The sequence below is a fragment of the Nicotiana sylvestris genome, chromosome 3, assembly GCF_000393655.2.
Source record: "Nicotiana sylvestris chromosome 3, ASM39365v2, whole genome shotgun sequence".
NCBI lineage: Eukaryota > Viridiplantae > Streptophyta > Magnoliopsida > Solanales > Solanaceae > Nicotiana > Nicotiana sylvestris.
Window position 1 is genome coordinate 219,281,782 of NC_091059.1, and position 72,089 is coordinate 219,353,870.

The following is a 72,089-nucleotide window of genomic DNA, read 5'->3' on the forward strand; positions in this document are numbered from 1 at the left end:
TGGTTACTCTCGATTCGAGCATCCCTGAGGTTTATAAATAAAAAAAGGGGATTTCTCAAAGAAACTTTTGCACTCTTTCTAGTTTCTTCAGCCCTGCATTTGCTTTATTTTCTCTTTATTGTGTTCTTGCTTCCTGTAACTACTGCCATTGCCACCCTTTCTTCTTTTTCTGTCTCTTTATATATGAATCATAGGAAAATGGCTACCGCAACCCCAACACTGAGATAGTTTCCGACCCTACTCTGTTATCGGTAGCCATGCCTTCCAGTGGCGGAGAATTAACGGTGGTAGAGGATGAAAGCTTTCCTACTATGGAGGAGATTATTCCTCGTAACCCTGCTTCCCGGTCTGACTTGTCTAATGAACCCGCTCTTGAACCGGAGTTTGCGAAATTGGAGATGGAAATGAAGTACTTTGCCGCCCTTAGGGCCAAGTACGACATTCCAACCCACGTTGACCTTGTTTCGGCTGGTAACGACGTGATTCAAGTTCACGTGCCTGGGTATTGTGCGTTTTACGCCTACACGTTCCATATAGGCTATTATCTTCCTCTTCCTCTGTTGGTGGAGGAGTTCTTCCATTACTATCGTGTTTGCCCGACACAGATCTCTCTCCATCTTTACAACATTTTCTTATGTTGGCGAAGTTTGCGGAGCTCGCCGACTGCGAAGTCTCTATTCGTCATGTTCTGCATCTTTTCGGGTTGAGCTTCCATAAAGGCATGATGATTCACCTCCGCTACCGTGGAACCAAGGGTTGGTGGTGGGGATGGACGACAGGACGAACTGCCAGTTCTAGGCCTATTACTTTTTTATTAAGACCGAACACGTGGTGGCGAACCCCAGCGACTTTCCTGAGCAATCTCGTAAGTATTGTTATTTGGAGTACGTTCTTTTCTTCTCTTCGTGATACGTGACTAGTAACATTATTTTTTCTTTTGCAGCTGAGAGACGTCCCTCATCTTTTGTTGTCAATATCAGTGATTAGGTGGCCCGCGTTCTGCCTCACATCGTAGGTATCCGTGACTAGGCATCATTTAATAAGAGATTTGGGCTCAAGCCCTCGACCAGTAAGTCGGGTTTTGCCCTTATAACTATTTCACTTTCGCTGTGGTGCATGTCTTTTTGTTGTTTACGATTTTCCTTTGATGCTAGGTCGAAAAACTTCTAAGAATGTGAAGTCTCTCGTCCCTGCATTTCGTCAGGCGGTCGCTTTGATGAGGAGGCAGTTCGTGTTGGCCGAGTCTGTGCAAAATACTTCTTCCCAGACTCTGGTATTAAGGAAGCCCGGTCGTCAGATGGTCACCCCGTCAATGGAGATCCCAGCCTGCCCGGTGGTTCATTTAGTGGATGAATCTTCCACTGGGGAGGAGGAAGCGACACCATTGAAGAGGTAACGAGTGGAGGCCGTGGTTACACCCGAACGGGCCATGACCGTAGATATGGAGGCGACGTGCACTTCCTCTACGGAGACTGCACCCCCACCTGAGATTGTTGAGGAAGCTAGGTCGTTGGAGACAACGAGGGCATCTGCGGAAATAGTAACACCAAGGGCGGCCGAGGTTGGCTCATCATCTATTGGTATTAGAGGAAAAACGATCGTCATGAAGGATGACAGGTCTGGTTCTAATATCGACCCTGAGGAGGTGCGGACTTTTGAGGAGAGATTCACTTAAGTGGAGGTGAGGACCGAGGGGTCCACTCAAAATATTATTATCCTTGTATATTTTAACTTGTTAGTCAACTCGGAGAGCGTGGTTCCAGCTTTGGCCCCTTTGTATGCAGATCTCGAGAACAGGACCTTGCAGACGGTGAAGGATGAGGACTTGTCATTAGGCATTTCTGGGATGGCCCTGCGAGTAAGTTATTTTTTATTTTCTTGATTTCTTTCTTTTACGTTATTTGTCTTTGTTTACCTTTCTTCGCCTATTTATCAGACCCTCATATTGGAGATTGAGAGTGCTTGTCGGCAGGAGAAGAAGACGAGAGTCTATAAGAAGATGGAGTCGAAGTACAGAGAGTACCGTACCAAACACAAAGCCTTGATCTGTATGCTTGGTGAGGACGCTCTGTTTCTAACCCTTTATGACGATCTGAGGCAGAAGAATAAGGAGTAGAAAAAGAATGACGATGAGTTGAAGGATAAGGACGACGAGATCATGAGGATTATTGGCAGATTTAGTGAGTTTGAGGAAATGTTGAGGGCCAAGAACGATGAGCTCGAGGTGAGTAAGGGGGTCATGGCCGAGTGCGTTGATCTCCAAGCTTAGGTGACGTCTTTACGGGCCGAGCTTGAGCAGTGTGAAACTGTAGTTAACGGCTAAGGGACGAGTTGGCTGACAAAGGTACGAAATTGGAGCGAGTTGAGAGAGCTGGATCGGCTGTTGTGGAAGAGGCGGACACCTTTTGCATCTTTAGGTTAGAGCGTCTTAGTGAGGCAAAGACCTTTTGCTCTCAAAGAGGTGAGGCTCGAAGAGCGAATTGGCAGACTAGAAGGAGACGTTCAAGATTTGAACGAGCAGGTAACTATCCTTTAGGCCGAGAAAGCGCAGCAGGAGGCCCAACCGTCTACCTCTCATGCTTCCACTTACCCCGATGTCCCAAAAGACTTGTACGAGAAGTGGGTCCATGTTGGGGCTCATCTTGACATATTTAGAGGTTTGACAACGGTTGGGAAAGCCTCTAAGGTGGAGTTTAAGAATGCTCGTGTTAAGGCACGTGCAACTCGTGCCTCTTACGGCTATGACCTTGGCACGCCCGGAATGGATGATAACAAGGAAGATGTGGACGAGATTGAGCCAGATGCTTGGTATGAAGACGAGTACTTGGATGACGAGGGTGGAGATGGTGCTGTTGGACCGAGCGGCGAAGGTGGCGATGCAGATGATGCAGTGTGATGATGCAATGCAGTTTTCTTGTACTTAATTTTTATGCTCTTTTTCTTCTTCTTTTTTTTTGGGGGGGGGGTGTCTTTTTGGCCCTTTATAAGATACTATATTTTGGAATGGAATGACATGTCTTTTTGTTGTATGTTTTGCCTCTTTTTGTTTTTCTCCTTTGTAAGAGTTCTTAACTTAGTTGACGTGACCGAGGCCATATGTTGATTAATTCGAGCGAGGTCGAACGCTGGTTGATTCGAACAAGGTCGAATGTTAATAAATTTCGAACTAAGTTAGATGTTAATGAATTCGAACAGAGTCGAATGTGAGTTGATTCGAGTGGAGTCGAATGTGAGTCGATTCGAATGAGGTCGAATGTTTGACCCTTTAAGTTATTCGAATGAGGTCGAATGTAGATAAATTCGAGCTAGGTCAAATGTGAGTCAATTCGAACGAGGTCGAATGTCTGAATCTTTAAATGATTCGAACGAGGTCGAATGTAAATAAATTCGAGCGAGGTCAAATGTAAATAAATTCGAGCGAGGTCAAATGTGAGTCAATTCGAATGAGGTCGAATGCCTGACTCTTTAAATGATTCGAACGAGGTCTAATGTAAATAAATTCGAGCGAGGTCGAATGTTTGACTTGGCGTAATATATGAACTTGGTGGATATAAATTCATGCATGCATATTTCTCTTTGTTTATACATATCCATTGGAGAAGTTTACATACATTGGAGAAGTTTACATACGTTGAAGTTTGCATGTTTTTTCGAAGTCCCAGTCCATCGAGTCCCTTCACTGGTCGACTTGGAAAAGTAGTTGATAGGTCGAGCAATGAACTCATACTAAAAAACTCTGAGACGCTCTCTTCATCGCATCGGTAAAAACATCCACGAGAAAACCCAATCGGGATAAAACTCGGGTTAGGGAAAAAAGTACGATTCATGAGACGTCTATTCTTAGAAGTTGAAGTATTTGAGGTGGGCGATGTTCCAATTATTTGGTAGTGGTTTTCCTTTCATTGTTTATAGTTGGAATGACCAATTGCTTGCTGCCGCCGTGATTTTATATGGGTCATCCCAATTGTTTCCCAATTTGCCTTCTCGTGATTTTTGCTTGTTTGTGTTTTGGATTTGAGTACATAATCCCCGACTTTGAGTGGGCTCATTTTGGCTTTTTTTGTAGTACCGCTCTGCTTGTTGTTTTTGAGTTATCATTCTTATGTAGGCCATGTCTTTTAGCTCTTCGGCTTCATCGAGGTCTTGACTTCTGTTCTTGTCGTTGCTTTGCCCGCTTTTATTTGAATATCTCAAGTTGGGCTCCTCGACTGGTATCATTGCATCAGTTCCATATACTAGTGAGTATGGTGTTTCCCCTGTGTTTGTCTTTGGCGAGGTGCATTATGCCCATAATACTTCTGGTAGTACTTCCGGCCACAGTCCATTGTTGTTTTTGAGTTTCTTTTTCATGATATTCAATTATTTCTTGGAGGATTCTGCCTGACCATTTTGCCTGCGGGTGATATGGAATATAGAGTATTTTCTTGATGTGCCATTTTTCAAAGAACTCGACAGTCTTTTTTCCAGTGAACTAGGGCCCGTTGTCACAACTAATTTCTTTGGGGATGCCGAAGCGGCATATGATGTTTCTCCATATGAATGTGATTACTTCTTGTTCGCATATTTGGGAGAATGCACCTTCTTCCACCCATTTGGAGAAATAGTCCGTTAAAACTAAAAGGAATCGTACATTACCTCGTCCCGCCGGGAAGGGTCCGACATGTCTATTCCTCACTTGATGAAAGGCCATGGAGAAGTGACTGAATGAAGGTGTTCGCCCGCTTGGTGAATCATGGGGGCGTATCTTTCGCATTGCTCGCACCTTTTGACGAAATCGACGACTTCCTTCTTCATCGTAGGCCAGTAATATCCCGCCCGTGTGAGGCATCTGATAATAGCTAGGTTGCTTATGTGGGATCCGCAGTGACCCTAGAGGACGCGTCGTGTTTGATTTAGCCCTAACCACTTTGCTAGGGGCCATCAAATGTTCTTTTGTACAAGTCGGTATTGACAATGCTATACATGGTCGCCTGCATTTTAAGCTTCTTAGCTTCTTTTTTATTGGGTGAGAGCACTCTTTTCTGCAAGTATGATATAATACGATTGCGCCAGTCCTAAGTCAGGTTTATAGAGCGTATCTCGATTTGGTATAGCGATGAATGGAGGAAAGTAACCATGTCCCCCTCTCTGGTTATGCTTTTGGTGGTCACTGCCAATTTGGCAAGGCCATCTTCTTCTATGTTCTGCGCTAAAGGCATTTGATCGAGCTGGCATTCATCAAACTCGGGTAACAGTTTGCAAATCTCGGTCTGATATTTCCGTAACTGTTTCTCCTTAATTTGGAAAGTCCTTGTGACTTGATTGACCACGAGTTGCGAGTCACATCGAAGGATGACTCGCTGTGCTCCGTATTTGAGTGCTAGTTTCAATCATGTAAGCACAGCCTCATACTCGGCCTTGTTGTTAGTCATATCAGGGCATCGTATGGATTGGTGAACCACTTCGCCTAATAGGACCTCGAGCACGAGTCCCAATCTAGATGTGTTAGAAGCACCATCGGTGTACAGGACCCACAGGTCGCGTACTTCGGTAGAAGTAATGGCGGCTTCCTTCTCGACTTCGGACATTATCTTCGCACTGAAGTCGGCAACGAAGTCAGCAAGAAATTGTGATTTTATCATTGTTCGCGACTGATAGGTTATATCGTGCTCGCTCAGCTCTATGGCCCACTTGGCCAATCTACCCGATAATTCAGGTTTGTGCAAGATACTCTTTAAAGGAAAAATCGTGACCACCGAGATAGGGTGGCATTGGAAATAAGGTCTAAGCTTCCGCGAAGCTATGACCAGGTTCAGAGCTAACTTCTTGAGGTGGGGGCACCTCGTTTCAGCATCGACCAAAGTTTTGCTAATGTAATAGATCAGAAATTGCATACCTTTATTTTCTCGTATGAGGACTGCAGTTACTGCGACATCGGACATGACCAAGTAGACAAGAAGGCGTTTTCCAGGTTTTGCTTTAGCGAGCAATGATGGTGAAGACTGGTAGAACTTTAGTTCTTTCAAGGCGCTGATGCATTCGGCATTCCATTGGAGTGTTGTCCTTTTTGAGTACGCCAAAAAATTTGTGGCACCTATCGGAGGACCGCGAGATGAATCTTGACAAGGCGGTTATTCGGCCAGTCAGTTTTTGCACTTGTTTTTTGCTGGTTAGATTTTCTGGGATTCCTTCTATGGCCTTGATTTGGTCGGATTGACCTTGATGCCTCGTTGTGATACCAATAAGCCGGGGAACTTCCCATACGTCACGCTAAAAGCACATTTCTCGGGGTTCAATTTCATGTTGTACTTTTTGAATATGTCGAAGGCCTCTCTCAAGTGGTCGATATGGTCTTCCTTTCTTTTTGACTTGACCAACATATCGTTAATATATACTTCCATGGTTTTGCCGAGATGTTCTTTGAACATTTTGGTCACCAGCCTCTAGTACGTTGCCCTCGTGTTTTTAACCCAAACGACATCACTTTATAGCAGTACATCCCATGGTGGGTGATGAAGGTGGTTTTTTCCTGGTCCTCCTCCTCCTCCATGAGGATTTAGTTGTAGCCTGAGTAGGTATCTAAGAAACTCAGTAGTTCATGCCCGGTTGTGGCATCGATGAGTTGCTCGATGTGAGGTAGCGGGAACGAGTCTTTTGGACAAGCTTTATTCAGGTCTGTGAAGTCCACACACACTCTCCACTTACCATTCTTCTTTTTCACCATGACTACATTGGCAACCCACTAAAGGTACTTCGATTCTCTAATAGAACCGTTCACTAGTAATTTCTCGACCTCTTCACGAACTGTATCGTTTATTGCCGAGTTGAACTTTCGTCTGATCTGTCTTACTTGGGGGAAAAATGGGTCTACATTTAACTTGCGAATTGCTATTTTCTTTGGGATACCTGGCATGTCTACATGGGAAAAGGTGAACATGTCCACGCTATTCTTTATGAATTGGTGAAATTTACCTAGATTGTGGAGTTTATGGCCGATGAAAGCTTTCCTTCTGGGATTGTCATTGTATAGTTGGACGAGGTCGAGATCTTCTACAGTTGATCCTGTGGATCCTATAATTTCAGGATCATGGATAACGTCTTTCGTTTCCTCGCCATCCGACCCCATCTCCGTTAATTGCCATGCTTTATCGGCTTTTCCTTTCAACGTTGGGTGTATGTGCAATCTTGGGCGATGTAGTAGCATTCTCGTGTTGTATGTTGCTCTCCTCGGATGGTGAGTACTCCATAGGGGGTGGGAAATTTGATGAATTGGTACAAATTAGAGGGGGCGACTTTCATGGCCATCCATGGTCAGCCTATGATGGCGTTGTATGCTGTATCCTAGTCCGTGATATGGAACATGCTCTAAAAAGTGTCGCCGCCGGCTAGGACGAGCAGTGTGATTTCTCTAGATATTCGCTCAACTGCATTGTTAAAACCTGTTAGTGTGATGCAACGTGGCACTATCTTGTCCTCGAGCTTCATTTGGATGAGAACTCGAGGATGGATGATGCACACGCCGCTTCCATCATTGAGCATGATATGTCTTAGATCAGTATAAAAAACACTTAAAGTAATGACAAGGGCATCACAGTGAGGGAAAACCACACTGTGGGTATCTGACTTATCGAAGGTGATACCTTATTCGAGTTCGTCATATCATTCGTGGCCGATTGACAGCTTGAGCTTGTGAGTGGTGGTGAATTTCATGTTGTTGATAGATGTGTCGTCGCCTCCCCCGATGATCATTTGAATGGTTCAAACTGGGGAAGGTGGTTTGGGCTGCCTTTGATGTTGTTCCCGTCCTCGTGCAAAGTTGGCCCTTCCTCGATCGCTCATCAACTCTTTTAGGTGCCCTTAGTGAATCATGTTCACGACCTCTTGTCTAAGGGAGATATAGTCCTCGGTCTTGTAACCTATCTCCTAGTGCAATTCGCAGAGGGCGTTTGATTTTCTAGTGCTCGGGTCAGACTATATTTTCTGCAAAAATTTTACCTTTGGGTCGAGCTTCTCTAATGCATAGACTATTTCTTATAGGGAAACACAAAAATTGTGAGCTGATAAGAAGGGGGCATACCTCTTTCATTTCGGTGGGTTCCCGTTCGCGATCTGGATGGACCTTTGTCGTGACGTAGAGGTGGCATGAGGGTGCCTCTGATATAAGGCTGATGTCTTTCTCGCTTAGGTCGTGACCCTGCTAGATCTCTTCTGTTGTGTTTATTTGGTCTTTCCTAAACTCCATTTGGACCGAGGTTAGGCGTTGAATAGGCCCATTAAGATCATCCTCTTCGGCTCTTACCTCAGAACAGTAGGCATTGTGCATCTCATCCCAAGTGGTTGGAGGGTATTTCATGAGTCGGCTCAATTTTTTTTTGGTCGCCCTCGATCCACTTTTGCTCAGCCCATTCTGAAAAGCGGCCACTACCATCCCTTAAGATACATTCGGAAGGGTCATTCTTACACGGTTGAATCGGTCAAGGAAGCCCCTAAGTCCCTCGCTAAGAGATTGCTTGATGGCGAATATGTCGTTCACCCTTGCCTCTACTTTCTTTGCCCCGGCATGGGTGGTGACGAACTTGTCAGCCATTTCTTCGAATGTTTCTATGAAGCGCGCATGTAATTGCGAGTACCAAGTTAGGGCCCCGCCGGTTAGGGTCTCTCGAAACTTTTTCAACAATATGGATGATACTTGTTCTTTTGCAAGGTCGTTGCCTTTCACTGCAGTGACATAGTGGGTCACATGATCCTCCAGATCGGTCATGCCATCATATATTTTAAAATATTTCGGCGTTTTGAAAGTTTTTGCTATAGCATGTGGCGCGGCCTCGTCGCTATATGGTTGTTCCACGAACCGGTTGGCGTACTATTTTGGTAAGAGTTTTGGGGCGCCCGGTATCTTATCTACCCTTTCTAGATGCTCCCTCATTTGGTCGCGGAGTGCCTTGTTCTCGTTCTCCATCTCTTCTATTTTTCTAAAAATAGCAGTGATGGCGTTGTTACCTACAAAATTAACATAGTGAATAATACCTGTCACACCTCCTTTTTCCGCACCCGCGGGGGTGCAAAGGAGTTTTTTCCAATTAAAGGACAATCGAAACAGGATTCGTTTATTTATTTCAGAGTCGCCACTTGGGAGATTTAGGGTGTCCCAAGTCACCAAATTTAATCCCGAATCGAGGAAAAGGATGAATCTATATTACAGTCTGTGTACTGTAAGCACATGATTTTTGCCTCACGGACAATCACTCCAAAAGAAAACAAAAATAGTGACCAGTGACCTCGCTGTACAAATTTTCAATTTTTCACGCCATGTGCTGCTAGTCATCTGTGGTTCGGCCCGTGTTGCAATTAATCTTACAAAATACAAAAATAAGTACGCCGTGCGTAATCAGGCCGTAGTCCGGTTTTAAGAGAAAACTCACAAAAAAATATGCAGCTTTTACTCTAGGCTGTGGTTTAACCATTTTTAAAATTCTATATATGTGTGTCATTGGTTGTAGGTGTTACCCAATATGTGTATAAGTTTATGTTAATTTTTTACATTGTTTTGGGAATTTTTGTTAATTTGTTGAATTAAAAGGGAAGGGAAAATCGGTTTGGGCCCAAGAAATAAAACAAAAATAGGCCCAAACCAGCACTCAAGTCCAGTCCAAATCCGGCCTGCCCAAGCACCAATTCAAACGACGCCGTTTCAGGCAAGTCGATCTGAGCCGTCTAAACCCCTTGATCCAACGGTCCACATCCGCACCCGTAACCCGACCTATTTAGACGGTCTAACCCAACCCACCACTTAAACCCAAACGACCCCGTTCTAATGCCAAACGACCTCGTCTCACCCCTCACCATCAGATCCCAACCGTTGTGATCAGATGATCTAACGGCCTGGATCCAATCCTCTACGCCGTATATAAATCTTCCCTCACACCCCACGTCCCCTATCCGAACCCCCCAACCCTTTCACTCATCTCCTTCCCCAAGCCTTGAACCCCCAAACCCTAGCGGCCGCCCTGATATCTTTTTCACTAGAACAAGGCGGCATGAACGCCGGTGACCACCCCCTTCACACCCCTGAAACATCTAACCACCCTGAGCACTAATCCACTAATCACGTACCTCGAATCACCTCTCATCGTCTCGAATCTGGATTTGAAGATTCGAGACAAAACTCGATTTATACCAAACCTCACCATCTTCGTACCAGACAATCCCCTGACCTCCCTTGTGACCAAACCAAGCTTGGTTTGGTCCGAATCTACCCACAACTCCTAAAAACCAGATCTGAAGATCCAAAACCTAGAACACGAGTAGCCTTGGAATCCGGCCGGTCTTGATAGGGGTTTGAGGTCTAATAGACCTTAACCAAGGTGTTCTCATGTGAGAACACCCTGGTAAAATTTGTTCGGTCTCAAAGGGTCAAAGTTGAGTCAGATTTGGTTCAGTTTTGTTTGGACATTTTTCGGTAAGTTTTCTTTTCCTTTTTGTTTTATTCAACTGCTAGTTAAGTTGTCAGCATGTTTCGTTGTGTATGTTTGTTATTTTTTTTGTTATTTTCCATTCGGATTTCTTCCATCTATGTCAAAGACCTTTTATTTGGTCAGTTAATTTTCTGTGTGTTCTGAATGTATTCTGTGGTATACATGATCGTCAATTAAATTAGTCGTCAAATGAGTTAATTTATATAGGTTCCCAGTGATTGAACAAAGTTGTCTGAAGTCATTCGGGACTCTGTACGTGTTGTTTATATGAACGATTGATTGTTATGTGTTACAATTAATATAGTCGAGTCGATGTATGTCGTCAATTAGTTTCAGTCATTAATGGTAACAACTTGATCCGTGTTGTTTATTTCTACTGTGATCATATTTGAATCCCATTAGAAACTGAATTGTATTGCCTACTGGTTTTGTTCAAATTTGAATTAAAAGAACATCTAGGGGTAGGTTATAATGACAGTTCAGACTTTGAGCTTAAATGGATGCCATGTTCACTTAGTTCAGATGGTGGGCAGCATACGTATGGTCAGTTGTTTTGGATTAAAATAGTCTGACATCACATGCTGTCAGATTATATTCCTGCTGCCCATACTTTGGTTAAATAAATAAGAGATTAGGACACTTTAACAACAAAAAAGATAGAGGGGCTATCAGGGATTTCATGGGAGTCTTGTTATTTAAAATAAGTGAGTGGAAAAACAACAGGGAAGGGGGAATTCTGAGTTGTTCAGCAGGCTGTAAAGTGCTGGGATTAGGCTATAAGAAGGGGGACCTTCCGTTAGAGGAGGGGGATTCTTTTTGGAGCCTAAAAAGAGGAGGTTCTTCTGGGAAAAAAAACTTAGTCTTGAGAGAGGTCTTGTGAGTTAAAGGAAACTGAAAAATATAAGGAAATTTCCAGAAACACTGTAACCAAACACTGTTTGAAAACTACAGAAGAATTCATATTGGTCAAGCTGTTTTGTCCAAGTTCTGTTGTTTGCCCTGATTGAGCTGTTTGTGATTGTTGAACTGCTGGTGTTGCTGCATCGAATACTCTGTTATTTATGTTGTTTCACTACTCTTTTCTGGGATTACTTGTTTGGTGCTCGACCATCTGTTGGTTTTTCTTTGTTCTGGAAACTGTTGCTGGTTGTCTGTGGACTGTGGAAAACACTTGTGGTTGTTGGTTTGTTGCTGTGTTGTTGCTGTGTATCTGTTGTTGCTGTGTTTGTTGCATACTGCCCAACTGATCATTCCTTTCTTCTTTTGTTCTCTATACCAATTGTTACATTAGATATCATGTACTGTATAATAATTTTCATTCCTGTGTTGACAATAGAAGTAGCCTGTATGCCCAGTGTATATCAATATAGATTAGCTGAATGATAGTTTATATATGTATGCTGATAGGTGAAAATATTCCCAATGAAATAGGTTGTATCTTAGACTTAGTTTAACTTTGTAATATGTCCTTTAATGTAGGCCAAGCCTGAAAATCATACTCTACTAGTTAAGTTCTTCCCTTTCTGATAAACTGCTTCATATAACTGGTAAACCATGTTTTAAGACAAAGAACACGGAGACTGCAATCTCAACCTCACGAAGGTCGAGCCTAGGTCGAAACAGATCAAGTAGGCCTGCATCGAACAAACAATGGCCCAGGTCTGGTCCATCACGCATGGGCTGGATTTGGGCCCTTAATTTTTGCCCGGCCGACTGTGTATATGGCCGTGCTTCTGATTTTGTGCAAGCATTCGGAATTCTGTATAGATAACTTGCAAGCATGTAATTAACTAGGGCTATCTACTGTTTTCAATTAGTAGAGACAAACGCAACAAGAAACGTAGTTGCTATAGGATATCCTTTTAAAATAAGGACGAGATGAGCCTCGACAAAAATAAAGAAAAACGCACAAATTGCGGGGCCCTTGTTAAATATATATATGTTGAAGCATTCAGTCCCTAAGGTGGGTCGTTTAGCAAATCTCACGACCCTCCCGGAATAATAACGCGATAGCCTCTTTAAGCGCGTATTTAATAATTTTACCTTCCTTAATTCGGGTGCACATTTATGTGACCCAAATCCAAATCTCAACCGAGTCGAGATATATCGATAACCACGGGTACATTGATGTAACGTGGTTCGAGATATGTTTTCACGACGTTGCAATTCTCGTAAAAATAATAATAATGACAAAAGCGGTTAAAAGATAAAATTTGCACATGGTTCATAATTGTATTTAAAATCAGATAGTCAAGCCAAATATAACAGTTGAGCGACCGTGCTAGAACCACGGAACTCGGGAATGCCTAACACCTTCTCCCGGGTTAACAGAATTCCTTATCCAGATTTCTGGTACGCAGACTGTAATATGGAGTCATTCTTTTCCTCGATTCGGGATTAAAATTGGTGACTTGGGACACCCTAAATCTCCCAAGTGGCGACTCTGAAATAAATAAACCAATCCCGTCTCGATTGTCCTTTAATTGGAAAAACTCCCTTGCACCCTCGCGGGTGCGGAAAAAGGAGGTGTGACAGCTCTGGCGACTCTGCTGGGGACTTGGCCCAGCCAGAACCACTGGTTCAGGGTTCAAGAATTCGAGCTTAAAATAACTGTTATAGTTGGCTTTATTTTTATCTGATTTTTACATGTTTAGTATGCTAAATGATGCTTTTACCGCTTTAATATTATCTGAATTGTGTATATAAAACTGTTGCGAAACCCTTCTTCTTCCTGAGTCTTCTAAATTTATGGTGTACACGTGCGCGTGACCCACCTTTCTGTTAGAAGTCATACCAAATAAGACGAAGTTGGGACAAGTAACTAGGCCGGGTAGACTTTCGTGCTCCCGGTACGTTACCCCCACTTCGGCTCAAACTGTCCGCTTGAGTAAGCCAGGTTTAGAACAATACGCCTCAGGTTTTTACCTAGAATAACTCAGCCATGTACCGGATCCCTAGTAGGAACGTCTATTTGCATCATGTACATCCGACCTTGGAGACTCAACACAGGGGTTGGGTCTGTCTAGGACAGGTGAACCCGAAATAAAAAGACCATCCTGATGCATCCTACTTGCTACCTGTGCATTCATTTGCCTCGAACATGCTTGTTGACCGGCTTAAATGAAATCATGGTGAGAACTGAGGAATAAAATGGGTTGTGTTTTTTAAAAAATAAAAATAAAAATAAAAATAAAAAATAAAAAAATAAAAAAATAAAATATAGTTTCAAATCTTGAAATAAAGGTATTTATTCTTGAAAGGTATTTAATCTTGAAAATAGTTTGAAAATTCCCAAAATAGTTCTAAATCTTGAAAATAGTTTTAACTGAAAATGATTAGAGTATATTTTCAAAATAAGTCTTGACTTTATTAAATTAAATTTCAGATACAAAATGAGCACCACACAAAACCCCTCATCCACAAATACAGAAGAGTTTCTATTCCAGCTTCAAATGTGGTGGTGTGAATTAGGCGAAGATGGTCAAAAGTGGGTCATCAAGCATTTGGGAAATCTCCCGGATATTATGAAAGTTAAACCCCGTGATGATCTGATTGCGGCATTAGTAACTTTTTGGGACCCTGTTCACAAAGTCTTTCGTTTCTCTGACTTCGAGCTCACTCCTACATTAGAGGAGATAGCTGGATATGTTGGTTTTGACGGAAGTTTAAGGAATCAAAGCTTGATATTCACAAAGGCTCCCTCGGTACATCGATTCTTCGGTCTTCTGAACATCAGCAGTCAAATCAGGAAAAGCAATGTCATCAATGGATGTTGTTCTTTCAACTTTTTGTATTCAAGGTTCGGAAAGTTAGATGGGTTCGAAATTCATGAGAAAGGCCTTACTAACAAGCAAGACAAAGACGCATGGCAGGTTCACCGTCGCTTCGCCTTCATGGTGGCTTTTCTAGGAATCATGGTCTTCCCAAACAAAGAGCGAACAATCGATATTCGCACCGCAAAGGTTGTGCAAATCCTCACCACCAAAGAAAACCACACCCTTGTCCCCATCATTCTCTCAGACATTTATCGGGCTTTAACTTTATGTAAAGCAGGAGCGAAAGTCTTCGAAGGATGCAAAATTCTGTTGCAAATGTGGGTGATGGAACATCTCCAACAACAACCCAAAATCATACAGTATGGTCCAAGCAACGATAATTGCATCGAGGGTTATGAGGAAAGAGTAAAAAATTATCAGGTTCCAGAAGGGACAGAAGCATGGGTATCTTATCTAAGGACTTTAACGGCAAATCAAATTGAATGGACTTTGGGATGGCTCCCGATGAGGGAAGTGATACACATGTCAACCTCAAATAGTTATCTGCTACTATTGGGATTGAGAAGCATCCAGCCGTATGCGCCATTGAGAGTCCTAAGACAACTAGGGAGATATCAAGTAGTTCCTGATGATGAAGATTTGAGTACGCAAGAAATCGAATTGCACCCAGAAGCCACTATTCCCGAGGCTCTGCTCCAGCAGATGTGGAATGGATGTCGATACTTGAAAAGTGATACTCAAGTCCCAGACACATCAAAGGGTGAGATAAATCCTGGATATGCAAGGTGGTTCGAGAAACGATCTCGCGTGGATGATGTACCAGAACCTGAGCTAAGAAGGCCAACCAAAAGACCCCATATTCAAAGCTTTAATGATAAAATCCAAGAGCGGTTGATCTGGGGAGAAAAAGAAAAGGGGTACAAAGCAACTATCCATGCCCTAAAGGAAAATCTAAGGAACCTCAGTCTGGAGAAAGATTTGCAAGCACAAGAAGCTGAAGGCGAGAAGAAAAGTCTAGCCTGTGAGAATGAAAGTCTTCATGCTCGATTTCTGAGAATGAAAAAGGCTTCTGAAACGCCAATGAGGAATTGGAAGGATCAAAAAACCATCGCCAATCTTTTTGAAAGAATGCAAGATTATGATTCCGTTCTTGCTGCAAATGAAAGGGCGTTGAGCAAAGCAAAAGAAAGGATCCAACAATTAAACGAAGAAGCCAGATCTGATAAGGAACGCCAAAATAGGCAATCCGAGAAAGACAGGGCACAATTCAAGAAGGAAAAAGACCATTGGATACGATCAGAAGACCAACTTCGTGCACAGCTAGAAGAGGCAAGAAGGTACAGAGAGCATCAACAAGCAGACATTGACAAAGAAAGAGCGCAGGCGAGACTAGAGCAGGCCAGACTCCGAGCTCTACTAGAGTCAGCCCTAGATCGTGAAGACCGTATTAGAGATATAGCCACCACTCGCCAGCAGCAATGGCAGAATCAAGGCCAACATCTCCAAGATTTCAGAGCACAGATCCACGACCTGGCGGTCTACACCACTCAAAGTTATGTAAACTGCCAAGGAATGGATTATGAAAGGTTTACAGAGCATGCACCCACTTTTGCTCGTCATCTAGCAGTGGAGTTGGAAAGGATGTATCGTACGTTGGGAGGTCATCCAGGTCAAGCCCCGCCTTGAGCAAAAGATCTAATAATTTACAACACAAGTGGAAAGTGGGGCACGTTGTGAGATGTTAAGAATTGTATCTTTTTATTTCGATTTAAATGTGTGTATTTCAAGACATTTTCTTACAAAGTTTTCAAATGTAATGTTTGTTCATCTTTTTAATAAATGAAAATGTTAGCCTCATGGCAGAACTACGCCTGGTCTGATTCGCGCGGGGACGTGATACGTAGGCAATCCCCATAAGATTCGACCGCTTTAATAAATAAAGAAAAGAAAAAAACAAAAATAACAATAAAAGGACAAATGAGCAAGCCGGGATGACGCATGTTGTTCGAAGCAAAGCATGTAGAAACGGTTAACTGCCTAGGAGCATGGCATCCTTTATGTGTTATGATCAAATCTGTTAAACTCTAACGCTAACAAAGTTTGTTGTTGTCTGATCCAGACAAGTTAGTTGTTAAAGAACTCTGGCAACACACTCCTATCAAACCAGATCCAAAGGACCGATAGCAACAAGCATGACTACTTCAGAGAATAGTAATGAGGAAGAGAGGCCGATGAGCCAGTTGTTAAAAGAAGCGATGGAAAAGATTGAAAGGATGGGACTAGAGATGAATGCAATGCAGCTAGCCATAGCCAAAACACAAAAGAGCCCTGAAACACTGGGACACATGCCAGAATACCCTCACTCCGGCCCTTCCACAAGCCGCCCAAATCCCCTTTATCATCAAGAAAGAAGCCCTCATGATTCCCAAGCTCCACCACCCCATCAACCTCTCCCAACACCCAATATTCCCATTTTTGTGGGACCAACATCAGCCCCTTTGCAAAGAACGACCAGTGAGCCATTGTTTCAGGCTCACGATACACAATACTATCCCCCCGAGCCTACGTTTCATGCTCCCGAGCCACAGACTTACAATCCACACTTGGAAGTGCCGGCAGAGATTGAGAAGCCGGTCAAGGCCCCTGAACAGGATGAGGTATTGAGAAAGTTCAAAAGCCTGGAGCAGTCTTTCAGGAACTTGCACGGGCTGGGCAACCAAGTCAGCGTAGCATACAAAGATCTGTGCCCTTTCCCAGACGTCCAACTCCCGGCTGGGTTCAAGATGCCTAAGTTTGATTTATATGAAGGGCACGGTGATCCCATGGCACATTTGCGGGGATTCTGTAGCAAAATGAGAGGGGCAGGCGGCAAGGATGAGCTGCTGATAGCTTATTTCGGCCAAAGTCTGAGCGGATCTGCACTAGAATGGTATACCAGGCAGGATTCCAGCAGGTGGTACACGTGGGATGATCTGGCGCAGGCTTTTGCAGGTCATTTCCAGTACAATCTCGAGATAGTCCCTGACCGTCTCACATTATTGAGAACTGGGAAGAAACCCGGGGAAAGCTTTCGCGAGTTCGGATTCCGTTGGAGAGAACAAGCAGCTAGAGTCGATCCTCCCATGAGAGAGGGAGAGATGGTGGACTATTTCTTACAAACATTGGATCCAACCTACTTTGGCCACTTGGTGACAACAGTTGGAAAATCTTTCAACGAGGTGGTCAAGATAGGGGTCATGATAGAAGAAGGTCTGAGGTCTGACAAAATCTTGAACTATTCGGCACTCAAGGCCACAACCCAGGCTATTCAAAGCGGCACGGGAGGTGCGCTGAGAAGAAAGAAAGAAGAGGTTGCCACGATCGAGGCAGACAGCTGGTCCAGGGCTGGCCGGCCACACTACAACCAACCCAGTCCTCACAGGTCAAACTACCCATACAACCCACCACAAAATTTCTATCCACCTCGAGAACCACATTGTTCCGTACACCAGGCCCAAGCATACACTCAGCCTCCGGTTCGCCCGCAATGGCGCGCGCCGGCTCCCTAGAACATATATGCACCACCACAAAACACCTACCCTCCACCGAGGGCGTATAGAAACCCTTCAGGGGCAGGCTTTCGGGGAAATCCAGATGCTAGGAATGACAGGTTGCGGAAACAGAGAACTTTCACGGAGTTGGGAGAAACCTACACCGCTTTGTTCCACAAGCTGAGGCAATTGGGTTTGGTTAGTCCTGTCCAGACTCGAGAACCAAATCCCCCACCTCAGAATTTGGATTGATCAATAAGTTGTGAATACTGCTCAGGGATGCTCGGGCACGATACCGAGAAGTGTTGGAAATTGAGGCATGCCATACAGGATCTTATTGACACCAATAAGATCGAGGTCCAGACACCGGAGGCTCCTAACATCAACCAGAACCCACTACCAGCGCACCACGAGACTCACATGATTGAGTTGGTATATGAGGGAGGAGAGTTGAGAAAACCCTCACAAACAGTGATGATGATCCAGGCCGCCCCGAAAGAAGTCTCAACCAGTGGAGGAACGAGTGTACAGTCGCAGGGAGAAGGCGTCAAGCTGGTAGTGATATTGGGAAAGAGCCTGTCCGCCATAACAAGCAAACCCGAGCCAAACAAGCTGGTAATATCAGGGATTCCGCCCACACCTGCTGTTGTGTTAAAGAGGGCACATAGAGAACTGGTCACCATAAAGCCTGTAGTCCAGCTGCCGATGATTGATAGCAAGGCTGTACCTTGGAAATATGAAAAGGCGGTGGTGATGTACAAAGGAAAACAGGTGGAAGAAGTCAGTTGTGAAGCGCAAGGGCTAACTCGATCAGGTCGTTGTTTTGCTCCGGTGGAGCTAAGAAGAACCAACCCAGTTGCAACCAAGAAACCTGTGTCCAAAGAAGAGGCTGAGGAGTTCCTAAGGAAGATGAAAGTGCAGGACTACTCCGTGGTCGAACAGCTGAGAAAAACACCAGCCTAGATCTCACTGTTGTCATTACTGATCCATTCTGAGGAGCATCGACGGGCTTTGATGAAGATATTGAACGAAGCTCATGTACCCAACGAGATTTCTGTAAACCACCTGGAAACCATTGCCAACAAGATTTTCAAGGTGAACAGGGTAACATTCTCAGATGATGATCTATCGGTGGAAGGTACGGAGCATAATAAAGCTCTATACCTAGCTGTCAAATGTGAAGACTCGTTGGTAACTCGAGTATTGGTGGATAACGGCTCAAGCGCCAATATTTGTCCACTATCTACCCTAAACCAGTTAAAGATCGACCACGGAAGGATCCACAAGAACAGTATCTGTGTCCGAGGGTTCGACGGAAACGGAACAACCACTGTGGGGGATGTTGTACTTGAACTGACTATTGGTCCAGTCCTGTTTGCCATGGAATTCCAGGTGTTAGACGCCACAGTATCTTATAACCTGCTGCTGGGATGACCATGGATTCATGCAGCCAAAGCGGTGCCCTCCACCCTACATCAGATGGTGAAGTTCGAGTGGGAAAGACAAGAAGTCGTGTTACACGGCGAGGATACAACATGCACCACGGGCGGAGCCATTGTACCTTTCATAGAGACCGCTGATGACAAAGGTCCTTGGGTCTACCAGATTTTCGATACAGGGTTGGCCGACAAAATTTCTGAAGGAGAAATCATCCCGCACTCTAGGGTAGCTGCCGCAACAATCATGATGGTCTCAGAAATGCTAGGTAATGGATTCGTGCCGGGAAAGGGCCTAGGAGTCAGGCTTCAGGGGATTGTCCACCCTATCACCTTGACTAAAAATCTGGAAACTTTCGGATTGGGATTCAAACCAACCACAGCAGATAGGAAGCAAGCGCGAGAAATGAAGACGAGGGTTTGGTTTCTGCCTAAGCCGGTGCCACGTCTCTCAAGGTCTTTTGTCAAAGCAAATGCCAAGAGGTTGCCAGTCCCGAGGATCCTGGGACCGTTGATTGGTATGGATGGGGACCTGAATCAGAGTTTTGAGAGGCTATTCGCTGATGTCAGTATGTTAGAAGCTGGAGAAGGTTCCAGCAGAACAGAGATACAGTTTGTGGGGCCTGAGGCCAAGACCAACAATTGGACAGTTACTCCTCTTCCTGTCCGAGGGGAGTCTTGGTAGTAGGTTTTGATTTATGTTTTGTGTGTTTTGTTTTGTCCGGATTATTCCAGGGTGTAATCCAAATTTTACGTTTGTCTTGTAAAACTGTGAACCCTTTTATCCCGCAAATTTAATAAAGTTCTCTCATTTTCCCTATTTTAATTTTGTTTTGTTCTTTTCCTTTCTGAACAGTTCTCTTTTTACTGGTTCTAATGACATGGCATGCACAGCGGATCTTCGACCTAGTCTAATAAATCAATCTGAATCCGACTCAATGATGCAAGAGGTCGTTTGTGACGATGAATCTGAATGTGACGAAGGTGAAGCCTTCGAAGAGATAAACCGAGAACTGTGCCAATTTGAAGAGAAACCCAAGCCTAACCTAAATGACACTGAGGCTGTGAATCTAGGAGACGCTGATAACGTCCAAGAGACCAAAATTAGCATCCACATTGAGCCGAATGTCAGGGAAGAATTGATCAAAACCCTCATGGAATTCAAAGATGTTTTTGCATGGTCATATGACGATATGCCTGGATTAAGCACCAATTTAGTGGTTCACAAATTGCCCACTGACCCGGCATACCCTCCGGTCAAGCAAAAACTAAGGAAATTTAAAACAGAAATGAGTGTAAAGATCAAAGAAGAGGTGATTAAGCAGTTGCAGGCGAAGGTCATTCGGGTCACTCGATATCCCGAGTGGTTGGCCAATGTGGTACCAGTCCCAAAGAAGGATGGAAAAATCAGGGTGTGCGTCGACTACCGCAACCTCAACAAAGCAAGTCCCAAGGACAATTTTCCATTGCCCAACATCCATATCTTGATCGATAATTGCGCTGGGCGCGAGATCGGATCCTTTGTAGATTGCTATGCGGGTTATCATCAGATCCTAATGGACGAGGAGGATGCGGAAAAGACAGCGTTTATTACGCCATGGGGAACCTACTGCTATCGGGTAATGCCGTTCGGATTGAAGAATGTTGGGGCAACGTACATGCGGGCAATGACTGATGTGTTCCATGACATGATACACAAAGAAATCGAGGTGTACGTCGATGATGTGATCATCAAATCTTGGCGTCAGGAGGACCATGTAGCAGACCTAAAGAGATTTTTCCAAAGACTCCGAAGGTATGATATCAAGCTTAACCCGGCCAAATGCGCGTTCGGGGTTCCATCAGGAAAGCTGCTAGGATTCATCGTCAGTCGACGGGGGATTGAGTTAGACCCATCCAAAATTGAATCCATCTGAGATTTGCCACCGCCAAGGAACAAAACAGAGGTAATGAGTTTGCTGGGTAGACTCAATTACATCAGCAGGTTCATCGCTCAACTCACAGCAACTTGTGAGCCCATATTCCGGCTTCTGAGAAAGGATGTTGTGGTAGGTTGGACGGCAGAGTGTCAGGAGGCCTTCGACCAAATAAAAGGGTATCTATCTAATCCACTCGTATTGGTCCCGCCTAAGCCTGGGAAGCCCTTAATTCTTTACCTGACGGTCCTGGAAAATTCATTTGGTTGTGTACTGGGGCAACATGATGACACAGGAAGGAAGGAGCAGGCCATCTACTATCTTAGCAAGAAATTCACAGTACATGAGGTCAAGTACACTCAACTCGAGAAAACATGTTGCGCCCTAACTTGGGTAGCTCGAGAAAACATGTTGAAGCATTACTTGTCCTCATATACTACTTATCTCATATCCCGTTTGGACCCATTGAAGTATATCTTTCAGAAACCTATGCCCACGGGAAGGTTAGCAAAATGGCAAATTCTGCTCACAGAGTTTGATATTGTCTATGTGACGAGGACAGCCATGAAAGCCCAGGCGCTGGCCGATCATTTGGCAGAGAATCCCGTTGATGAAAAGTACGAGCCCTTAAGAACGTACTTTCCCGACGAAGAGGTAATGCATACAAATGAGATGGAATTAACTGAGGAACCAGGTTGGAAGTTTTTCTTCGATGGAGCTGCAAACGCAAAAGGGGTTGGAATAGGAGCAGTACTCATTTCTGAAACAGGACGCCATTATCCTGTTACGGCTCAACTACGCTTCTATTGCACCAATAATATGGCCAAGTATGAAGCTTGCATTTTGGGTCTGCGCTTAGCTGCGGACATGGATGTCCAAGACGTCTTGGTCTTGGGAGACTCAGACCTCTTGGTACATCAGATTCAGGGTGAATGAGAAACGCGAGATCTAAAGCTCATACCATACCGACAATGCTTGCATGATCTGAGCAAGCGATTTCGGTCGGTGAAGTTCAAACATATCTCAAGAGTTCACAATGAGGTTGCGGATGCCTTGTCCACCTTAGCATCAATGCTGCACCACCCTGACAAAATGTATGTTGATCCTCTGCACATCCAGGTCCATGATCAGCACGCTTATTGCAACGCCGTAGAAGAGGAACCAGATAGCGAACCCTGGTTTCATGATATCAAGGAATACCTCAGAAGGGGGATATATCCAGAACAGGCCACTGGAGACCAAAAAGAGCCCTTCGGCGTTTGTCGAATGGTTTCTTCCTCAGTGGAGGAGTGTTGTACAAAAGAACCCCGGATTTGGGATTGTTGAGATGTATAAATGCCGGTCAAGCCACGACGGTTATGGCAGAGGTACATGCTAGAGTTTGTGGGCCACACATGAGTGGGTATGTATTGGCAAGGAAGATCCTTCGAACAGGGTGTTATTGGCTCACCATGGAACACGATTGTATCACTTTCGTGAGGAAATGCCATCAGTGCCAGATACATGGAGATTTGATTCATTCTCCGCCAACAGAGTTACATACGATGTCAGCACCCTGGCCGTTTGTGGCATGGGGCATGGATGTCATTGGGCCCATCGAGCCGGCAGCATCCAACGGTCATAGGTTCATTCTAGTGACCATTGATTACTTCACCAAATGGGTTGAGGCTAAAACCTTCAAGTCGGTAACTAAAAAGGCAGTGGTGGATTTTGTGCACTCCCATATCATCTGCAGATTTGGGATCCCAAAAGTAATCATCACGGATAACGGTGCGAATCTTAACAGCAGCCTGATGAGAGAGGTATGCCAACAATTCAAGATTACACACCGCAATTCCACCCCATATCGTCCCAAGGCGAATGGAGCGGTCGAAGCAGCCAATAAGAACATCAAGAAGATACTGCGAAAGATGGTGGAAGGATCCAGACAATGGCACGAGAGATTACCCTTTGCTTTGTTGGGTTACCGCACTACTGTCCGGACTTCCATAGGTACAACTCCTTATTTGTTGGTGTACGGAACTGAAGTCGTGATACCGGCGGAGGTCGAAATTCCATCCCTCCGGATTGTCGCTGAAGCCAAGATTGATGATGATGAATGGGTCAAAGCTCGGTTGGAATAGTTAAGCTTGATAGACGAGAAACGATTAGCGGCGGTGTGCCATGGTCAGCTGTACCAGAAGAGAATGGCAAGAACATACAATAAGAAGGTGCACCCTAGGAAGTTTGAAGTAGGGCAGCAGGTATTGAAGAAGATCCTCCCACATCAGGTCGAGGCAAAAGGCAAATTCGCCCCAAATTGGCAAGGGCCTTATATCGTGACCAGAGTATTGTCCAACGGTGCTTTGTGTTTGACAGATATCGAGGGGAGATGTGTCGACATGGCTATCAATTCTGATGCAGTCAAGAGATATTATGCGTAATTTCTTTAATTATGGCAATTATTGGTTCGTTTGTTTGTATTTGGCATTTATTGGATAATGAGATGACGGAGGTAATTCTTTCTTCTATCCAAACACTTTTAACCCTTGCTTCCCCTTTTGAGCCTTAAATTATTCTTTCATACCCCTCTTTTGGAATCACTAATGGAAAAGACATGGAAAAGAAGAAAAAAAAAGAAAAGAAAAAAGAGAGAAAAAGAAAAGAAAAAAATCTTTAAAGGAAAATTAAAAGAAGGAGAAAGAAAAGAAAAGAAAAAAAAACAAAGAAAAAAGAAAATAAAATCATAAGAAATACAAAACCGTGGGAACTACGTTTGACCTGATTCCTCAAAGAGGATACGTAGGCGCCTCACGGCTCGGTCATAGTGTGCATCATAGTGAATATAGGATGCATAATGTACATAGTGTGCATAATAGGCACAATGTGCGTAACGCACATAGCTCAACATAAGTGTAAAAAATAAAATTCCCCAAGCAAGAAAACTGGGGCAGAGGTTATGTTTTAAGTTCCAACAAAGGTTTGATTCCAAAAATTGTAGCAGATCACCCATCAAATTATTTCATTTTTTGAATAGCCTTTCTTTAACCCCACACCAAAACCAACATCGACGTCCAAAAGACCTCCCGATCAATATCCAAGAGATGTCAAGTCAGGCAAATAAAGCCAGGAATAATACGCCGACCCCCAGCAAAGGAGAGGATCATAAGACTGGGAAGGAATTGATGATCAAAGGAATCCCCAGAAGAGAGGGTCATATCGACAACACCCCGATTCCTCGATGAAAAATAAAATGAGAGAGTCTTATCGGTGAAAACCCTCACAGGCACCGAAAGGCGACATAAGATGAAGAATAAAATGAGAGAGTCTTATCGGTGAAAACCTTCACAGGCACCGAAAGGCGACGTAAGATGAGAGATATGAAATGAGAGAGTCTTATCGGTAAAAACCTTCACAGGCACCATAAGGCGCCGGGAGATGAGATAAAAGAGAGAGTCTCATTAGTGAAAACCCCTCGAAGGGCACTATGAGGCGACAAGACAGATCAATAAAAAAGCAACCACATTCGCAACGAAATGGACACTCATTTATCATCCCCAGCAAGTCAGACCATCGGGCAAATCGATTGATACAACTAGACTGGGTCGGGAATCTATGGTGCACGTCATGATCACGGGGACCAGTCATGTCCTCCAGATAAGTTCTTCTGAGTTTCTTCTCCTACCAAATATTGGTTCAGAAAGATTTTCTCCTTTTTCTATCTTTTATTTCTCTTCCTAAAATTTGTCTTGAAAAGGATTTTTCAAAGCTTACTACCAGAGACCGAAGGGGAATTCATCTAATGCATGATAACACAAACAGTCTTAAAGGCCGGCCCCAGGCAATGCAATGATCGTGCCTTGCAGTTTCGGAGGAAGTAAGCTCCTAAAGGGAGTGGTTTCGAGAGTAGAAGCAGACTCCCACAGCATGTACTTAAAGAGAAAGCAGGACGGGGGATAAATTGAAAACCAGCCCCCAGCAGGCTAGAAACCCCCAGCAAGCAATTTTGTCCGCCAACCGATTATGGGGACATAGAGCAAGAAAAAGGGGAAGAGAGAAAAAATCATCCGTCGGAAGGACACCTCCTCCCACCACGATTGAAACTAACTAACTCCTTTTTGTTTGCTGCAGGAAAACAAAGGATTAATGTTGGCAGCAAGACGCAACGCCAGGGAAATCACCAAAAACCGGGGCAGAAAATTTTCCGCCGATTGTCAAAAAAAAAAAAATCGGAAGAACGGGGAAACAATTTCAAATACTTTTAAGTTCTAGGTCGCCCACCAGTATAATGCGGGAATACATTTAAGTTCTAGGTCGCCCACCAGTATAATGCGGGAATACATTTAAGTTCTAGGTCGCCCACCAGTATAATGCGGGAATACATTTAAGTTCTAGGTCGCCCACCAGTATAATGCGGGAATACATTTAAGTTCTAGGTCGCCCACCAGTATAATGCGGGAATACATTTAAGTTCTAGGTCGCCCACCAGTATAATGCAGGAATACATTTAAGTTCTAGGTCGCCCACCAGTATAATGTGGGAATACATTTAAGTTCTAGGTCGCCCACCAGTATAATGCGGGAACACATTTAAGTTCTAGGTCACCCACCAGTAAAATGCGGGAATACTTTTAAGTTCTAGGTCGCCCACCAGTATAATGCGGGAATACATTTAAGTTCTAGATCGCCCACCAGTATAATGCGGGAATACTTTTAAGTTCTAGGTCGCCCACCAGTATAATGCGGGAATACTTTTAAGTTCTAGGTCGCCCACCAGTATAATGCGGGAATACTTTTAAGTTCTAGGTCGCCCACCAGTAAAATGCGGGAATACATTTAAGTTCTAGGTCGCCCACCAGTAAAATGTGGGAATACTTTTAAGTTCTAGGTCGCCCACCAGTAAAATACGGGAATACTTTTAAGTTCTAGGTCGCCCACCAGTATAATGCGGGAATACTTTTAAGTTCTAGGTCGCCCACCAGTATAATGCGGGAATACTTTTAAGTTCTAGGTCGCCCACCAGTAAAATGCGGGAATACATTTAAGTTCTAGGTCGCCCACCAGTATAATGCGGGAATACTTTTAAGTTCTAGGTCGCCCACCAGTAAAATGCGGGAATACATTTAAGTTCTAGGTCGCCCACCAGTATAATGCGAGAATACTTTTAAGTTCTAGGTCGCCCACCAGTAAAATGCGGGAATACTTTTAAGTTCTAGGTCGCCCACCAGTATAATGCGGGAATACTTTTAAGTTCTAGGTCGCCCACCAGTAAAATGCGGGAATACTTTTAAGTTCTAGGTCGCCCACCAGTAAAATGCGGGAATACATTTAAGTTCTAGGTCGCCCACCAGTAAAATGCGGGAATACTTTTAAGTTCTAGGTCGCCCACCAGTAAAATGCGGGAATACTTTTAAGTTCTAGGTCGCCCACCAGTATAATGCGGGAATACTTTTAAGTTCTAGGTCGCCCACCAGTAAAATGCGGGAATACATTTAAGTTCTAGGTCGCCCACCAGTAAAATGCGGGAATACATTTAAGTTATAGGTCGCCCACCAGTATAATGCGGGAATACTTTTAAGTTCTAGGTCGCCCACCAGTATAATGCGGGAATACTTTTAAGTTCTAGGTCGCCCACTAGTATAATGCGGGAATACATTTCAGCTCTAGATTTTGGAATCAGTAACCCCACCTGAAGGCGGAAGGTTACAACAGAGACCCTCGAGCAGGAAACAAAAATCCCCAGCACCAAGAAGCAGAAGGCTGCAAAGGCAAGCGCGCGACTCAAAAAGAAGAAAGAACGCGCCTCAAAAGAAGCAGTTCGGGAGCATTATAGCAGGCCCAATATAACAATTTTGATGAAGAAAGCCATACCATTGAAGAAACCATTGAAAGGCTTAAAGAAAGGGGCCATGTCCCCAACAGATCAAACGCGGTGATGAAAACTGGCATTCAGAAAAGGCGAAGGACCAGTATCATCCCCCAAGTCCACAAAATAAAGGCATCGGAGGAAAGCATTAGCCGACAAGAAAGCAAGGCAACAAGAACAAGTTGAAGATAGATGAGACCTCATGATCCATAGTCTAGCTTAGCTTCTTGTTTTTTCTTTCAGAACAATGTAACAGGGAGATCGGTTGAGCGGTAGCATCCACAGCAGCATGCAACAGCGCACAACAGCAGCGAGCACTACAATCACACGGTAGTCCCAACTACCAAAATTTCTCGAACTACATTGACCTGATTCCTGTTCAGCCCAGGATATGTAGGAAACCTCTAAAGCAAAGGTTCGGTCAAATCTTTTTCAAAAATGCTTCACACGGAGTACTCAGACGAGCAAAAATCGCCCGCTTTATCTTTGCGCGAAAACCCTTCGTGTCTTCGTGCAAAGAGGGGCAGTTGTAAGCACGTGATTTTTGCCTCACGGACAATCACTCCAAAAGAAAACAAAAATAGTGACCAGTGACCTCGCTGTACAAATTTTCAATTTTTCACGCCATGTGCTGCTAGTCATCTGTGGTTCGGCCCGTGTTGCAATTAATCTTACAAAATACAAAAATAAGTACGCCGTGCGTAATCAGGCCGTAGTCCGGTTTTAAGAGAAAACTCACAAAAAAATATGCAGCTTTTACTCTAGGCTGTGGTTTAACCATTTTTAAAATTCTATATATGTGTGTCATTGGTTGTAGGTGTTACCCAATATGTGTATAAGTTTATGTTAATTTTTTACATTGTTTTGGGAATTTTTGTTAATTTGTTGAATTAAAAGGGAAGGGAAAATCGGTTTGGGCCCAAGAAATAAAACAAAAATAGGCCCAAACCAGCACTCAAGTCCAGTCCAAATCCGGCCTGCCCAAGCACCAATTCAAACGACGCCGTTTCAGGCAAGTCGATCTGAGCCGTCTAAACCCCTTGATCCAACGGTCCACATCCGCACCCGTAACCCGACCTATTTAGACGGTCTAACCCAACCCACCACTTAAACCCAAACGACCCCGTTCTAATGCCAAACGACCTCGTCTCACCCCTCACCATCAGATCCCAACCGTTGTGATCAGATGATCTAACGGCCTGGATCCAATCCTCTACGCCGTATATAAATCTTCCCTCACACCCCACGTCCCCTATCCGAACCCCCCAACCCTTTCACTCATCTCCTTCCCCAAGCCTTGAACCCCCAAACCCTAGCAGCCGCCCTGATATCCTTTTCACCAGAACCCGGCGGAATGAACGCCGGTGACCACCCCCTTCACACCCCTGAAACATCTAACCACCCTGAGCACGAATCCACTAATCACGTACCTCGAATCACCTCCCATCGTCTCGAATCTGGATTTGAAGATTCGAGACAAAACTCGATTTATACCAAACCTCACCATCTTCGTACCAGACAATCCCCTGACCTCCCTTGTGACCAAACAAAGCTTGGTTTGGTCCGAATCTACCCACAACTCCTAAAAAACCATATCTGAAGATCCAAAACCTAGAAGACGAGTAGCCTTGGAATCCGGCCAGTCTTGACAGGGGTTTGAGGTCTAATAGACCTTAACCAAGGTGTTCTCATGTGAGAACACCCTGGTTAAAATTTGTTCGGTCTCAAAGGGTCAAAGTTGAGTCAGATTTGGTTCAGTTTTGTTTGGACATTTTTCGGTAAGTTTTCTTTTCCTTTTTGTTTTATTCAACTGCTAGTTAAGTTGTCAGCATGTTTCGTTGTGTATGTTTGTAATTTCTTTTTTGTTATTTTCCATTCGGATTTCTTCCATCTATGTCAAAGACCTTTTATTTGGTCAGTTGATTTTATGTGTGTTCTGAATGTATTCTGTGGTATACATGATCGTCAATTAAATTAGTCGTCAAATGAGTTAATTCATATAGGTTCCCAGTGATTGAACAAAGTTGTCTGAAGTCATTCGGGACTCTGTACGTGTTGTTTATATGAACGATTGATTGTTATGTGTTACGATTAATATAGTCGAGTCGATGTATGTCGTCAATTAGTTTCAGTCATTAATGGTAACAACTTGATCCGTGTTGTTTATTTCTACTGTGATCGTATTTGAATCCCATTAGGAACTGAATTGTATTGCCTATTGGTTTTGTTCAAAGTTGAATTAAAAGAACATCTAGGGGGTAGGTTATAATGGCAGTTCAGACTTTGAGCTTAAATGGATGCCATGTTCACTTAGTTCAGATGGTGGGCAGCATACGTATGGTCAGTTGTTTTGGATTAAAATAGTCTGACAGCACATGCTGTCAGATTATATTCCTGCTGCCCATACTTTGGTTAAATAAATAAGGGATTAGGACACTTTAACAACAAAAAAGAAAGAGGGGTTGTCAGGGATTTCATGGGAGTCTTGTTATTTAAAATAAGTGAGTGAAAAAACAACAGGGAGGGGGGAATTCTGAGTTGTTCAGTAGGCTGTAAAGTGCTGGGATTAGGATATAAGAAGGGGGACCTTCCGTTAGAGGAGGGGGGATTCTTTTTGGAGCCTAAAAAGAGGAGGTTCTTCTGGAAAAAAAAACTTAGTCTTGAGAGAGGTCTTGTGAGTTAAAGGAAACTGAAAAAATATAAGGAAATTTCCAGAAACACTGTAACCAAACACTGTCTGAAAACTACAGAAGAATTCATATTGGTCAAGCTGTCTTGGCCAAGTTCTGTTGTTTGCCCTGATTGAGCTGCTTGTGATTGTTGAACTGCTGGTGTTGCTGCATCGAATACTCTATTATTTCTGTTGTTTCACTACTCTTTTCTGGGATTACTTGTTTGGTGCTCGACCGTCTGTTGGTTTTTCTTTGTTCTGGAAACTGTTGTTGGTTGTCTGTGGACTGTGGAAAACACTTGTGGTTGTTGGTTTGTTGCTGTGTTGTTGTTGTGTATCTGCTGTTGCTGTGTTTGTTGCATACTGCCCAGCTGATCATTCCTTTCTTCTTTTGTTCTCTATACCAGGTACACAACCAATACATTGTCAAATGTAATTGGAAATTTGAGCATGAATACAAAAAGAAAAGACCTGAAGTTGACTTTCATACATAGATTGTTACATTAGATATCATGTACTGTATAATAATTTTCATTCATGTGTTGACAATAAAAGTAGCCTGTACGCCCAGTGTATATCAATATAGATTAGCTGAATGATAGTTTATATATGTATGCTGATAGGTGAAAATATTCCCAATGAAATAGGTTGTATCCTAGACTTAGTTTAACTTTGTAATATGTCCTTTAATTTAGGCCAAGCCTGAAAATCATACTCTACTAGTTAAGTTCTTCCCTTTCTGATAAACTGCTTCATATAACTGGTAAACCATGTTTTAAGACAAAGAACACGGAGACTGCAATCTCAACCTCACGAAGGTCGAGCCCAGGTCGAAACAGACCAAGCAGGCCTGCATCGAACAAACAATGGCCCAGGTCTGGTCCATCACGCATGGGCTGGATTTGGGCCCTTGATTTTTGCTCGGCCGACTGTGTATGTGGCTGTGCTTCTGATTTTGTGCAAGCATTCGGAATTCTGTATAGATAACTTGCAAGCATGTAATTAACTAGGGCTATCTATTGTTTTCAATTAGTAGAGACAAACGCAACAAGAAACGTAGTTGCTATAGGATATCCTTTTAAAATAAGGACGAGATGAGCCTCGAAAAAAATAAAGAAAAACGCACAAATTGCGGGGCCCTTGTTAAATATATATATGTTGAAGCATTCAGTCCCTAAGGTGGGTCGTTTAGCAAATCTCACGACCCTCCCGGAATAATAACGCGATAGCCTCTTTAAGCGCGTATTTAATAATTTTACCTTCCTTAATTCGGGTGCACATTTATGTGACCCAAATCCAAATCTCAACCGAGTCGAGATATATCGATAACCACGGGTACATTGATGTAACGTGGTTCGAGATATGTTTTCACGACGTTGCAATTCTCGTAAAAATAATAATAATGACAAAAGCGGTTAAAAGATAAAATTTGCACATGGTTCATAATTGTATTTAAAATCAGATAAATAAGCCGAATATAACAGTTGAGCGACCGTGCTAGAACCACGGAACTCGGGAATGCCTAACACCTTCTCCCGGGTTAACAGAATTCCTTATCCAGATTTCTGGTACGCAGACTATAATATGGAGTCATTCTTTTCCTCGATTCGGGATTAAAATTGGTGACTTGGGACACCCTAAATCTCCCAAGTGGCGACTCTGAAATAAATAAACAAATCCCGTTTCGATTGTCCATTAATTGGAAAAAACTCCCTTGCGCCCTCGCGGGCGCGGAAAAAGGAGGTGTGACACGTACCAGAAATCCAGATAAGGAATTCTGTTAACCCGGGAGAAGGTGTTAGGCATTCCCGAGTTCCGTGGTTCTAGCACGGTCGCTCAACTGTTATATTTGGCTTGATTATCTGATTTTATGCAAATGTGAACTTATGTGCCAATTTTATCTTTTAACCGCTTTTATCATTTAATGTTATTTTTATCAAGAATTGCAATATCGTGGAAAACACACCTCGAACCACGTTACAATCAATGTACCCGTGGTTAGAGCTATATTTCAACTCTGCTGAGATTGGGATTTGGGTAACATAAATGTGCACCCGAGTTTAGGAAGATAACGTTATTAAATACGGGCCTAAAGCAACTAGCGTATTGTTATGTTGGGAAAAGGCCGTGAAATTCGTTAAACGGCCTGTCCTGAATTCTAAGTATTTTAATATATACATTTGGAGGGCCCCGCAGCTTGTGTATTTTTGTTTGTCGAGGCTCGTCTCATTTATTATTAAAAGAATTTGCAACGTCATGGAAATGCATCTCGGACCACGCCATAATCAATATACCCGTGATTAGAGACACATTTCGATTCCGTTAAGATTTGGACTTGGGTCACATAAATATGATCCCGAGTTTAGGAAGATAACGTTATTAAATACGCGCCTAAAGCAACTAGCGTATTGTTATGTTGGGAAAAGGCCGTGAAATTCGCTAAACGGCCTGTCCCGAATTCTAAGTATTTTAATATATACATTTGGAGGGCCCCGCAGCTTGTGCATTTTTTATTTGTCGAGGCTCATCTCGTCTTTATTTTTAAAGGATATCCTATAGCGGCTATGTTATCTTGTCGCATTTGTTTCTACTAATTGAAAGTAAAATGATCCTACTCAATTACATGCTTGCAGGTTATTTATAACAGAATTCCGAATGCCTTTGCAGAATGAGAAGACATGGCCATGCACGTGGGCAGCTAATCGGACATTGTGGGCCCAAACCCAACCCATACGATATCGGCTGGGCCTGGACCACTGCCTTTCTGATGAAAGCCTGCTGAGTTCGTTCGATTCGGGCTCGACCTTCGTGAGGTTGAGAAGTGCAGGCTTGCGCTGTTTGTTTTTAAAGCAATGGTTTGCCAATTATAAGGAGGCAATTTATCAAAAGGAAATGAAATCAACTAGCATGGATAGTTTGATGCAGTTAAGGACATGCTAAACATAATTAGATAAAGTCTAAGATACAACCTACTGCATTGGGAATACTTTTATCTATCAGCCTACTTATACAAACTAACATTCAATCACCATACATTGATATCTACCGGGCATGTAGGCTACCTTACATGATCCAAACAAGAATGTAAACTATTATACATTACATGATGTTCAATATAACATTCTATGTATGAAATAAACATCTTCAGATCTTCTCTTTTGTATTCATGCTCAACTTTCAAGTTACATTGACACTATTAATCATGTACCTGGTATAGCAAAGCAAAAGAAGAATGAGAATGATCAGCTGAGTAGTATACAACAACACAGCAACAACAGGTAAGCAGCAATCAACAATCAACAGCAAACAATCAGCAACAAATGTCACAAATAGTCCACAGATAAACAGCAGCAGTCTCAACAACAAGGGAAACCCAATAGTTGGTCGAGCAACAATCAAACAATCCCAGAAACAGAATGATGAAACAAACAGAAAGCCAGAGTACTCAATGTAACAGCACCAGCAGTTCGACAAACACAAACAGCTCGGCAAATAACCCACAAACAATTAGCAAAGACAGCTTGGCCAACTTGAACTCCTAAGCAGTTTTCAGACAGTATTTGGTTACAATATTCTGAAAATTTCTTTATGTTTCTTTCTTTTTCGGAAGACTAAAAGTCCAGCCCCTTCTTAGCTAAAAATATCTCTATTTATAACCTAAAAGAGAACCCCCTCAGGTCTGCCTGGAATTTCCAGACTAAGGTCTGCCCATCCCCTTCATTCCCCATGCCTAAGCATCTTCTTGATGCAAAACATTTTGTTCCCCATGCCTGGCCTATTGCTCTATTCAAGAGTCATGGGTTTAGTTAAGTATTAAACTCCCATACTCTTATGTTTTGTCCCCACTAATACTAGATTAATAGTATTTCCGATTAAACAATTGATAGCCCATTAATCCTAAATATTTAATCAGTCTTTGCCCCAACCAAAACTATCCCACAGACCCTTGATCATTGCTGTCTTGCCTCACCCTTTCCTTCTATTGTATCTGCCAGTTACTAGTTCGAATACCCCCTCCCACAGCTAACAAACCAACCTATAATCAGTACAATACAAGCCTTCAACAAAATCAGCCAGTAACTGGCTGTGAAACTAACCTAAATCACTCAGTTAGGTCGTTTGTTATTTAATACTGTGAAACTAACGTCAAACATGTGTCGAGTCGACTTTGCGAGTTATAATGTATACTAATTTTCCGCTAATCGACTAAACTTAAAACAGAAACAAACTAAGTGTCTCAGGCCTTTTCGGACAACAATGAAACTTTACAACACTTAATTATTTGACGACGTTACCCAGGTCGACTATACGAACTAATATACGTAACAATTAATCGACAAACATCACAGACTAAACAAAGCACTAATTTATTTCCAAACTCGGGGCATTTAACATAGAGTTTATGAAACTTAACTGGTCGTCAACATCAATCGAGGCGACTAAACATCTTATAGCACTTCAATTAACATTTGAGAAAAGAAATCGACCAAACAAAAGGGTCTTTGAAGATGGACAGAAATTAATCAAAAACAAATCTAAAACAAATCCACAAACACATGCATAAACCTAAACAGGAGGAAAGAAAAGACGATTACATCGGACACTTACCTCAAACGAAACATGTTTGGTTTTTTAGGGTTCTTGAACTCAAATTTGGGATTCGAAGAGTTCTGCTTATATTTGACCGGAACCAAAGCTGATTAGGGTATGAGGGATGTTAGGGGAGTGACTAGGGTGAATTTGGGACTCATCCGGTGACTTAAGGTTTTGGCTCGAATCTTTGATCGAAGATTCGAGCACCTTGGAGGTGATTCGAAGTTAGATGATTAGGGATTTGTGTTCAGGGGGCTCGTAGGTCCAGTGGTGTAACTATGGTAGCCACCGGCATCCTGGCCGCCAGATTTATGCTGAAAAGGCACCAGGGCGGCTGCTAGGGTTTCGGGGGTTTGGGGTCCCTTCTGAGAGAGACGAAGGAACGGGGGTGGGTGTTTGGATAGGGGGCGGGGTAAAAGGGTTAAGTTTATATATGCATTGAGGGTTTAGATCCTGGCCGTTGGATCAAGTGAGATCTATGGCCAGGATCTATTCACTTGGGAAGAACGATGTCGTTTAGGTGTGTGGTAGGTGCGACCGGGTGGGGGACTGGATCGGGTCAAATTTTGATGGGTCTAGGGGAAGGCCTGGATCCGTTGGATCAAAGGGGTTGGACGGCTCAGATCAATTGCCTAAGACGGCGTCGTTTGGGTAAATGAGCAGCCTGATCAAGACCGTCCGTTTGAATCAGATCAACGGCTCCAACAGGGATGCTGATAAGACGTCGTTTGGGTTCATGCTTGGGCAGGCCTGGTCTGAATCGGACCTGGGTGCTGGTTTTGGGCTGCTTCTGGGCCTTAAAATTTTGAAACAAATAGGCTCAATCCGATTTTCTAAATAATTTGCACTCTTTTCCTTTGTTTTCTAATTTTAAAATACAACTAAATTAAAATGAGTTTAAAAACACACATTAATCAACACTTAACACAATTATCACACACATATTACAAATTCTTTAAATGGTTAAATCACAGCCTAAAATAAAAGACGCATATTTTGTGAATTTTCTTTTAATGACTGAATTATGGCTTAATTAACATGACATACATATTTTGTATTTTGCTTGATAAGATAAAAATGAAAAATGGACAGAACCACAAATGACTACCAGCACATATCACGTAAAATTAAAAAATTGTATAGCGAGGTGTCAATGATTGTATTTTGGAGTGATTGTCCGTGGAGCAAAAATCACGTGCTTACAATACCTATTGTGGGAGGTTGGGTGTGTTGCTCATTGTTTGTTGTGGCGATGTCGACTCGCACACTCCCTCTGCTCGCCCTCTGAGCGGGTTTATCTAGTATGTTGTTCAGTGTATTCGTTAGCCATGTTTTTAGTAGCTTTTTTACCGCTGGTGGTGCTTCTTCCGTAGTGAACATAGAGGCTCCATTTCCATGAAAAGCGGTAATGCTGCCACGAGGAGGGGGTGAATCGCTTCGCCTGTGTGAGGCGCTTGGTGTCACGTTCTCCTCGTCCTCTTCGTGAGCTTCGCCGATAGTGTTTATGAGATTGGCGGTGAGATCGGCTATTGCCTTTATTTTTTCTTCTCAATTGCCTGCCATGTCAGATCTGTACAAACAACGAGATATATGATTGTGCAGAGTTTTGCATTTTTTTTTTAGATCTAGAAAAAACTAAAACTTTTAACTAGAAAATCTATATAGACGGCGCCAAATTGTTTGACCAAAAAGTCTTAAACCTTTTTGTTAAACTAATTAAGTGAATGATGATAGGTAAATTCTAGTTAAATATAATAAGTTCTAGATCCGAGATTAGAATCTGGGTGAGACCGTTTATCAAATGGTTATACCTGTATATTCAGTCATTAAATGCACACCTTAGAGAGTAAATGAAGAATGAATAATGAGCAATAAATATGAGAAATGACAATAAATGTAAATATGAAGGACAAGTCACCAAAATATCAAATGATGTGGAAGATTCTTCATTTTGACAATGAAATATGACAGTCACCAAGAATATGAGTAATGCTTTCTTGGATCATGTGAGTGGAAAAGAAGAATAATCGATGAAATCAATCACTATGGAAAGGTAAACTTTGTATTTTCTCTCAATGGTCAACTTCTTACAATAATTTTTCTTAGATTCGATCTCACGTGTCCTCTTTCTTCTTCTCTCTCTCTCTCTCTTTCTATTTATATAGGATATCCTCTAAAAATCCTAAAAAGTACAACAAAGGGATTATCCAGGAGAATATTTCCGTCACTAGTTCCAAGACAACACTAGCCGTTATTCCTATCATTCGCTATTCGACATCGACCTTTACGGCTCGCTTTGCGATTGCTCGTTATTGGGCTATGGTCGACCTAGTCCTATTTGCCCAACTCGGGACATAGTATTTTCACCTTACGATCTTTCCACACTCAACTTCCTCAGTAAGATTTTGACTCATACAGGTTGGTCATGCAACAAAAGTAGCGTTTAATTGGCCAATTAAATTTTTGCATTGGAAATATCCGCATATGTTATACAAAAAAAATTAAATTATTTTGTATATAATAAAGCATGAAATAAAGACATATATTAACAATATATGTAAAAAAGTTACTTCCTTAGTTCCTTAGGTGTTGATCCCCCGCTACATCTTACAGACGCATTAAGGTTTTTTTAGACGGGTGGTGTGTGAGTCTAGAGGTATTGATAAGAGTCAAATTAGAAATACTGATTTGGTCAGCCGGTGAGTGGTGGCATTCCATTCAAAGGCACTCATTGTTTGGATGACAAAAGTTTGAGTTGAGGCACCCAAAGTATATAAATGGCAAAAGTTGTTCAAATTCAAATAGTACAAACGTATAATCCCTCCATTTCAATTTATGTGAACCTATTTCCTTTTTAGTTCGTGCCAAAAAGAATGACCCCTTTTCTTATTTGGAAACAATTTACCTTTACACAATAATTTATAGCCACACAAAATATATGTGCCTCATTTTACACCACAAGATTAAAATTCTTCTCTTTTTTCTTAAATTTCGTGCCCAGTCAAATGTGTTCACATAAATTGAAACAGAGGGAGTATTTGATAGTGTTTATACATATCTACTATATTTGCTTATGATGTCATGCGTATATGACTACTCCATTATCTATGCTGTCGTATTTAGGTTGCTTGATCCCAAAAAATCATATTTATAGCCCGTTTGGCTAAACTTTTAAAATCAGCTTATTTTGAGACTTTTAAAAAAAGTGTTCTTGGTGAGAAGTAGTTGTGTTTGACTAACTAATTAGAAAAATACTTTTGAGCAGTAATTAATGTTTGACCAAGTTTTTAAAAACTATTTCTAAGTGTATTTTTCTCAAAAGTGCTTATCAGAAAAATGCTTCTGGAGAGAAGCTATTTTTTTCTGCTTATCAAAAGTACTTTTTTCTTTCCAAAAGCTTGGCCAAACACCTCAATTTTTGGCCAAAAAGTGCCTTTGGCCAAAAAAGCACTTTTAGCTAAAAATTGAGGTGTTTGACCAAGCTTTTGGAAGGAAAAAAGTGCTTTTGAGGAGAAATAGAAGTAGTTTTGGAGAAACAGAAAAAAATAGTTTCTCTCCAAAAGCACTTTTCTGAGAAGCGCTTTTGAGAAAAATACACTTAGAAGCAATTTTCAAAAGCTTGGCCAAACACTAATTACTGGTCAAAAGTGCTTTTCTAATTAATTAGCCAAACACAAACTATTTCTCACCAAAAACATTTTTTTTAAAAGTACTTTTGAGAAAAACACTTCTCAAAATAAGCTGATTTTAGAAGCTTGGCCAAACGGGCTATTAGTATCCTGGTAATATTTTAATTACTTTAATGTTTATTGTGCCTATCATAAGGAAATGCATGTGCATTTCCGATTTATTGGTCAAATTATTTTAGTCAATGTTAGTAATCCATCTCAACATGTAAGTACTACAATCTTAATGTTTATACTCACGGGAGAACGTACTCCTTCGATTGTTCCAAAGTAAAATAATAGAAACCCATTGTATAGGGAATTAACTTCGCCTATATATCAAATTGACATAATTAATTTTATAGACTAATGTACATGTAGAGACAGTGGCGGAGGCAGGATCTCCACGAAGGTGATTCAAATTTTTTTTTTGTAGCTAATGAGAATTGAACTCATGACCTTATGTAGATTTTGAACCCCCTTGACCACTAAACTACACTTTTGGATTGTGTTAAGGGAGTTCAAAACTTAATATATAAAGGTAAAAAATAGATTTTGCCTTATATATACAGTGTAATTTTTCGGCGAAGGGAATTCGGGTGAACCCCTTGCGCCCCCTAAATCCGCCCCTGTGTAGAGACTAATCCTACGATTTAACTAGAAGCAAAGGACAAGTGTACAATTTTTAGTTTAGCGGTTAGACTAATTCTACATTGAAATGTTTGTTTTAAAAAATACGTGGAATAAATGGGAGATGAAATATTTGAACGCATATTTTAGAAATGGAAGATGAAATATTCAAGTTATAATTTTAAAAAATAAAGCAATTTTCTTTAGGGACAGCACCATAAAAATAAGCCTTAAAAAAACATCATAAAAATAAATAACTTGAAATTTATATTTCGTTCCTCAGTTTCTTTCCAATCCAAACAAAGGTTTATCTCTAGAATTTCCCACGCTTCCACCTTTCAAAAAGAAAAAGAAAAAGAAAAAGAAAAAGAAAATAGAACCTCAAATATATGGCGCCAAATTTAACTTATGACTCCGCTTTTCCCTCGGAAATTAAAGTTAAACATTTCCCGCCAGCAAACTCAAAAAACTAATTTCACCAAAATCCAAAATCAATCCCCCCGCCAGAAACCCTCAGTTACAAAACCCCCTCCCTCCTTCATCTTCTTCTTCATTTCTCAACAATTCTCTCTTCTACAGTCTTTCTTTTTTCCCTTCATTTCTTCGCCTTTCACTGTTTGTTTAAAAGGGAGTGAAACAAATGGCTAAAATGGTGAGCCCAGATGCCGTTTCGACTATTTTAGCTAACCCATCACCTGATTCTTCTTCAGATCTTCCTGAAATTATCGTTCAGGTTGTGGATCTCAAGCCCACCGGCAACAGATACATGTGAGTTCTTTTTTTATTTTTATTTTTTATTTCTTATAGTATTTGTTTTCATTTTTGTCCTTGCTTGATTTTTCAGAAACCCACATTTCATTCAGATTTATTTGTTTATTTAAAATAACGATAATGGTATTTTCCATTGTTACCTAGATCTGGTTGTCAAGGGTAATTTTGATTGAATGTCATTTGTTATTATTCAGATTTAAGTTTTGTTTCTTTTTCTGATGTAGATTGTTCCTTATGTTTACTTATGTTTTTTCATTTCTAACTATGAGGTTTATGTGTTTATTTTTTTTGTTGTATTGACTTAATTCAGAAAATGACACCTAATTACAAAACTGAATAAACATTTAACCTGCAGGTTTTCAGCCAGTGATGGAAAAATGAAAATCAAGGGTATTTTGCAATCCAGTCTGTCATCTGAAGTTATATCTGGATCCATACAGAATCTGGGTCTTATTCGGATTCTTGATTACACTCTCAATGACATTCCAACCAAGAATGAGAAGTGAGTATTTTATGATTGTTAATTAGTGTTTTTTTTTTTTTGGGATGTTTTGTATTTGACCTAATGAGTTACCTAATTTTGTTTAGGTACTTGATTGTAACAAAATGCGAGGCAGTATCGCCTGCACTTGAAGCAGAATATAAGGCTGAAGTGAAGACCCAAGAAAATGTACAGGAGAATTTCAAGAACGATGTAAAAATGGAAGAAACTGGGATTGTTTTGAAACCCAAACAGGAATTTCAAACTAAATCTGCTGCTCAAATTGTACATGAACAACATGGAAAGTGAGTATTTTATCCTTTTTTATACCCAAATTGTATACAATGATATTGATAATTTGATAACGTTGTATGTGTGGGTTAATCTTTCAGCATGGCACCAGCTGCACGAATGGCGATGACAAGAAGAATTCAGCCGCTTGTTTCCTTGAATCCTTACCAAGGAAACTGGACCATTAAAGTTCGAGTAACTAGCAAGGGAAATATGCGGACTTACAAAAATGCTAGAGGAGAAGGTTGCGTGTTCAATGTTGAATTAACAGATGAGGATGTAAGCAGAATCTCAGTTACTATCTAATAATTTGGCACACGTTCTCTTTAATGAAGTTTATTAAATCCATTGTATGACTAACAAAATTTTACCTTTTTAATTCAGGGTACACAAATACAAGCTACAATGTTTAATGAAGCTGCAAGAAAGTTTTTTGACAAATTTGAATTGGGGAAAGTCTATTATATATCAAAGGGAACACTTAGGGTTGCTAACAAGCAGTTCAAGACTGTACAAAATGATTATGAGATGACTTTGAATGAAAATTCTCAAGTTGAGGAGGCTAGCAATGAAGAAGCTTTTATTCCAGACACAAAATTTAACTTTGTCCCTATTGATGAATTGGGACCATATGTCAATGGCAGAGAGCTTGTTGGTAAGAAATTGCAATCCCAAATATTTAATTTTTTCTGCTTCATGTATTTTTACCCTATTCCCATGTAGTAATGTTTACAATCAATGAATTGTAGATGTAATTGGAGTGGTTCAGAGTGTATCTCCTACAATGAGCATAAGGAGGAAGAGTAACAATGAGACAGTTCCAAAGCGTGACATAACTATTGCAGATGCGACGTATGTTTAAATGCTGTACGCTTCTCTTGGAGTTTTTCTCTTTCTCTAGTATGTTGAATCTAACAGTTCTTGCTTGCTTTATCAGGAAGAAGACTGTTGTGGTATCTCTTTGGAATGATCTAGCTACCAATGTTGGACAAGAACTACTAGACATGTCTGATAAATCCCCAGTAGTTGCAATCAAATCCCTTAAAGTTGGAGACTTTCAGGGTAATTGCGACTTTTCAATACAAAATTTATCATGATATACTTGATCTCTTCATGTCTCAATCTCATAGTTATTCATATTGTGTTTCAGGGGTGTCTTTATCTGCGTTAAGCAAAAGTAATATTGTTGTGAATCCAGATTTACCTGAAGCCAAAAAATTGAGATCTTGGTATGAATTCATTTACTGGGCTATTGATATTTTATTTTAAGTGTCAGTTGACTAAATGCACATGTTCATCTCTGTTCAGGTATGACTCTGAAGGTAAAGAAACTTCATTGGCATCTATTGGTTCTGGTATGAGTCCCTCAACCAAGAATGGAGCACGATCTATGTACTCTGATAGAGTCTCTTTGCTCCACATAACTAGTAACCCATCCCTTGGTGAGGAGAAGGTAAAAATTGTAAACCCTCTTAGAAGATAAAGAACTTGATTTTTAGAGAGAATTTGATGCTATGGTGTTAAAAGTCTGAAGCTTAATATACAAGGAAAATAGAACTTGCTATACTAGCATTGATGTTGTAGTCTATATGACACACTGTACTGAACTGGATGTCTTTTTTGTTGGCAGCCTGTGTTCTTCAGCATAAAGGCATATATAAGTTTCATTAAGCCTGATCAGACCATGTGGTATCGGGCATGTAAGATGTGTAACAAGAAAGTTACTGATGCTTTTGGGTCTGGTTATTGGTGTGAAGGATGCCAAAAGAATGATGCAGAGTGTAGTTTGAGGTTTGGACATTGAATATTTATTCATCTTAAACCTCCCATTAACTGTAATGCCTACTGAAGTTCTTACCTTCATGTGTTTATCACAGATATATAATGGCATTGAAAGTTTCTGATGCTAGTGGTGAAGCTTGGCTCTCTGCATTCAACGAGCAAGCAGAGAAAATACTTGGATATTCTGCTGATGAACTTGACAAGCTTAAATCTGAGGTAAAAAACAGTCCGTACTTCTTTCCAAAGCCTTTGTTGTGCTTGATTTTGTCTGATTGCGATGAAAGCAACAGTTTGTGGCTAACTTGACTGAACTATCCTATTTCTCAGGAGGGAGAAACTGTTTATCAAATGAAATTGAAGGAAGCTACATGGGTTCCTCACCTTTTCCGGGTCAGTGTTGCACCACAAGAGTATAACAGTGAGAAAAGGCAAAGGATAACAGTCAGGGCTGTTGCTCCAGTTGATTATGCTGCAGAATCCAAATACTTGTTGGAAGAAATGTCAAAGATGAATATTTCCATATAATGAAGCTAGCCAAATCAAGAATGTTAGATTATTTTTGTTATATTTTAAGGTTGATGAATGCTCAGTAGGATTGGTTAGTAAACCAGTTGTAAATATGTCTCATCATTGTTGCTTTATAGCAAGTGATCACTTTTGAACTTAGATAAATGCACATTTGGCAGTTTTGCAGTTTATCATATTTTGTTGTGTATTCACCATTTAGTGATGGTGCAGCATTTCATTTAATCAAGGGGAGCCCATGTAATGGAGCGTTCTAAAAATTTAAGATTTTTATCATACATGGGCAATTTATTGATTTAGTGAGTATTCTAGAAGCTTTGTCAGATCTAGTATTCACTAGGTTGAAAGGGATTAAGTGAAGGTTAATATGCAGTTCAGAAGTTAAGATTCAACCATAAGCTGCAATGACTGTTAGCATAATTTCATACACACTAGTTCAATGAATTGAACATATAAGTTTTTGTCTGTATTATTTTCTTTTATCTTTAATACAATAATTTTGGATACGACAACAGATACTGCTAAAAAAAGCTTTTTAAGCCTTTGATGTGAAATTGAAATTGGCACATGTAATTTGGCGAAACAAAAGTGATGAGCTGAAACCAAGTGTTGATCTTGGAAGGTCAAACTGTAGAAGATTGTCCTCAAGTTGATATCCTCCTATTACTATTGAAGTCGTAGGTTTAATCCCACCATTCACAAATCCTAAACATATCACATCTGGGCTTACTTCCACCATTGAATTTGAACCAAAAATCCTCCAATAGACTTGTTTACTCTGCAACACAAGATCAATGGCAGGAACAGCCCTTGTGCTACCGATATTTTTTGAGCTGAAACAAGTCTCGAAAGGTGCCACAGCAGCCACTCTGGTCACATTAGATAGTTCTTGAACGAAAGCTTTAGTCACAGCATCATAGATGGAAGATTCCAAGATTGTGTAAGGACTCCCTGTGCTGATTTTGGTTCCACCATTTCCTCTCTTGTCAATTGAGAGCAATTTTTTGTTAATTGGCACTGATTTTCCATTCACTCTAATAGATTTCACTCCAATGAAGTACTCTGAGGAAGATTCATTTAGGAAAGGAACTGATCCAGTACCAAAAGTGTTGGTGATCAATGGCGTAAAGATGAGATTTTTAGAGATATCAATATTTGGAAGCATCATATAAGGCCCATCACCAAAAATTATGACACCAGATGATTTGGTGGATGAACTCAAACAAATAGCAAATTTTCTTGGAAAGCTGAAGATTTCAGCTAATTGGGAAGGAAGCGCAATACGATTTCTTCCCAATCCGACAGTCCCTTTCACTCCACTAGCTAGACCATCAGTCAAGAATGTAGGAACACAGGTGAAAATGAAGCTTGGAATCTTAACAAACTTACCTGGATTTGATCCATCAGTGGATTGTATCGATAAAACGTCTTCAGTAATTTCACCACCATCATATAAAGTCTTGATGAATGGATTTTCAGGGGTATTATAACATGCATTATTGCTGCAACCAATTCTGGGAGTGGTGATGCAGTCTCCACAAGTGTTAACTTTGGCGAGGGTACATTGAGCTGAGCCACAACGAGCTGGTCGATAAGTGGAACTCACGTAACCATCTTCACAGTCTACCCATAAAGTTTGTCCACCAAGATGAATTGTCAACTTGATGGGCACAAGAGGAGTTCTTTGACCAATTTGGGTAATGTATTGGAGAGTAGTAGAGTCTTTGGTCACAGGAAGGAGTAGAGCTTTAGGCTGAAAAGAAGTTTGGCCTATGGAAGAAGAAATGGAGAGGAGAAGTGAACAAATGAGCATCAAATAGTAGCTAGTCAAAGCCATAATACAAGATTAAGATGTGATACAAGTTTGAAATGATGAAGATTAATGTGATGATTTATAGAAGCATATTTTTCAAGTCAACTCTACATCTTATTTAAGTTAATGATCTCTAGAAATAGATATGACAGATATATATGTCGATGAGGACGAAAGCGGGGCACACTCAGCGAATTGGGATACAGCTACGTAAGTTGATATTTGACTTTTGAATACTCCACTCTTTCTGAAATTTTTTCCGTCCTTGCTCTTTGACAAGTAATTTAACCAATTGTCGATCTTAAAATAACCTGCTTATAGTTATCTTTCTGAATATAGAAATGAGATATTTTAAGGCACACGGAGGACAATTGAGGCTTGCTCTGGTGATAGAGCACCTCCACCATCAACCAGTAAGTTAAAGGGTTCGAGCATACTGGAGGGTAAGTGAAGGTAAGTGAGAACACTATTGATCCTCCTAATTGGGCAGGTCGGGTAAGCGGAAAAAAGAGCACACCGAGGCGAAAACATCTGTAATTCCAAAGAGCACCATTCGATTAACTCAAGCAAATTACCTATTCTCTTGGGAACCAAACGACTGAGCAAATTGGAAAGGTGCTCCTTCATAGTTCTTATGTCCCTATAGCACCTTTTGCAAGACATCGGGTTAGAACTAAAGCACACAGCTGAATGATAATTTGGAATCCAGACAATTTGGTGCCCACTCTAGGAAAAACAAGTCCTCAACTGTTTTTCCAATGTAAGTATTAAGGAAGAGGTTTTCAGGGGTGTTATAACAAGCATGATTTTGTACATTGCCAAACTAGCGTAGTTCTGTTCAGGGTCCGCCTAGCAAGAAATCAATTGAAAAACACGAGCAAACACACTTAAAAGGTAGTGTGTACGCATACCAGTGAACCAAAAATATGTACGAAAGACGAGAAATTGTAATCGTTAAATATTATTCTAAAGAGATACGACAGGAGTATCCATTTATATTACCTAGGTTCACATTGATTGATAGCACTGCATCTATAAATTACATACTAGTATTAGAAATAGGACCACGAATCAGGAAGCAAGTGAAATAACAAAGTACCTAAAATTCTGGAAAAGAGTATTTAGAAGTTTTCAGTAAGGGGGCATCAAACAGATGAGGTAGTTAATCTTTCGTAACATTCGTACTTCATACAGAAAGGGGGGAGGGGGAGTAGAGATTCGGTCTTAGTGAGAATGGACTCTGAAGCCCAGAATGAATATCAGACTTCCTCTTCAGATAGCCATGAGATCACCATACTGGCGCATCAAAATGATGGAACCAGCAAAGAGAGCTGAAGCTCGAAGCAGTTTCTGCAAAAAGGACATGCAAAAAATTAAAAGATAGATAGGACAGAGACAAAAATCCTATGATATTTAAGCAAGCTATATGAAAAAGCAATGTGAGAAATGCTGATAAAATCATACACAATTCAGAACCTGAAAAGCAGCTTATTCTGCAAAATTAACTACTTCGACCCACCCCCATCAAAAGGGGGAAAGAAGAAAAGGAAAAACAAGCAGTTAAAACAAAGTTCTGGCTGAGAAATACACGGGTTTCCTAAACAAGGCAAAACTTGATTAAATGAAGAGAAGAAAAACAGAAGTTAACCCCACGTCATATGCTAGGTGGATCTTAAAAGTTAGTAGTTATATCATTACATAGCATATCAGCATCACAAAAGGAAGAGTGTGTGTATGGCGTACTAATAAGTAATAACAGATAAAACAAGAATCAATCAAATGGAGTCTAGGCTAGCACTCCAAGTCACCAACATCCCTTATTTACCATAAAGAGCACAAACAACATAGCAAAACAAAATAAAGCATTCATTAGCAGATCATTTAAACAATTAGAAGACCTGATATCAGGTAAGTTAGTCCGGAGAGTCAGAATGGGCAAGTTGCAACTTCATCCTTGCTAGTAGCAACGAGAAGGGACCATTTTTCAGGAAAATATGCACTGAGTAGGCTTAAATTTTGCTCCCAAAAAGATCAAACCCAATCAAAAAATGTATTTGCATGTTCAAAAAATAAGAATCAACTTCCAACCAACACCACATTTTAGTTATTAAAGAAGTTCAATTTGCACAAGGTGGGTAGGGCAGATCTTCTATCTCTCGGCTAACCTTCAGTCTATTCAGACTCTGGACAAGGTGAGACATCTCATACTCTCAGTTTGAAATTTGTAGTTCTATTTTTATACGGCGTACTTTCAGTGAGATATGTATTATGAAACAATTTCATAAGAACACCAATGAAGATCATATTTCATCAGTAGGTTTGAGTGCATTCCGATTTCCTCCTAATTTGTCCCAAAATCTCTTAAAATCCAGATATAACAGATTTAACCTGTGTTGTCAAAGGCGCGCTTAAGCCGTGAAGTGAGGCTCAAAATATATTGAGCGCTTCACCTCGCTTGGTGTGCGCTTTAGCATCTCATCAAGGTTCCAAGGAATACTTTTCCTTACCAATAAGTGTAATCCTGAAAAGGCGACATTAAACAATTGATACTTCACTTTCTCGTAATTTTTTCCCAATTTCTTTGTCTATATATTTGTTATTCATGCTATAATTATTAGTGTTGGATTACATATACACATTTTTACTTTTTCTCTAGTTGCGCCTTTTTTCATTAAAGCCCACGCTTTATTTTCGCTTTGCGCTTAAAGCCCAAACAGACCTTAACGCTTTTTTGCGCTTTTCGCCTTTGATAATACTGGATTTAACTTTTCACGAGTAGATCCAATCAAAAACACTTCCCTTGATCTATTAGTTTGATAAGTCAAATCACCGATAAATTCCAAAACTAAAAGAAGACAAAACAAGCACCAAGGAATATTCCTATGCTTAATGATATATATGGGGGATCATGTATTCAAGGAGTAAGAGAAAATCAGGAAGAGGAAATACCATGTTGAGATTTCCATTGAAGACCATCTAGAGTGAAGAGATATCTTTTAGGGGTTAGAGTTTTAATCTTAGGGTTTGATTTTAGAGGCCAATTTGATATATGGGTAGACAATTGGACTCACTAGCAAGAGGATCTTTCTATAATTTTTGATCCAACATAATTTGATTTTTAATATATTATCAGAATAATTCATGTTTTCTGAAGGCAATATTTATGAAAGTATACTAGAGCGATCGTACAGCGTACTGATATGATATTGTAAAAATATCAAAAAAATAAATATAAGGAGAAGATGCAAAATATTGAGAGTAGAAATGACACTTCTTTTATTCTTTAAAGTGTGTCATTCAAAAGGTGAAGAACACCTTTTATATGATGCAAAAAAACCATCCAAGAATTACAAATATTAATGAAACATTACAGGATCGGCCCCAGACGGATTTCTCGGTCATCAAAATAAAATAAAATTAATGAAACATTACTTTGATGCATATATATCTATTGAGTCCATTGAATGGACATCTACAATTACGTGGATTCATAATACGCATCCTTGGATGTTCTTTAATAAATATGTGCCGCGTTAAAATAGTACTAGGAAAACACCCTGTGGGAAGAAAGTCATGTAAAGGAAAAAGAACACACATATCTAGTAATAGACATTCAAGAGTGAGTTACGAATCCACTTATTTGTGAATGTTCATTCAATGGACTTTCTAATTATACATTCACAAAATTCACGTTTCATTTAATATTTTAACTCTTGGATTTTTTTTGCATTGTATAAATGGTGTTCTTCACTATTTAAAAGACAAACTTGAAAGAGAATAAGAAAAGTCTCAACTTTCAATATTCTTGCAAACATCTTTTTACCAAATACTCTTTTCCTCTAATAATAATGTTTTGTTTCGCTAGTTGAAGAAGAGAAATGACGCAAACGACTTGCGTTGTCTGATTGAACAAATGCTGGTGGCTGACAACAGGTCCCTATTACTAATGTGCTAACAAAGTCATATAAGGAAATCAATGGATACAATGTTAACCTACTAAAGGAATATAATAGATTAGTAAAACCCATATTTTTTTTTTTGATGAAGTAAGGTGTTGTATTGCTGGCATCAAGAAGATGCAATTAGTACAAAAGAAGAGATGTTAGCTCCAGTACATCATGTGCTATTCTAATCATAGGGAGCTAACCAAAAAAATGGCCATCGGGCTAGGCTCATTGAGCCAATAAAGTCTAGAAAGGGAATAACATTATTTACAAGGGAGATATTACTACAACTAAGAAGATACACCAGACATCTAAATTAGCAAAACCCATATATAAATGAATATGTGTGTACATCCGTTAATGAGTCTTAATTTATTCTCCATATGCATTAAGAAAATTGATGATTTGAACAATAAGGACAGTCAAAAGTATGTTGACAAAGCGACAACGAATAAGAGTGAAAGCTATGCAACTTGATCAATTAGATTCTTTAACCAAATACTCAAGAGGATGATCTTATGTGCTTTGTGAAACATGATCTTATGGTCGATTTGATGGTTTACAAGAATTAACAAGTTATTTGAAGAATTCTCTGTTTATTTAATTTTTAATGCAGCTGAATGTTTATTGAGCTTATTAATTCTAATAACATGTTTCACAAAACATCAGCAAATCAACCAAATTGTCAATCATAGCTTTCATCCTAATGATTTCTAATCTTATCTCGAATCTCTTAAAATCGAAATATAACAGATTTAACTTTTCAGATTTAACTCAGTCGTAAAAGGTGTCATTGATCATTCTAATCGAAATGTAAAACACTTCTCTTCATTCATCAATTTGATAAGCCGAATATCCTATAAAATTCACAGCAATGGAAGAAGACAAATCAAAGACCGAAGCATATTCCTCGCTGGTAACTGATATGTATATATGAGTAACGTGTATTAAAAAAATATGACAAAGAAAATATGAAAAAGGAGATACCATGTTGAGATTCCACTTTTCTTCGTCATGAACCTGAGAGTGCCAGAAAGCTTTGATCTTGTCCACTGATATCACAGAGTCCGCCATTGAAGCTCGTCTAGAGTGGGAGAGCGAGAGTAGCAGATATACTTTTAGGGGTTAGGGTTTTAACTCTAGGGTTCGGGTTTTAAGAGGCCAATTTGTGATTTGGGGCAGGCAAGCGGGTTCAACCAGCAAGGGTATATTAAGAATTTCGCGCAATTTAGGTTTTTCTACTTTTTCCTTATATTTTTTAACTAGTATTAGTACCCGCACGCGGATGCGCGGACAATAATCATGTCAAATATTTAACTTATTTGTATTGTATGTAAATAATTTTAAAATTTACACTTTCTCAGTAAATATAGATAATTATTGGATATTAACTACATGGAAAAAATTAATCATTTCTTCTATTTTTCTTTTTTGATATCATTCTTGTCGGTGCCATTGGATCCTAAAAGTAGTCAGGAAGCAAAATAATAACTCATATTTATGGCAATACAATCAAATGTTGAGACAATGAAAGATTCTTTCGATAAGACTTAACTCTTTTACTACTACTTGAACTCTTATTTGGTGTGTTGATATCTCTTAAAAAATATTTCTTTCTTAAAATTTCAGTTTCTAAAACTTTATTTGTCAATAAAAATTATTTTTGTAATAATGTAATTGAAAATATTATTCTTAATTTAAAACTCATTTTAGTTGGCTATCTAAAAATATAAAAAAAATTCTTTCGCTAGTGATTTTTTTTACGCCATTTTGATATTTGACATTAACCATGTTAAATATCTGAGTTATTTGAATTATATGTAAATAACCTTAACATTTAAACCTTTTAAATAATTATAGATAATCGTTAGATATTAATTAAGAAACACTACATGAAAAAAGACTAACATTTTTTCAATTCTCGTAGTGATAATTTTATTTTTGCAATATTCTCATAGGTGTCACTGGAACCTAAAATAAGCCACAAAGCGAAATGATAATCAATATTTATGGCAAAGCACAAAGGTTGACATGATATAAATAATTCTTTGATTATGATGTGATTCTTATACTACGACTTGAACTCTTGTTTGGTATGATATTATCTTTCAAAAAATATTTTTGTTTTGAAATTTCAATTTCTAAAACTTTATATATATTATAATAATGATTATTTTATAATCATGCAAGTGAATATATTATTCGTAATTTAAAATTCACTTTAATCGGCTATCTGAAAATTTAAATGATTCTTTGAACGGATTTATTTCAGTATGACTCCACTTTAAGTTTATCAATATCTCTAGCCCCGGAATTTGAATTTTTAATACTCTATATATACAAAAAATTTGTTCTTCGAATCATTAAATGTTAAATTAGTTGATTATTATTATAAAATATTGCATATATTGTCTTAAAATTGTCACGTAGTTTATTTTTCGACACCATAATGGTTCTTAGATCTATCTAACATTTTTTTAATATTTATTTTCTTTGATATTATTTTTTATGTCATTATTTCTTATGTTACAAAAAATTAATTTATTTCACTATAAAAGGATGAGTTTTAATAAAAATTATCTACGTATGAACTTTAATTATATTTTTAGTCTTTGGTTGAAATTATTTCATATTATTCTTTTAGCTTTATCTAATCAGCCTATATAGGTGCTCACCCGACCATTTAAATTAAAAAGCTGAATGATGTGTAATTTATATATAATTCATATTTATATGTGTATAATCGTATGTTATTGGTATATCATCTATTTATATTAGCTCTAAAAAGTAAACAATAAATATGGCCGGATATTATGTAAATATTCCATAAGATTTCGTTTTTTTGAGTTTATCCATGATAACTTCTATTATTATAATTTTAAAACTCTCTACTAATGTTCAAAAATATCTTATCTTTTTATTATCTTTGAAGTAAAAAAAAAAGTAAAGAGTTTTTTCGAAATAATTTGTTTACATTTTAAAAAAAAAATATTTCACGTCATACAATTTTTTTCTTTATATATACTCTTTGTTACACTTAAAAGTCGCTATAGAAACAATCAATTAAAAACCAATTTCTCTCTTGTTGAGTTTGAAAAAAAAAACCTTTCACACAATCTAATGATTCAAAACTAATATTCTTCAACGAAAAAAATATTATACCCTTGCAATATTGGCTTGACTACAACTAAATGAAGGAGTTTCAGCTTATACCCTTCAATTCCTTGAATGTGCTAAATTAAAATTAATGATAGCAATTGTATAGCCAAAGTTTTGTTATTTGTTTGATGTCCATCTATGCAAATTGACTCTTCAAACAAATATTCTTCAAGAAGAAAAAAAATAACTTTTTTTTTTAATATTGACTGATTTTGTGATGTTTCTTTCTCCAACATGTATGTTTAATTTATTATGTATGTAAGTAAACTTTTATTTGGTTTTGTAAACTCTTTTTTGTTATTTGGATAAACATAGACGTGTACTCTATATATTTCATTTATTTTAAAAGAAATTCGTTTATTCAAATCTAGCTACAGTGTCTCAAAAAACTATACTTATAGGGTTTTAAATGTGAAAACGTTTTATAGTTATATGGAGTAGTTTTTTTTGCTAGAGGCGAAGTAGTATTTAAATAATTAAAAAAATAACAAAAGTTCCTAACATGATTGCATATGATCATTAACCGAATTAAGTATGATAACATGATAAAAAAAGATAAATTTTATTTTTAATTTAAATTCGAATTTTAAAACTTTATCTATAAATTCGAAATTATCTTTTAATTCAAATTCTGTGTGTGTGTATATATATATATATATATTTTTTGTATTTAAATAAAGTAGTCAAATATAGAACAAAGTTACCATATACTATTGACATTTATTAGTTTGCCATCTGGCTTAATCATAATGTCAATTATATATGGTAACTTTCTTGCTTTAATGTATATACTAGTGTCAGTACCCGCGCGATGCGCGGATGATTTGATAGAATGTTAATTTTATAAAATTATGAACTAAAATATTTTATTTTAATAAATATTAGTTTTTATTTTCTTATTTAATGCAGTATGCAGAAATATAACAAATCTATACAAAATCAAAGGATACACATCATATAGTAATCAAATAAATTATTGTCCCTTATTTATTTTTCACTAAATTAGCAGGTATTTAGTATTATCTATTTACTAATGTGATTTTTATAGCCTTGTCAATTGACATAATATTTTGATACTACTTCTCTTCTTTAGAAGAGAAAGAGTTTTCGACATGAGTGTTTCATGTCTTTTTTATAAAGTTCGAGGGTAATTTAGTCATTTCACATAAGCTCATACAAGTTTCATATACGTGGCTGGGTTTGTGTACTCAAAACTATACGTGTAATTTTTATATGATTCCACCTGTATTTTAAGAAGATAACACGTTAGGTTTTCCATTAATTTCTTTAAGATTACTTCTCAGATTACGGTCTTCCATGTTCCTCTTCTCGCTCAAATTGCAGGTATGTTTCACTTTCAATCAATTTTTCCCATATCTTTTTTCTCCTTTTTCCTTTGTTCTTTCTTCACTGAGTTTTTCTCCATCTACTATGAATTGTGTTGAATTTCTATGCACTTTGTTCCCTTAAATTTGGTTTACCCATTTCTTGGTGATGGTATGTTGGCAGATATGTGTCGGTTTCCTTCAAACAAGAATTTGATAAAGCACAAACAGTCTATGTATTGCTTGCTATTTTGTTGATTTCTCAATTCCGTGTCCCTTATTAGTCTTTTTGTTTTTATTATTTTGCGCCTTTCTCCAATTTTTTGAGTTGCGCCTCCCTATTTCTGATGCTTTTGTTGTTTTGTTTATTTCATCAGAAATAGTTTTATTCTCATTCTTTCGCTCAAGTGCTTTGTTATTTTAGTTTTTTTGGTTTTTATGTGGTACTTAATTCTTGGTTTTTAGTTGCAGTTATCTGATAGTGTTGGTGATTTATCATCTTCCAGTTTCCTACTTCTCCTTCTTGACTATCCGAACCAAGTAAACGTTCAGAGTGATTCGTCAGCTATCTACGTGTCTCTTACTCCTACATTCACCGCATATTGTTCTCATTCTTATCGCCTTTACTCCTCTTTTCTCTTCGGTATTTCTTGCTGATTTCCCGATTTACTGTGAATTTCACTCTCCGTCTCTTTTTGTGCTTAATCCAAGTTTCATTTTACTTTGTGGTTTTTCTACTTTGCACTATTGAGGTATATGAATTTATCAAACTCTTCAATTTCAAGGGCTCTGGTGCTTCATTTTTGCAGGATCCATTGATGGTGTACATAATGGTATGTATATGTGCTGCTAATTGCTTTTTACTATTATTTCATATAGTTGGTATTTTTTCCACAACCAACTACGCAATCGATAGCGGTCTCATTCTTTTCATGACCCAATTTTGATTCCTTAGGTAAAAACCTCTGATGTGGAGGTGTTTGATAAAAAAAATTCAATGAATTGGATTTTCTATTTGATTTCTTATGCATTTGTAGTCTTTTCCATAGAAAATTGCCAGCGAATGTTTGACACTATTAGCTACACCTCTATCACGTTTTCTATTTTCACCACAGAGCATGAGAGTTATAGTTACAGAGCGAGATTTATGGATTTTGGTTGTAACTATTTGTATTTCATGTCTTTCATTTCTTCTTCACGAATGAAAGAAACTAAATTTTGACGAATTAATTAAAGTTGGACTGAAAATTTAAATCCAGTGTAAAGAATTTCAGAAAATTCAAATTTATTCTTGATTTTCTTTGTCCTCCATGGAGAAGCTCCTTGCAGTTTAACTATAAATTGAGCATGATTTGCTGAATTTCATGACTTTCAGATACAATCACCACTTCACTAGGTGATGAAGCAGTCTATTGTTTGATTATAGATATCATCTGCTGAAACTAAGAATCTCATTAGCCGTGTAAGTTGATTAGAAGATATTCATAAGTTATGTGAAGAATTATGCTGATGATGTAGCTATTGATGATGTAGCTATATTTGTTTGTCTTGTATCTTATGAAGGACACTTCAAAGAGACTTTCCCTTCAGGAGATCTTGGACCACCCTTGAATCATGAAGAAGCTAATCCGAATGGAGCCTGCTAAAAGTGATATTTTTGCATACTGCTCTCACCTCGAGTCTTTCATCCCGTTTGCACCAGTTGAATAACGTCCAGCATCACAAAATTTGACAGAAGATTCGTAGTAGACGTGAAATTCTTGAGAGTCTATACCTCTTGTGCAGGCAGATGGCAAAAATATTGAGGTTGCAGGGTGTTGATTGTCAAAAGTCCCACATCGGTGGGTGACAATTTGGGGTTGAGAAATTTTCCCTATAAAAGGAGGCCTAATGTTTAGGATTTAAACACACCTCTCATTCGACTTCTTATCTTTTTAAGGCATTTGTATCTTTTTTTTTAGTATTATTTCACTTGTATTTTTGGAGTGGAATAAAATATTGGTTGTGTCCGAGGAGTAGGCAAAATTAGCCGAACCTCGTAAATTCTGGTGTTCCTTTTATTGTTGCTTTATTGTCTTATTTATTATTTGGTGGTTGTCATAATTTTTGGTATAGTAGTTGTGACTTATTCACACTATATACATTTGGCTTCCGCAACAATTGGTATCAGAGCCAAGGTACTGTCTAAGTATGCTCTGTGGTTGCAGCATAGTCTGATCTTCCACATCAGAAAAGATTTATCTTGGTAACTGAGTCAAGGTTCTGTCTGAGTATGCTCTGTAGTTGCAGCTTAGTCTGATCTTCTACATCAGAAAGGAAATAATCTTGATTTGTGTCGTCAGCTATTAAATAATATTTGTGTCAAATATGGGAGACAATAAACAAGAAGAATCTACATCAAGTGTCAACAATACGTCATCATTGGCATCTTCGCTTATGACAAGAATTGTGTCAAATGCGAAATTTGCGGTAGAAATTTTTAACGGGTCCGGGCATTCTGGGATGTGGCAAGGCAAGGTTCTAGATGTCCTTTTTCAACAAGGGCTAGATCTTGCCATTGAAGAAAAAAGACCAGATGTTATTGGAGAAGAAGATTGGAGAATTATCAACCGTGTTGCTTGCGGTACCATTCGATCCTACCTTGCTAGAGAGCAGAAATATCCATACACAAAGGAAACTTCTGCAAGTAAATTATGGAAAGCACTAGAGGATAAATTTTTGAAGAAAAACAGTCAAAATAAATTGTACATGAAGAAGAGACTGTTTCACTTCACCTATGTTCCTGGTACCACGATGAATGAACATATCACCAGTTTCAATAAGTTGGTCACAGATTTGCAAAATATGGATACAACTTATGATGATGGTGACTTGGACTTGATGTTGTTGGCGTCACTTCCTGATGAGTACGAGCACCTTGAAACTACTCTACTCCATGGAAATGACGAAGTTTATCTTAGAGAAGTTTGTTCGGCTTTGTACAACTATGAACAAAGAAAGCGAGAAAAACAGAAGGGCGGAGAAGGAGAAGCACTATTTGTGAGGGGTCGTCCTCAAAATCAAACGAAGACAAAGAAGGGAAGATCTAAGTTAAGATCTAGACCCAGCAAAGATGAATGTGCCTTTTGTCTAGAAAATGGGCACTGGAAGAAAGACTATCCGAAGTTGAAGAATAAGGTCAAACATAACAATGGAAAGACCATTATGGATTCAAATGTAGCTGATTGTGATGATTCAGACTTCTCATTAGTTACAACAGAGTCATCAATATCATCAGACATATGGTTGATGGACTCGGCTTGTAGCTATCATATGTGTCCCAACAGGGACTGGTTCATGGAATTTCAAGAAGGAGAATATGGAGTCATCCACACAGCAGATAACAACCCTCTTACCTCATATGGTATTGGTTCAATATGATTAAGGAACCATGATGGAATGATCATAACATTAACAGATGTTCGATATGTACCGGATTTGAAGAAGAATCTCATCTCTGTAGGAGCCCTCAAATCAAAAGGGTTCAAAATCATTGCAAAAAATGGAGTGATGAGAGTATGCTCCGGTGCACTAGTGGTAATGAAGGCTAATCGGTAGAATAATAATATGTACCGCTATCGTGGTAGTACAGTTATTGGGACAGCGACAGTGACATCCGGTGACGACAAAGAGGCAGAAGCAACCAAGCTATGGCACATGCGCTTGGGACATGCTGGAGGAAAATCCTTGAAAACTCTATCAGATCAAAGGAGTAAAGGCTTGCAACTTGGAGTTTTGTGAGCATTGTGTCAAAGGGAAACAGACAAGGGTTAAATTTGGTACAACGATCCATAATACTAAAGGCATTTTGGATTATGTACTCTCTAATGTTTGGGGTCCTTCCAAAACACCTTCATTGGGTGGGAAGCACTATTTTGTAATCTTTGTTGATGATTTTTCCCGAAGAGTGTGGGTGTATACAATGAAGAGCAAAGATGAAGTGTTGGGAATTTTTCTCAAATGGAAGACGATGGTGGAGAATCAAACAGGCAGGGGGATCAAGTGTATTCGCACAGACAATGGAGGTGAATACAAAAATGATCATTTCAATAAAGTCTATGAAAATGATGGCATCGTCCGATACTTCACTGTTAGACATACACCACAACAGAATGGAGTGGCAGAACGTATGAACCGGACCTTGCTGGAGAAGGTACGGTGTATGTTGTCCAATGCTGGCTTGGGCAAAGAATTTTGGACTGAGGCAATTACATATGCATGCCACCTCATTAACCATCTACCATCTGCTGCTATTGATGGCAAGACACCATTTGAAAAATGGTATGGAAAGCCTGTTGTAGATTATGACTCTTTGCACGTGTTTGGCTCAACTGCATATTATCATGTGACAGAGTCAAAATTGGATCCAAGGGCAAAGAAGACTATTTTTATGGGAATTACTTATGGAGTAAAAGGATATTGCTTATGGTGTCCTATGATAAAGAAAGTAATATTCAACAGGGATATTACCTTTGATGAATCTGCTATGGTAAATAAGGTAACAGAAGATACCAAACAAAATGAAGATGCTTCTAAGCAGGTGGAGTTTGAGGGAAAATTTATTTTTCCTACACAAGAAGCAGAGGAGGAAATGTAACGATCCGAACCGTCGTTTCCTGTATTTATGTCCCGTATTCCTCGTTAAATGTTTATTCATGTTTCAATATGTGTACTTGGTGAATTTGAGTCAATTCAGATCGAGTTTGGTATGAAATGGGACAATTAGTCTCTTTAAGGAAGAATTAGTTTGGAAAAGTCAACCGGACGTTGACTTGTGAGTTAGAGGGATCGAAATTGAATTCCGATGATTCGGTTAGTTTCAGAGGATGATTTATGGCCTAGAAGCGCAATCGGAATTAATTTTGGAGGTCCGGTGAAGAAATTAGCTCATTTTGGCGAAGTTAGTATTTTGGCGATTTCCGGTTGATAGGTGAAATTTTGATCCGACAGTCGGAATGGAGTTCCGAGAATTTCTGTAGCTTCGTTATGCCATTTTGGATATGTGTGCAAAATTTCAAGTCATTCGGACATGTTTTGGTCGAGTTTTGATCGAAAGCGCGTTTTGGAAGTTTTAAAGGAACTTAGACTTGAATTCGGTGAAATTCGATAATTTTGGTATTAGTCGAGGTGTTTTGATAATTGGAACAAGTTTGAATAATATTATAATATGTATTGGTATTTTTGGTTGAGGTCCCGAGGACCTCGGGATGATTTCGGATGGCTAACGGGAACTTTTCAAGTTGGAAATTTCATAATAGACGAAAGTTGTAAATAAGTGCGCACAAGGCCTCACTTTGAATGATAATATCTATCATTATATAAGGAGTTGTGTGAGCTACAACCTATCAAATTAAAGCTCTTTGAGTCTAGTTTTCAATGCAATAAACGTTCGTCATTTGGAAGTGTATACAGGAAGTTATGACCATTTCACTGGTCAGGTGTCAGAGCGCACGAAGTATCGCGCGAAGTTGCGCATTTCGCGCGTCTGAGGCAGAATGCTCAGAAAAACGCGCGAACAAACACACGAACAACGCGCGAACTACGCGACTGAAGGTTTTTAAGTACCCCAAGACTACGCGACTGAAGGTTTTTAAGTACCCCAAGACCGGCCTAGAGAGTTCCCAACTCATTTTTGGGGTTAAGGCTTGCTCTCTCAAGGGGATTTCGTCCCAAACTTCATCCCTATGATCCTAAGGTAAGATTTTTGGAGTATTTTGAGTTGATTACTACTCCCAAACACTTATATTAACATGGATTGATCTTAAAAATCCTTAGATTTTCAAGAAATTCCTTCAAGAACTCAAAGGAGGGTTTTGCAAGATTTCTTCCAAAAGGTAATCCTACACCCTTAGACTCACATATATGGATATATTATGGAAATATGAGTATGAATCAAGTATTACAACTTATTGTATGGTGGTTGGAAGCCATAAATTCCCAATTTAAATACATGAACATGGTAGGGATTTAAAGGTGTTTATTTGATGGAATTTTTGTTGGTTTGGGTGTGAATGGTTGATCACACATATGATGTTAGAAGTATAAATTGTTAAAGAATAATAGTGTGATGAATTGTTGGTTAACGGTGATAGTTGGAGGAACCAATGCTATAGCTAAGAGGTGTAAATATTTATGCCTACAAGATGTTTGATAATATGCCTAAATGACATAATTTATGGGATCATTATAGTATCATTAAGGGGCGAAATTCAGATATGTATGGTTAAAACCCCGTCTTTTAGAAATCGAACTTCATCGAGGGTTGTGTGATTTTTGGCAGATTCGTCACACAAGGAGGCCAATTAGAGAGGCAAGGGCATAGCGAGCTAGAGGTGAGTAATTGATGCAACTGTTGTTCTGAGGGTTTGAAACCCCGGACTTTCACATCGTAACGCTATATTGAGGCGTGACACGCACTCCATGGCGAGTGCGGGGTCAGATACTATTGGGGATTGTGACTTGGTCCATCCCGTGTGATGTTTATACTATACTGGTGATTGATACACATACTTCATTGATATTACTGGGCTTGATGCCATGTTTGGGGCCTTGTGCCGATTTGTAAAATCCTTCGAGGATTGATATTACTGCTTAGCATGATTTGCATATCATTTAATTTCAGTCCAAGGTTTTAAATGTTGTTTTGCAAACTCAGCCATAATTCTAAGTGTTGAAAACTTAAATGATATTTTTAAATGTATTCCGGGCTGGGAACTTCTGTTTTGTAAATGCCCAAGGGGCTTATTATATTATTTTCTGGACTGATTATAAAGTGACTTGAAACAGTGGTAACAATGACACTGTGTGATATACTTGAAATAGTGGTAACAATGACACTGGATGATATACTTGAACAGTGGTAACAATGGCACTGTATGATATAAATTGGTCAGGTAACAATGGCTGACCGGTCAGGTAACAATGACTGACCAAGATATTGCGCTTGGGCTGTAGGAGCCCCTCCGGAGTCTGTACACACCCCCAGTGAGCGCCGTCGACGATAAATAAATAGGGATGGCTCGGGCTGCACGCCGCAGTGGGTACGAGAATGTACCATCATATGCATTGCATTGTATTCATGTATTTGTATCTATACTGTTGTTTAGCTGTTCAGTTCCATATGTTGCTGTATATTTGGATTTTAGCTTACTTTGTGTATTTACTGGGTTTTCTTATCTTCGGACTGTAGTTACTTTTATTACTCAATGGGTCGGAGTACTCACATTACTCCCTGCACCATGTGTGCAGATACAGGCAGAGCTGAGTTCGCTCCTGAGCGCTGATTCTTTCCAGACCAGGCGGTGACTAGGAGTAACGAGGTAGCTGTTGACGTCCGCAGCCCCGTTTTCTCCCTTATCTTTGTTATTTATGATAAGTCCAGACTTTGTAAAATATTAGTAAACTCTGTAGTAGCTCATGACTTGTGACACCCCGATTTCGGGCTGAGTTGGGATGGTTTTCTTTGTTCTATCACGTTTATTTCGCATTTAAGATTATATTGCCCATGATTTAGACTTATTCCTGCTAAGTAATTATAAAGAGATGTACTGTTTTGTTGATTGGCTGGCCTTGTCCTCACGAGAGGCGCCATCACGACCGGGTTGGGATTTTGGGTCGTGACAGGAAAAAAATGAAGATTATCCTCTGGAAGAAGAGCCAGTAGAGAGGGAGATTCCAACTCACGAACCTCAACAACAACTTGAATCAATTAGCAACCAGCAGGCCAAAAAGAACAATAACGAAACCTGTTCGTCTCATAGAGACGGTTGCTTGTGCAACCTCAATTGTAGCTGATGATGTTCCTACTACTTATAAAGACGCTGTCCAAAGTTCAGAAGAAGATAAGTGGAGGATTGCCATGAATGATGAAATACAGTCCCTTCATCAGAATCATACATGGAGATTGGCCAATCTCCCGAAGGGAAAGAAAGCAATTGGGTGCAAATGGGTATTTGCAAAGAAGGAAGGATTTCCTAACCAAGTAGATGTTCGCTACAAAGCAAGATTGGTGGCCAAAGGATATGCTCAAAAGGAGGGAATTGATTACAATGAAGTGTTTTCTCCAGTTGTAAAACATTCCTCCATTAGAATTATGTTGGCTTTGGTAGCACAATTGGATTTGGAACTAGTTCAGATGGATGTAAAAACTGCGTTTTTACATGGAAACTTGGAGGAGGAAATCTACATGACTCAGCCAGAAGGATTCAAAGTTGTTGGAAAAGAAAATATGGTGTGCAAACTTGAAAAATCGTTGTACGGATTGAAACAATCTTCTAGACAATGGTACAAGCGATTTGACGAGTTTATGTTGCGGCAAGGGTACAAGAGAAGCAAATACGATCATTGTGTATATTTGCGCAAGCTTAAAGATGGTTCCTTTGTATATCTTCTCCTATATGTTGATGATATGTTGAAGAAATTGATAAGTTGAAAATTCAACTGAGAAGGAGTTCGAGATGAAGGATTTGGGTGAGGCAAAAAAAATTCTTGGCATGGAGATAATAAGATATAGACGTTCAAAGAAACTCTGTTTATCTCAGAAAGAATATTTGAAAAGAGTACTACAACGTTTTGGTATAGATGAAAAGACTAAGCCAATTAGTACTCCACTTGCTCCCCATTTTAAGCTAAGTACTACTATGTCGCCAAATGATGAAGCTGAACAGGAGTATATGTCAAGGGTACCATATGCAAATGTTGTTGGTAGCTTGATGTATGCAATGGTCTGTACGAGACCTGACATTTCACAAGCTGTTGGAGTTATTAGCAGATATATGCACAATCCAGGGAAGGAGCATTGGCAAGCTGTGAAGTGGATTCTACGGTATATTCATAATACTGTAGATGTCGGGTTAGTTTTTGAGCAGGAAGACAATCAGTCTGTAGTTGGATATTGTGACTCAGATTTTGCGGGTGATCTGGACAAACGAAGATCAACTACTGGTTATGTGTTTACTTTTGCAAAGGCACCAGTTAGTTGGAAGTCTACTTTGCAGTCAACAGTTGCTTTGTCTACAACAGAGGCAGAGTACATGGCTATTACAGAGGCTGTGAAAGAGGCAATTTGGCTTCAAGGATTGCTAAAGGAGCTTGGTGTTGAACAAAAAGGTATCACAATTTTTTGTGATAGTCAAAGTGCTATTCAATTAGCGAAGAACCAAGTTTATCATGCAAGGACGAAGCACATTGATGTTCGGTATCATTTCGTACGAGAAATCATAGAAGAAGGTGGAGTCACGGTGAAGAAAATTCATACTACAGAGAATCCTGCTGATATGCTGACAAAGGTGGTGACTGCGGTCAAGTTTCAACATTGTTTGGATTACTCCCAAAAATTCAAAATAAAACATTTCCTTTGTGTGCAATTTTTGTTGTTTTTGTGGTATTTTGTATAATTATTTGTATTTTTATGAGTGCGTGTTTATTTGTTTTAATTAATAAAAATATAAAATATATCACATTTTCATTTAGTATTTAATTAAGTTTGTTTTACAAAAATAAAGTCACAAAAAACAGGAATATTTTGCATTGTTAGTATTTAATGTCAAATTATGCAATTTTATTTTAATTGGTATTTAATTGTGTATGATAATTGTTGTTAGGAGTTTAATTAGTATTTTTTGGAGTTAATTTAGTTTGTAGCTCAATTTAGAATTGTAGTTTTATCAACAAAAAAAAATACTTTATATTTTTATCGTTGTATAATTTCGAAAATTACAAAAAAAAAAAGTTATTAACATTTTGTAACCATTTTAATCTTGAAAAAAATACAAAAAATAGTGCTTTATATTTTATCTTTATATAAAAACGAAAATGACAAAAATAGTTTTATTTATGCTTTGTAGCTATTTTAATCTTGAAAATAAATACTAAAATAAAAATAGTTTTGTTTTAAATGTTAGTCTTATCCTGGTAGTTATTTTGCTTGCATAGGATTAATTGAATAATATCGTGTTTTTCTCGGGTCTGGGCAAAGAATAATATTTGGGTTTAAACTACCCGTTTTTAGGCCTAATTTTCGGACCTAGCCCATAATAATCCGAGCCCACCACACATGGGGGATACGCGTGGAGAACACGGACGGAACACCACACACAGGGAACCCCACCACGCATGGGCGACACAAGTCTTGGACCCCTACACACGTGAGGTCCATGTTCTTTGAACAAGATACAAAAACGGACAAAGAAAAAGAGAAGAAAAGGTGAAAGAGGAGAGGGGGGTTCACGTTTTTGAGTCTTGGTTTTTTTCCCACAAGCAGAGAAAACAAAAAAGGGAGGAGGGACCAAAAAAAAAACGTGAGAGATTGGTGGATTTTGAAAAAAAAAGAAAATATTGGAAAGGAACCCACTGACTGTTCATTTTCTTCATCTTTGAAGAAGATGAAACACGACTGAAAACCCTCATGCCATAACCATCGCCACCCCTTCGAAACTCCATCCTCGCGCACCACCATACACATCCCGTCGACCACCCTCCGTCGTTGTTTCTGTCCAAACGACCCAGTCGCCATAACCAACACTAACAACCCCGTCGACCACTGCTTCACGTCGATGCCACCAGCTGCTGCCGCGAACACCTCCATAACCAACGACCCTACTGCTTCAGCTACTCCACGACCCCGCTGCTGCTTCCCGTCGATCACTGCCATTGCCCAGCAGCCATCACTGTCGCTGCTGCTCCTCACCACCAAACCCCAGCTGCTCCTCACGTCGACCATGGCAGCAGCGAATCCAGCTGCTGCCGCTGCTGCTCCTCATCACCAAACCCGACTGCCCCGTCGACCAGCTTCTGTTTCGTCCTTTTTCAACGCTCACAAACAGTCCGTTCGACCTCCAATAGTTCAAATCCGAGTTTCAACTTGGGTTCGTTCAAGTTTTAGATTTTTCTTTCAAGATTATTTAGTTCATTTGATTTATTTTCTGTTATGGTTTTTGGTTTTAAGTGTTGTTCGTAATCTTGTTTTGTTCGTTCTATTTTTCGGATTATTGAATCTTTGTTTAAAGTGTTATTTTTGTAAATCTTGTCTTGTTCATTAGTTCTCCTTCTTCTTCAAGACCTTTTATTTGGTCAAGGTTTTTCTTCTATTTGTTTGAGTGTGCGTTATAAGCTACCTTCGATTTGAACAACTTCGTCGAATAGTTAGTTTATGACTGCTTTATTTGGACGAGTACAACCCGAATCTTTTCGTTGGTTTGTTTTGATGCTTGAATCATTTGTGTGAATTTAACTTAAGGATTGGTTGTAGTTGTGTAGTGATTTGGTGTAGTTGTAAATCAGAGAGGTTTAAATACAGATTGCTAAGAGTGAGGGCAAGACAATAATAATAGGGGATTTTCAGGGGTATATTTGGGTGTTTAAAAGATTTAAAATGTTAGTGTTAGTAGTCTGCCAGTTGAATATTCAGTGTATAATTAAATTAATAAATTATTTAATGAAAAGGGAATTAGTAGTGCAGAATACACCCTGTCTGGTATCTTTAAGGGTGAGAAATCAGAAAATAAGCATGAGATTAATGATAAAAGTGTATAGATGCACATGGGAGGGAATATACAGGCTGAAAGTGAAAAACTTTGAATAAATAATGTTTAGTTCTAGCATATAAATAGGAGGAGTTGATATAGAAAAGGGGACTGGAAATTTAGAAAAGAAAAAAATTTCAGAACTTCAAAGTGAGAAATAGGCTAATTTTTCAGAATTAAAAGTCAGCTTTGAGAGCTAAAAATTGAAAGTGAGGTCCTTTTTTTACTACTTAAATCAGAACTTTGTTACTGCCTCTGTGGATTGCGTTTAGTGCTACTGATTTTTAGTCAGGCTTTCCGGGGTTTTTTTCCAGTTTGGCTCAGACTATTGTTACATTGGTTATTGTTGGTTTTCGTTGCTGTTATTTGCTGTGGGATTCTGTCGCTGTGCTACTGCTGTACATTGTTGCTCCTGACCTCTTTTCTTTCTTATTGTAATTCGAATTCCAGGTACACATTCGAATCTTGTAGTGATAAAGCTTTGAAGTTGAAATGCAATAATAAAAATCCAACATCTTCAATAAAGTAGATAGTAGACAATTTGGTCTATTTAGTTTTTTTTTTCTTCTTTGTGAACTGTTTTAATTTTTTGTATAATTGGACTGAAAAGAAAAGGAATTGTATAAATGGTCATGCGCTGATATAACATGAACCTGTCAATTTTGTTAGATTAATGGGGTAGATCATGATAAATAGCATATCTCTATTTAGTTGTTTATTTTCATGCATATATTCAAGTAGTCCACAAACGAGATAGAATACTTAGTCAAAACCCGATTAGTATTTCGTTTAGATGGTTAAAACTAATTTCCATTAATCCTTTTAAGTGATTATAATCTCATCAGTATTGGTATTAATTCATGATACAAATAATCTCACATAGATAGATTGTGGATCTGAAAAAAATGTAAACGTAAGGTGGTTAGGTAGTGTAAACATTATAGTTCCAATAATAAAAAAATAAATAAATAAATAAATAAATAAAGGCCGTAGTCGATAATTTTATGCATTAACAATTAAGTATACTTACACTAATGTAGAGTAGTTTCAATAGGCATTTAGTATAGTTAAATTGCGGATCCATTAGGGTTAATGAATTAGTCTATAGCTTTGATCATTTAGTTAACCTCATCACAGTTAAAAATGGCTAATTGTAGTAACGTTAGTCAATCTTGTACGTTTTTATATATACATAATTCCATTTTTAGTAATATTAGCTTATGGAATAAGGCGCGAAACAATTTTCCATTTTTTACAAGTTCAAGTACAATTCTTCGTTAGCATCTGTTGTAATCTATTAATTAAATAAGTTACGGTTTTTCCAGCATGTAATTAACCAGGATTTTTTTTATTTAGAGACAAAATAAAAATAGAATTGTAGTTACTTTCTTTTTTTTAAAATAAAAAAAATAAAAAAAATAAATGAGACGAGCTTCGTCAAATAAAATAATAATAATAATAATAATAAAAAATAATAATAAAATTTGCAGGACCCTCAGTAAAGGTTTAAGAATTTTTTTAGAAGTCGGGAAGGGCCGTTTAGCGAATTTCACGGCCCTCCCAAAAGATAATAACGCGCTAGAATCTTTAAGAGTGGCTTTAGTAAATTACATTCCTAAATATGGGGGGCATTTTTATGCGGCCCGAATCCAAATCCTAAGACGTTTGAATAGAGTGTGCCTAAGATTGCGGGTTCATTTGATGCGGCGCAATCCGAAAACATACTTTAAACGGCGTTCACTCTCTCGAATAAATATGTATATGTAAAAGCAATAAAAAGTAGAATCAGCACATAAGTTATTCATGTAAAAATTAGAAAATAGCTAAATGCAACAGTTGAGCGACCGTGCTAGAACCACGGAACTCGGGAATGCCTAACACCTTCTCCCGGGTTAACAGAATTCCTTATCCGGATTTCTGGTTCGCGGACTGTTAAACAGAGTCATTCTTTTCCTCGATTCGGGATTAAATTGGTGACTTGGGACACCCTAAATCTCCCAAGTGGCGACTCTGAAATAAATAAACAAATCCCGTTTCGATTGTCCTTTAATTGGAAAAACTCCTTCACCCCTCGCGGGGGGGGGGGGGAAGGAGGTGTGACAGCTCTGGCGACTCTGCTGGGGAACATGAACCCAAAATCTCTGGTTCAGGGTTCAGAATTCGAGCTTGGAATAATTGTTGTATTCAGCTTTATCAGATTTTGTTACATGATCTGTGCATACTGTGCTAACTAACTGCTTTTACTGCTTTAATATTTTGTGAACTGTATAAAAGCTGTGCCGAAACTCATCTTCTCTCTGAGTCTTCTGAATTGTGAAGAAGGGTGTACGGTGTACGACTTTTTTCTGTCTAGTGTCAAGTCCCAATTTAGAACGAGGTTTGGATAAGTCGCAAAGCCGGTGAAGCTTCTGTATTCCCGGACTGCCGCCACCTCCTCGGCTCGAGTTGTCCGCTCGGGTAAGCCAGGTCTAGAACAAACACCCAGGTTTTGAACCCAGAATAACTCAGCCTCATGCCAGATCCCTAGTAGGAACGCTTGTTTGCTTCATGTGCATTTTGACTTAGGGGACTCAACACGGGAGTTGGGTCCGTCTAGGGCTAGCAACCTGAAACGGAAAGACCATCCTGATGCATCCTAATTGTTTTCTGTGCATTTATTTGCTCTGGCCTGGATGTTGATCGGTTTTTTGAATTTCGGGAATGTTAGGAAATTAAGAAAAAGAGAAAAAATAGCAGTTGGAGAGTTAACTAATGGTTTTGAAAAAAAAACAATGCCCAAGTACTGTCGGAACTCTGGAAAATAAAAAAAAAGTTTTATTTTTTGGTTTGTTTTACTAAAAAAAAGAAAAGAAAAAAAGAGCGAAGAAAAAAAGAAAAGAAAAAGAGTTATTTTTTTTTGGTTCGAAAAATAGGCTGTTATATTGTTTGTCAAAAAAAAAAGATTTTTTTTTAATTGGAAAATAGGTTGTCTGTTGAAAAAAAAAGGGTCTTGTTTTAAAAAATAGTTTTTTTTTAATATTTTTGCTTATGAAATGTCAAAAATAAAAATGAAAAAAGAATCCTATTTTAAAATAGTGCGGTTAATTCGCCCGAACTACGCTGGTTTGATTCTCACCGGATGTGAGATACGTAGGCAACCCTCATCGGGTCCAACTTCCCTTTTACGAAATATAGTCCGAAAATGCCAAAATTTTAATAGTCATCATAAATAAGTCGGGCGGTGCCGTTTTTGTCGAAAATAGCCAAATGTTCTTTAAAGGAACACCGGAAGATTGACTTTGCATAAACGGCCACCTTGGGACATTCTTTTTAGGATTTTGACCGGTAGACTACACAGCCTTAAAATCTTCGCTTCCGAAGTGCTGAAAGGCCGTGTTTGAAAATCAAGTTTTTTTATTTTCCCCAATTTGAAAACACACAAAACAACATATAAATAGTTTTATTTTTGAGTCGAATAAAAGTCTTCTTTTTTCTTTCTTAATCACCTTAATAAATGTGCAGGATGAGCACAAATCAAATCAAACCGTTCTCAGTCTTTAGCAAGGTCCCTCTGCAGCTCCACATGTGGTGGAATGATTTGGGAAATGATAGTAAGAAAATAGTGGAAAGAATTTTAGGAGGCCTCGTCAGTCTGTTAGATATCAAGCCAAGGACGGACGTCATTGAAGCTTTAATACCATTCTGGGATCCAACCCGTAATGTATTCCGCTTTGCAGACTTTGAGCTTACACCTACATTAGAGGAGATTGCGGGTTATGCAGGTTTGGATGGAAAATTGAGGGGGCAATATTTGCTTTCTCCTAGACCAGTGTCTCCACATGGGTTTTTGAATTTGCTACACATTAGTCGGAAGGTGCAAGATGACGATTTGTCGAAAGGTTATTGTGCTCTTCAATTCTTATATCAGCGGTATGGTACTCCTCAGGGTTTCGAAGAACCGAACCTCGGACTAACTCATGGTGGGGATAGAAACAAGTGGGAGGCAAAACGTACTTTGGCATTCATAACAACCTTATTGGGAATCATGGTTTGTCCCAGCAAAGATAAGAAAATAGAGATAGGCCTTGTAGGGATGGCTGATGTTGCAATCAAAAAAATTAACACTACTGTGGTCCCTTTGGTTTTGTCCGAAATCTACCGAGCCTTGACTATATGCCGAGAGGGAGGCAATTTCTTCCAGGGATGCAATTTGTTACTCCAGCTGTGGATGCAAGAGCACCTCTGTCACCGAGCAGGATACATGAATCACGGGTTGACCGGAAAAAACTGTATCAGTAGTTGTGAGAAACGGATGATAGGCGTTGTATTCCCCGAAGGTGTCGAAGCATGGCTTGCACGATTAAGTTCAATGACGGCCGACCAAATTTAATGGGCATTTGGGTGGTTGCCTGATACTGAGGTGATATACATGTCGGCCGAGGAATGTCACATTCTTTTGATAGGAGTGCGTAGTATCCAACCATATGCTCCTCATCGGGTATTGCGCCAGCTAGGAAGATTTCAGGTAATTCCCACTGATGAAGATCTAAGCAAGCACGCCATTGAATTAAGCCCAGGAGTCGTATTCCTCGAAGAAAAAATTAGAAAGTTGTGGCACGAATGTAGATTCCTGGAGCCCAAGACTATGGTTCGAGAATTGGCTAAGGGTGAGGTAGACCCAAAATACAATGCTTGGTTCGGTAAAAGGTTCCAGATTCATCCGAGACCTGCTAAAAGAGCTCATGTACAACAATTTACGGATGATTCGCAAGAGCAGTGGGGTTGGTTGGCAAGAGAAGAAGGTTACCGGGTTGAAATCGGGAAGCTGAAGCAACAAGTTGAAAGGCTTATATTTGAGAACCGCGTGCAAGTCGCCTCGGAACAGGGTGAAAAGAATAAATTAACCAAAGAAAACCAGGCATTAAAAGCCCAAATTCGCCAAGTCAGTAAGAGTAACAACGACCGACAGAAACGTCGCTCCGATGAAAGGTTGATAACAGAGCTGAGAAATCAAGTCGGCAAAAGCCGAGAGGACTTGAAGAGATCCGAGGCTTGCATAGCAAGAATGCGGGTCAGATGGGAAAAAGGGACAATGGCACGGAGGAAGCATCTACAACAAGTCATAGGGGATTCTGAAATAAGCATTGGACTATTAAGAGAGACAAACTCCACTCTTCAAGAGCAGGTCTTTAAACAAACCCGAGATGCTCGAACAGACAGAAGGTGCTGTTATGATTTGATGGACATAATGGAAAAACGAATGGAGAGGTTTCAGGATCGACTCGCTGACAATGCTCAAATGCTGGGGCTAAAGAACCGGCAAATAGAACAACTGTTCAGGGAAAGGGATAACATCCGGGGAAGGATTGATGATATTGGGCACTACATCTACATGAGATGCCTAACATGTGAGCAAATACCTCGTGATACCCTTCTTGCCTCCATCATGGGCTACGTCCACCGGATCATGAATGAGTTGAAGAGCTTGCAGAGGGGTCTTACACCAAAACCCGCAAAAAGGCCGAATGATGCCTCGCGAGTACCTAAGTTGAAATCTTTAATGTGTCCCTAGTTCAAGTCTGTACTTATTTGTTTTTCAGAGTCTGTTGTTTACCCCTATGTTCTCTTCAAACATTGTCAATAATGTAGAGTTTGTATTTCGTTTGTTTTCTTTCAAATCACAGTTTGTAATAACATATTTGGGTAATAGAAAATTGGGTATTTATTTTACAGATGCATGAACTACGCCTGGTCTGATTGGTGCGAGGTCACGATACGTAGGCAATCTCTATAGGATTCGACTTTAATTCTAAAAAAAAAGGAATGATGCATGCGGTCAGAGCAAAAGCATGTTAGAAATGGTTAACTGCCTAAGAACATTGCATCCCCCAACGTGCGATTACAATATCTGTTAAGACTCTAACACTAACAAGTTTGTTGTTTTTCCAATCAATACCAGTTAGTTTGTTAGAGCGTACTGGCACCATACCATTATCAAACAAGATCGAAAGGTCCTATACCAGAAAGCATGACTGGGTCAGACAACAGCGTTGAGTCGGAGAAGACAGCCAATCGGATGTTGAAGGAAGCCCTGGAGAAAATGGAAAAAATGAGGCTGGAAATGAATGAGATGCAGATATCCTTAGCTAGAGCCCAGAAGGGGAAGGAACTACCCGTTACTCCTACCCTTCAACCGGTACACACGCCGGAATACCCCTCCACCGGCCCTTCAACGAGTTTCCCAAGCCATCACTACTATCAGGGAAGAGAGGCCTATGATCCCCAAGATCCACCACCCAGTCAAAACCCTCCTCCACCAAATGTTCCCGTCTTCGTGGCGCCTCCCCCAGCCCCATTGCATAGATCATCCAGTGAGCCACTGTTTCAGGCTCACGACACACAATATTACCCCCCCTAAATTCACATTCAAAGCACCCGAGCCGCATACCTATAATCCCCACTTTGAGGTCCCGGCGGAGATTGAAAAGCCGGCTAAAAGCCTAGAGCAGGACAAAGTGATGCGGAAATTTAAAAGCCTGGAGCAGTCCTTCAGGAACATACACGGATTAGGCAACCAGGTCAGCATGGCCTACAAAGATCTATGCCCTTTCGCTGACGTTCAATTACCAGCAGGGTTCAAGATGCCCAAGTTCGATTTGTACGAAGGGCATGGCAATCCTATGGCACATCTACAGGGCTACTGATAGCTTACTTTAGCCAGAGTTTGAGCGGGTCGACACTAGAGTGGTATACAAGACAAGATCCGAGCAGGTGGTACACCTGGGATGATCTGGCACAGGCTTTCGCAGGACACTTCCAATATAACCTTGAGATAGTCCCAGACTGTCTCACATTGCTAAAGCTTGAGAAGAAACCCAGATAGAGCTTCCGGGAGTTTGGGTTCCGATGGAGAGAACAGGCAGCCAGAGTTGATCCTCCAATGAGAGAGGGAGAAATGGTAGATTACTTTATACAAACTCTAGAGCCAACTTACTTCGGTCACTTGGTGACGTTAGTTGGTAAATCATTCAATGAAGTGGTGAAAATGGGAGGAATGATAAAAGAGGGACTTAAGTCCAATAATATCCTGAGTTACTTAGTAATCAAGGCAACGACTCAGGCCATTCAGAGCGGCGCGGGAGGTGCGCTCAGAAAGAAAAGGAGAGATGAGGTTACGACAATAGAGGCCGACAATTGGTCCAGATCTAGAGGTCCTTCCCCTCATTACCAACCCAGACCCCATCATCTAAACTACCCACACATTCCAAATTACCCTCCACTACCCTACTACCCACCACAAGAATAACATTTCACCGTCCATCAAGCCCAGACATACACCCAACCTCCGGTTCGCCCACAATGGCGCGCTCCAGCTCCCCACAATACATCCCACCTCCACATAATACCTACCCACCACCACAAAACACCTATCCACTGCCAAGAGCCTACAGGAACCCTCCAGGGGTGGGTTTCAAGGGAAATCCGGCTTCCAGAAATGAAAGAATGCAGAGGCAAAGAACCTTTAATGAGTTGGGAGAAACTTATACCGCCTTGTTCCACAAATTGAGGCAGTTGGATTTGTTAAATCCTGTTGAGCCCAGATTGCCAAATCCCTTACCCCAAAATTTGGACCGATCGATAAGCTGTGAGTACTGCTTAGGGATGCTGGGGCATGATATCGAAAAATGTTGGAGATTGAGGCATGCAATACAAGATCTTATTGATGCCAACAAGATTGAGGTCCAGACGCCGGAGGCGCCTAACATCAACCAGAACCCATTGCCAACACACCACGAGGCTCACATGATTGAGTTGGTGTATGAGGGAGGAGAGCCTAGGAAGCCCTCACAGACAGTAATGATGATCCAGGCCGCTCTGAAAGAAGAATCGACCGGCGGAAGACCAGGGGTACAGTTGAAGGGGGAAGGTGCCAAGCCAGTGGT

The 72,089-nt window shown here is 39.7% G+C and overlaps 2 protein-coding genes across 2 annotated transcripts; one reads left to right on the forward strand and one right to left on the reverse strand.

Moving 5' to 3' along the window:
• The first annotated feature begins 39,029 nt into the window (after nucleotides 1-39,029).
• Nucleotides 39,030-42,538, forward strand: LOC104224037 (replication protein A 70 kDa DNA-binding subunit B-like). The gene is made up of 12 exons (XM_009775594.2): nucleotides 39,030-39,283; nucleotides 39,642-39,788; nucleotides 39,875-40,072; nucleotides 40,160-40,337; nucleotides 40,443-40,713; nucleotides 40,808-40,910; nucleotides 40,996-41,120; nucleotides 41,209-41,287; nucleotides 41,367-41,511; nucleotides 41,689-41,849; nucleotides 41,936-42,056; nucleotides 42,168-42,538. Exons 1-12 carry the CDS (start codon nucleotides 39,156-39,158, stop codon nucleotides 42,363-42,365), a joined length of 1,854 nt encoding a protein of 617 aa, XP_009773896.1. The 5' UTR covers nucleotides 39,030-39,155; the 3' UTR covers nucleotides 42,366-42,538.
• A 222-nt stretch (nucleotides 42,539-42,760) lies between these two features.
• Nucleotides 42,761-44,303, reverse strand: LOC104224038 (probable aspartic proteinase GIP2). The gene has a single exon (XM_009775595.2). It carries the CDS (start codon nucleotides 44,200-44,202, stop codon nucleotides 42,901-42,903), a length of 1,302 nt encoding a protein of 433 aa, XP_009773897.1. The 5' UTR covers nucleotides 44,203-44,303; the 3' UTR covers nucleotides 42,761-42,900.
• Nucleotides 44,304-72,089: the final 27,786 nt, after the last annotated feature.

Bases quoted from the DNA above. Each gene is read 5' to 3' on its own strand.
- LOC104224038 (XM_009775595.2), bottom strand. From the start codon at position 44,202: ATGGCTTTGACTAGCTACTATTTGATGCTCATTTGTTCACTTCTCCTC.
- LOC104224037 (XM_009775594.2), top strand. From the start codon at position 39,156: ATGGCTAAAATGGTGAGCCCAGATGCCGTTTCGACTATTTTAGCTAAC. The intron at 40,073-40,159 runs GTGAGTATTTTA...TTAATCTTTCAG, and splicing joins GTACATGAACAACATGGAAA to CATGGCACCAGCTGCACGAA. The intron at 40,714-40,807 runs GTAAGAAATTGC...AATGAATTGTAG, and splicing joins CAATGGCAGAGAGCTTGTTG to ATGTAATTGGAGTGGTTCAG.